The 67,956-nt window shown below is 36.4% G+C and overlaps 6 protein-coding genes across 9 annotated transcripts; 3 read left to right on the top strand and 3 right to left on the bottom strand.

Moving 5' to 3' along the window:
• LOC109717798 (ubiquitin-conjugating enzyme E2 10-like) lies at positions 11,747 to 14,487 on the top strand. Its single transcript, XM_020243720.1, has 4 exons — positions 11,747 to 11,986; positions 12,867 to 12,994; positions 13,861 to 13,965; positions 14,147 to 14,487. Exons 1-4 carry the CDS (start codon positions 11,917 to 11,919, stop codon positions 14,288 to 14,290), a joined length of 447 nt encoding a protein of 148 aa, XP_020099309.1. The 5' UTR covers positions 11,747 to 11,916; the 3' UTR covers positions 14,291 to 14,487.
• Positions 14,900 to 16,339, bottom strand: LOC109717726 (umecyanin-like). Its single transcript, XM_020243615.1, has 2 exons — positions 16,048 to 16,339; positions 14,900 to 15,335 (listed from the first exon to the last, which is right to left on the bottom strand). The coding sequence occupies exons 1-2, from the start codon at positions 16,229 to 16,231 to the stop codon at positions 15,025 to 15,027; spliced, it is 495 nt and encodes a 164-aa protein (XP_020099204.1). The 5' UTR covers positions 16,232 to 16,339; the 3' UTR covers positions 14,900 to 15,024.
• On the bottom strand, positions 17,177 to 24,797 carry LOC109717285 (protein SPA1-RELATED 2-like). 2 transcript variants are annotated; one of them, XM_020242963.1, is made up of 8 exons: positions 24,547 to 24,797; positions 22,584 to 24,069; positions 22,173 to 22,330; positions 19,497 to 20,334; positions 18,848 to 18,994; positions 18,334 to 18,654; positions 18,157 to 18,216; positions 17,177 to 17,979 (listed from the first exon to the last, which is right to left on the bottom strand). In XM_020242963.1, exons 2-8 carry the CDS (start codon positions 23,931 to 23,933, stop codon positions 17,788 to 17,790), a joined length of 3,066 nt encoding a protein of 1,021 aa, XP_020098552.1. In that variant the 5' UTR covers positions 23,934 to 24,069; positions 24,547 to 24,797; the 3' UTR covers positions 17,177 to 17,787. The 2 variants fall into 2 exon arrangements, with proteins under 2 accessions (XP_020098552.1, XP_020098553.1); XM_020242964.1 differs by having other exon boundaries at positions 18,334 to 18,651; positions 24,547 to 24,795.
• Positions 32,721 to 39,361, top strand: LOC109716923 (myosin-6-like). Of its 3 annotated transcripts, none has more exons than XM_020242539.1 (4): positions 32,721 to 32,753; positions 32,829 to 32,974; positions 34,237 to 34,473; positions 34,861 to 39,361. In XM_020242539.1, exons 3-4 carry the CDS (start codon positions 34,380 to 34,382, stop codon positions 39,153 to 39,155), a joined length of 4,389 nt encoding a protein of 1,462 aa, XP_020098128.1. In that variant the 5' UTR covers positions 32,721 to 32,753; positions 32,829 to 32,974; positions 34,237 to 34,379; the 3' UTR covers positions 39,156 to 39,361. The 3 variants fall into 3 exon arrangements, with proteins under 3 accessions (XP_020098128.1, XP_020098129.1, XP_020098127.1); XM_020242540.1 differs by lacking the exon at positions 32,721 to 32,753 and having other exon boundaries at positions 32,767 to 32,974; positions 34,861 to 37,022; positions 37,161 to 39,361; XM_020242538.1 differs by lacking the exon at positions 32,721 to 32,753 and having other exon boundaries at positions 32,768 to 32,974.
• On the top strand, positions 40,864 to 46,166 carry LOC109716924 (girdin-like). The gene is made up of 4 exons (XM_020242541.1): positions 40,864 to 41,075; positions 42,263 to 42,490; positions 42,737 to 45,521; positions 45,612 to 46,166. Exons 2-3 carry the CDS (start codon positions 42,400 to 42,402, stop codon positions 45,223 to 45,225), a joined length of 2,580 nt encoding a protein of 859 aa, XP_020098130.1. The 5' UTR covers positions 40,864 to 41,075; positions 42,263 to 42,399; the 3' UTR covers positions 45,226 to 45,521; positions 45,612 to 46,166.
• LOC109717396 (mitochondrial adenine nucleotide transporter ADNT1-like) lies at positions 46,602 to 53,363 on the bottom strand. The gene is made up of 8 exons (XM_020243166.1): positions 52,782 to 53,363; positions 51,573 to 51,621; positions 50,613 to 50,776; positions 49,089 to 49,126; positions 48,544 to 48,656; positions 48,297 to 48,410; positions 47,436 to 47,780; positions 46,602 to 46,961 (listed from the first exon to the last, which is right to left on the bottom strand). The coding sequence occupies exons 1-8, from the start codon at positions 52,946 to 52,948 to the stop codon at positions 46,878 to 46,880; spliced, it is 1,074 nt and encodes a 357-aa protein (XP_020098755.1). The 5' UTR covers positions 52,949 to 53,363; the 3' UTR covers positions 46,602 to 46,877.

Genomic DNA, 67,956 nt, shown 5'->3' with positions numbered 1-67,956 from the left:
TCTAAAGTTAGATAAATAATATTGAAATTTTGAAGAAACATATTTATATTTAATGCAAGAAAAAGGGTTACATATGTGTAGCATGGCTGGGGAAGTAGCTAGGTTATAGTGCAGGACTTATATATATAAGCCGAATGCATCTATATATATTATTTTTCAAGTAGTTTTCAATATCTTTTTTTTAAAAATTTTTATGACTCTGTGGTTTTCAAAAATCCTACATTGAGATGTCAAAGAAATTAATTAAAAGGCTTATTTCTTAAAACCAATTTTGTAATCTAATCCACCGCGTCGATTTACCGTTTGAAGCTGAATTTTAGTTCGAAAATGACCATTATGTTTTGAAGTAACATTTTTCAAACTTTTATAGTTGACTTAGTAAACTTTTATAGATGACTTAGTAGATTGAGTAATAATACTTTTTCTATTGAAAAATTAAGTCGTCAAACTAAAAATATCAGTGGATGAACCAATGATTGTCGGGATTTATGGTGTAGAAACAAAAAATGTTGTTGAAAGTTAAGGACTAACGTAGATGTCAAAGAAATGAATTAAAAGGCTTATTTCTTAAAACCAATTTTGTAAACTAATCCGTTAGAAGCTGAATTTTATTTCGAAAATGACCATTATGTTTTGAAGTAACATTTTTCAAACTTTTATAGATGACTTAGTAAATTATTACGTACCTACAGCGATTACATCTGTGCATTTATTACTCTTTTATCTCATCGCATATTTCAACCCTATTTTGGATTGAGTAATAAGACTTTTTCTATTGAAAAATTAAGTCGTCAAACTAAAAGTATTAGTGGATGAATTACTGATTGTCGGGATTTATCGTGTAGAAACTAAAAATATTGTTGAAAGTTAAGGACTGGCGTAGTTTTTACTCTAAGGTAGTAAGGACTATACTAAAACATTATTAAAATTTTAGAGTCAACTAAATTTAATTAATCTTTTTGAAAGTTTAGGGCCTTGAATAAGAATTAGCATTGGACAAAAAAACTTGGCAGTTTATATAGTTTTATGAGATCAAATATGTTTCATAATATAAGTTCTATAAAGTTAGATAATTAATATTGAAAATTTGGAGGAACGTATTTATATTTAATGCAAGAAAAAGGGTTACATATGTGTAGCATGGCTGGGGAAGTAGCTAGGTTACAGTGCAGGACTTATATATATAAGCCGAATGCATCTATATATATTATTTTTCAAGTACTATTCAATATCTTTTTTTTTTTAATTTTTTTGACTCTATGGTTTTCAAAAATCCTACATTGAGATGTCAAAGAAATGAATTAAAAGGCTTATTTCTTAAAACCAATTTTGTAAACTAATCCACCGCGTCGAATTACCGTTTGAAGCTGAATTTTAGTTCGAAAATGACCATTATGTTTTGAAGTAACATTTTTCAAACTTTTATAGTTGACTTAGTAAACTTTTATAGATGACTTAGTAGATTGAGTAATAATACTTTTTCTATTGAAAAATTAAGTCGTCAAACTAAAAGTATCAGTGGATGAACCAATGATTGTCGGGATTTATGGTGTAGAAACAAAAAATATTGTTGAAAGTTAAGGACTAACGTAGATGTCAAAGAAATGAATTAAAAGGCTTATTTCTTAAAACCAATTTTGTAAACAAATCCGCCGCGTCGATTTACCGTTAGAAGCTGAATTTTATTTCGAAAATGACCATTATGTTTTGAAGTAACATTTTTCAAACTTTTATAGATGACTTAGTAAGCTATCGCCTACAACGATTGCATCTGTGCATTTATTACTCTTTTATCCCATCGCATTTTTCAACCCTATTATCGATTGACTTTTTCTATTGAAAAATTAAGTCATCAAACAAAAAGTATTAGTGGATAAATTAATTAATGATTGTCGGGATTTATGGTGTAGAAACAAAAAATATTGTTGGAAGTTAAGGTCTAACGTAGTCTTTACTCCAAGGTAAGGACTATAGTAAAACATCATTAAAATTTTAGAGTCAACTAAATTTAATTAATCTTATTGAAAGTTTAGGGCCTTGAATAAGAATTAGCATTAGTGTTAAATATAAAATTATATAAATACCGTTCTCTAACAGTTAAATATAAAATTATATAAACACCGTTCTCTAACAGCTTAAGTTTTTAGAGTACAACGGTTGTTTCATATGGTATCAGAGCAGGAGGTTTTGAGTTCAAGTCATGCCAGGTCCCTAGCATAATTAATTTCCTTTTAATTCAAATCCACGTCATGGGTCTTATAAAAAGTCTCGAGCCCAGACGAGCCTAGACGTGAGGGGGAGTTCGCAGGTGTTACCATATATATATTACATACCATATATATATTATATATGTTACCATATATAATATATATATATTACTATGTATATTACTTTCTTATTAGGATAGTATTATTTATTTCTTTGTATAACAGGATATAATCCTGTACTTCCATGTAAAGCTTTTCCTCTCTCTATATAAGAGAATGGATTTAGATGAATAATATACAGAAAATTTCTCAAATCTCTTGTTTCATGGTATCAGAGCCCTTCTAGGGTTTTATTCTCTTTCGACGACTTTTGCTCATCTCCTCAGAAGGCGAATTGTTCGTCCAGATCAGCACCACGTCCGAGGACGACACGATCCTATCCTAGTGGTTAACTGGGGCTGCGATTGTCATCATCACGTCTGTGTGGCTGCGCATCATATCTCGACATACGTCTGACCAAGTTGCTAGGAGTCTCTAGCAAGCCACTTCTTCAGATTTGTCCATTCTATCTCTTCTCTTTATTTATTTAAGTTATGACATCTTCTACCAATCAATTTCCTCAACTAGATGTCAAATTATCTGGTTCTAATTACCGGGAGTGGTCGGTGTCTGTAAAACTTTTACTTGATGCCCTAGACTTAACAGATCATATTAATGACACTAGCCCTCCTGCTGATGAGAAGAAACTCAAAGAGTGGAATAATGCTGACAGACGTACTCGTGGAATTATATCCACGTCTGTAGAAATTGACATCAGAATGCAGTTGGTGAGTTTCACTACAGCTCAGCAAATGTGGGCTCATCTTCAAAAACTATATGAGCAATCTAGCCATGCTCAATCATATGCTGAATTCCAAGAGATCACATCGGCCCATCAAGGTGAACGCTCCATTCAGGAGTTCTATAGCTTTATGCAAGCACGGTGGCGCCAACTATCCATCATGGACGAATCATTATGCCAGACTTGTTTGGCTTGCACTTGTGCTACCAAACAAACGCAAATTCGTGATCAACAGCGTCTTTTTCAATTTATTATGCGTCTACGGCCAGAGTTCGAGGCCTTACGAGGCCAACTTCTTCATCGATCTCCGCTACCCACCATTGATGCTGCACTTGCAGAGCTTATTGCAGAGGAAACTCGTCTTCGAGTATTGCATTCCTCCAGTCCTTCAACACCGACTGTACTTGCTGCTCCCAATCAAGTTCCTCCTGAGCCTTTGAGTTCTACTAATTCGTTTGTTCCTCGAAAGAACAAACGCAATATCCAATGCAAATATTGCCAACTCTGGGGGCATCATATTCAAGATTGCAGGAAAAAGAAGTGGGCTGATCAACAACGACATTCTCCACGTGGTTATCCTGCTGCTGCTTCTACTTTGCAGATCGAGCATCCTTTCAATACTTCTTCTAACAACGTAGGACATCACACTGCTTCTACTCAACTCAGCTGGCCTCAACTAATGCAGCTACTTCAACAGAGCAATCTGAATAACTCGACTCCAAAAGAGCCAGAATCCAGTCCTCAGACATCATCAGCACCACCAGGTTTTGGTTCCCTTTCAACACCTAGCTTTGGAGGTAATTCTAAGAATTCCTGGGTTCTAGACTCAGGTGCTTCTTTTCATATGACTCCACATGATTCATTACTTTCTTCACCTTCCCTATTGTCTTCTCCGCTCAATATTTTTACTGCTGATGGTACACCACTTCCTGTTACTCATTATGGTACATTATCACCTACCATTGGTAATTCTGCCAAATTTTATGTGCCCTCTGTTTTACACATACCAAAACTTTCTTTAAATCTTTTATCTGTTAGCCAAATTACTGATCATGATTGTACAGTTACATTTGACTCATCTTCTTGTCGTGTTCAGGATCGTCGAACAGGGACTTTGATTGGACAGGGCCATAGGCGTGATGGCTTGTACTACATGGATCATCTGCATCTACCATCCAACCATAACTCTGTTAACGCCACCACTACTTCAACCATCTCTAGCTCTACTTTATGGCATCGTCGCTTAGGTCACCTTTCTTTCGAACATCTTAATGTTTTAGTTCGTCGTGGTGTATTAGGCAAATTTTCTGTTTCCAATAATCTTAGTTGTATGGGTTGCAAACTTGCTAAACATACTACTCAACCTTTTCCTGCTAGTAACTCTGTCTCTCATGCTGCTTTTGATTTAATTCATTCTGATGTTTGGGGTCCTGCTCCTATTTCTACACGTATTGGTAATCGATACTATGTGATCTTTGTGGATGACTATTCTCGTTTTACCTGGATATATTTTATGAACAACCGGTCTGAACTATTGCAAATATATAAAAATTTTACAGTTATGATTCAAAATCAATTTGGCACAAATATTAAAATTTTTCGTTCAGACTCTGGTGGTGAATATATCTCTTCTGAATTCAGACAAATTCTTGCAAGTCAAGGCACCTTACCTCAGCTTTCTTGCCCATATGCTCATCAACAAAATGGGGTTGCTGAAAGAAAGCATCGTCATATCATGGATACTGCTCGGTCTCTTCTTTTTGATAGTTCTGTTCCTTCACAATTTTGGGCTGATGCTGTCAATACAGCTGTTTACTTAATCAACATTATGCCTTCCAGTGTCCTTTCAGGTGTCTCTCCTAGTGAGCGGTTGTTTGCCAAGCCTCCTTCATATGATCATCTACGAGTCTTCGGTTGCACTTGCCTTGTTTTGCTACCTCCTCACGAACGAAATAAACTGTCTCCTAAATCTGCTATTTGTATCTTTCTAGGGTATAGTCTTGAGCATAAAGGGTATCGTTGCTATGATCCTAACACGAGACGTCTTCGGATTTCTCGTGATGTGATTTTCTTTGAGCATCTTCTCTATTATGCCCAACCCACACCAGCCACTGCATCTTCTTCATCTGCCCCTATCGATCTTTCCTTTTTGCATGATTCTTTTCCAGAGCATTCCTCTTTTCCTGAGGACTCTATCTCTCCTAATACCTCTCCTGCAGATGAAAGTGAAGTTCATGCCTCTCATGATGGTCCTTCTGTCGAAGCTCCAACCGACGATCCTCCGACATCCGTGCGTCGCTATCCCCTTCGAGAGCGCCAGCCCAAAAGGTTCTTTGGTTGTGTTACCTCACATTCTCTTTCTCCCCATTTCCATTCTTTTCTTGCTACCATCCATACTCACCAGGAACCACGAACATACCGCCAAGCTGCTACCATTCCTGAGTGGCAAGATGCTATGTCTGACGAACTTAAGGCTCTTCACAACACCGGTACCTGGACGCTTGTTCCTCTTCCTCCAGGAAAGGTTCCAATCAGTTGCAAATGGATCTACAAAGTTAAGACGAAGTCTGATGGTTCTATTGATCGATATAAGGCTCGCTTGGTTGCTCGCGGCTTTACTCAAGAGTATGGCATCGATTACGAGGAGACATTTGCTCCGGTTGCCAAAATGACCTCTGTTCGCGTTCTTATTGCTGTTGCTGCCTCTCGTGGTTGGCCGTTATATCAACTTGATGTTAAGAATGCTTTTTTACATGGTGATCTTCACGAAGAAGTTTACATGGAGCCACCTCCTGGTCTTAATCATCCGCCTGGTCATGTCTGCTTACTTCGCAAGGCGTTGTATGGTCTTAAACAAGCTCCTCGTGCTTGGTTTGAGAAGTTCTCGACTGCCGTTATCTCTGCTGGTTTTCGTCAGAGTGAAAATGATCATGCATTATTCATTCACTCTTCTGCTCGTGGTACTACTGTTTTACTTCTCTATGTTGATGATATGATTATCACTGGTGATGATCCCGATTTTATACATTTTATCAAAGCTTTCTTTCAACGTCAATTTGAAATGAAGGATCTCGGGCTTCTCCGTTATTTTCTAGGTATTGAAGTAGCCTACGGTTCTAAAGGCTATTTGCTATCTCAACGGAAGTACACAGCGGATCTCATCTCTCGTGCTGGTATTACTGACAATGACACAGTCAATACTCCTATGCAACTTCATCAAAAACTGACTCCTACCATGGGTGAGCCACTTTCAAATCCCACGCGCTATCGGGAGTTAGTTGGAGCTCTTATTTATCTCACTATCTCTCGTCCAGATATTGCTTATGCTGTCCACATAGTAAGCCAATTTGTTCAGGAACCAACTTCTGTTCACTATGCTGCTGTTCTTCGCATTCTCCGCTATCTTCGTGGCACTATTAACCAGAGTCTTTTCTTTTCTTCTACCTCGGAACTTGCACTTCGAGCTTATTCTGACGCTGATTGGGCTGGGGACCATACTGATCGTCGATCCACCACGGGTTATTGCATCTTTCTTGGTGATTCGCTTATTTCCTGGCGAGCTAAGAAACAGAATATTGTCTCCAAATCTAGTGCCGAAGCTGAGTATCGTGCTATGTCTGCTACAGCATCTGAGATTGTTTGGCTTCGTCGTCTTCTTGGTGATATTGGCATTACTTGCTCTACTCCGACACCTCTGTATTGTGACAATCAAAGTGCCATCAAGATTGCTAATAATCCGGTATTTCATGAACGCACTAAACATATTGAAATTGATTGTCACTTCGTTCGGCATCATTTTCTTAATGGCACACTGGCCTTACCGTTTATATCTTCTCGTCTTCAGCTTGCCGACTTCTTCACAAAGTCTCATACCACACAACGTCATCATTTTCTTTTATCCAAACTCTCGGTGTTTAACCCACCTTGAGTTTGCGGAGGGGTGTTACCACATATATATTACATACCATATATATATTATATATGTTACCATATATAATATATATATATTACTATGTATATTACTTTCTTATTAGGATAGTATTATTTATTTCTTTGTATAACAGGATATAATCCTGTACTTCCATGTAAAGCTTTTCCTCTCTCTATATAAGAGAATGGATTTAGATGAATGATATACAGAAAATTTCTCAAATCTCTTGTTTCAGCAGGAACATATTTACATTCAATGCAAGAAAGAAGGGTTACATATGTGTGTAGCATGGCTGGGGAAGTAGATAGTGCAGGACTTATATAAGCGGAATGCATCTATTTATATTACTTTTCAAATAATTTTCAATATCTTTTTTTAAAATTTTTTTGACTATGGTACATTTAAAAAAATCCTACATTGAGATGTCAAAGAAATGAATTAAAAGGCTTATTTCTTCCGTTTTAAGATTTATTTGCTTAGTCATAATTATTATTAAAAAATTGAACTTATAGAAAAGTTGTTAGTAGCAATTTTAGTATTTGCGCGCATGGTGAAGATTAGATAAATTGTACTCGTGGCACCAAATACATGAGACAAAGACCAGCCAAATTGTACTCGTGGCACCAAATACATGAGACAAATATCAGCCAAAATGGATACAACCAAAGAGTGTTTAGATTCAGCTCTGATACCATGATACGATAAGTATCAATTTGATTGGAGACAATATACTAATATTCCTAACATAAAACTCCAGAAACTTTTTGAGATTTGCTCATAATATATTAAAGAAGGTTCTTCGATCGCTCTTCCCTCACTTTCCCCATAACGTATGTAAAAAAAAATGAGCAGCAAAATCAAGCTTTGCTTGATTTCCGCCCACTGGCAAAGGTGTTACTCTTCAAGTCAAAAAAAAAAAAAAACAATTTCTATGGGAAAAAAGGTACACATTCTATAAGCTAAATGGAATATGCAAGTGATGTAGATTTCAATGTGATGTCCAAAGTCCACGAACTACGTGGAAATATCGTAGAATATATATAAAACAAAATTTTCATGTTTGAATAGAAGATACCATCACGTACAGGATCAAAGATGAAAAATTAGCTAAATTAACCACATCAATTTGACTTGTTGTTAAAGATCATTTGATCGATCTAATGCCGTACACAAGTCGTGTAAAGAATATATATTAGTTTCGTATTGAATAAAAATTATACATGTATTTCGTATATATATAATATGCATGAAAGAATTTTCTTGTGTTAGCTTAATTTTTCGACTTGAATATGAGTCGTTTATCATAGTAGCGAATTATAGTTTATACCTTCTTTATTAATTCCCGGCTCAGTTTAATTTTTTTTGGACTTATCAGCTTAAGATTATGAGTTAAATTAGAGTTATTTGACAAATTAATATCTTCAGATCTTATCTAGGAAAATGGCTAAACTACTACTATATATATATATTTTTTGGCTTTTAAGTATTATAGGTCCCAAGTGTTTCATTATTTTAGTTCTACTACAGAAAAAAAAAAAAAAATCCATTGTCAAGGAAAATGCACGCATGAATAACAGTTTGGCATTTTTTTGTCGGCTTATTTAAGCGTTTTTATTGTTCAAATTATAAAGTTACATGCATATATATACTTTTTATAACTACATTATGGAGAACTTAATTGGATGACAAATGCAATTTACAAAATAATAATCACAATCAAGTCGAACCATAAAGAAAATGTTACATCATAGTTGTAAAAGTTGTAAAACTTTTCTAATATTAATCTCATTTTATTAACCTTTAAATTTTAATGCAAATACTTCCAATGATTTTTCTGTTGTAATAAAATTAAAGCTTCAAATTAAACTTAATACGTACATTTCTAAACAAGTTATGAATGTACATCGTATACACGTTTGTATATATTAATTTAGAGTGATAATATTAACATATCTAAAATTGCTGTAGTGACAAACAAATTCATTCAATTTAGTCAGTAATTAATCAGGTTCAATAAATCTATTCTACCTCATCATATATGCATGCTATATATGTATTTCTCTACACAAAATTTCCAAAACAGAAGCTATATAATAAATGCATTAAAGCTTAGCTACTTGCCAAATGCCAGATAATAATTGCAAGTTGACATACATGATGTACGTACGACATCAATTAATTGTCACTGAGGGTGTTTTAATCACCACAGAGAAAGTTGGATAAGAATTAAGAGTAGCCCCAATTTTTTTTTTTAAAAAAAAGAAGTTAGCATGCTTTGCAATATTTATATCACGTCTTTTTTTCGGTATTTATTTATAAGTTGTTAATTTTATTTTTGATTTGTTCAAACCAAAGATATTACGAGGTGGGGAAATATATATACCTTGAATAGAATTCCATTAGTTTTTCTTTTCTTCGCACTATCATTTAGTGCGAAGAAAAGGAGTGAAGGACTTAGAAAGTATGAACGTGGCCCTTTTGGCAAAATGGTGGTGGCTGTTCTTAGCCGATAGGAACCATTTGTGGGGTTCTCTTATTGATGGCCTCTACTACTCCCGTAGGAAACCACTTAGAGAGGGTTCATTGTTCAGACCATATTCATAGTGGTGGTCGAGTGTGTTAGGGACTAGGGACATCTTCAGATGTGGAACTAGCTTCGCGGTAGCAAAATAAGTCTTTGGTTGGACATTTGGTGTGGACAATCCTCCTTAATGTCCCAACACCCCTACATTTTTAGAGAAGGTGTAGGACCTTTATGGCGGGAGCTTGCTATGGTGTTGATGGGTACATGGGACTAGAGTAAAATCTTGGCAGATTTTACCCCTAGAGAGGCACGAATATGAGCTGATATTGAGGTTACAAGAGTCACTCTCGGAGTTTACGCTGAACGAGGGTAGGGACAAAATTAGATGGAGATGGGCACAGTCTAAACGGTATTCGGTCAGATCAATGTATAACTTTCTACAGGACGGCGGGATTAAACACCGGCGGTTTGTTCAGCTATGGAAGACCAGAGCTCTATTGAAAGTAAGAATCTTTGTGTGGACAGTACTGAAAAACAAGATCCTTATAGTGGACAATCTTATGAAAAGGGGATGGCAGGGGGAGGTGAGCTGCGTTTTTTGCACGGAGGAGCCCGAGATTGTGCACCACCTTTTTGTTGGTTGCGCTAATACTAGATCCCTGCTGGGTTGCTTATTACCGAACAAAGCTTTAATTTCGAAGGCCTTTTCAGTAAACCACCTCTGGGATGATAGCTGCCGTAGAGTAGGAGGCATAAGGGGGTGGGAGTTAACTACAATCGCTTCTACTTGGTGGGCCATTTGGTTGGAGCGGAGTAGACGAATCTTCGACAAAAAGAAGAGCCCCCCTAGTCTACTTTTAGCGGACATTCGTTCGTACAGAAGCCATTGGCTTTCTCTTTGTAATAGGTAGGTTATTGTAATTGGTTAAGGTCTTTTTTTTTTTTTCCCGACGATCCTCCTGAAGCTTAGTTGCCTCAACTTTCTACTAAATTCATCTTTCTATTGAATGAAGCGGTAGCATGCTACCTTGCTCTCTTTCAAAAAAAAAAAAAAAAGAAATAACTTTTCTATTTGAGAAACTAGAATGGAATCTTTTAGACTCCAAACATAGGAGCCCTTGTCACAACTTTTAATATTTGTTGCAAAAACGAAAAACAAAAACCAATACTGGTACATGTTCCAAAGAGCTCTAGCTTCGGCTCCAGGTCCAGATCATTGCCATAAAATACTTAAGTAGAAAACAATTGCTGTCACTAGTGATTGCTTATGTGGAATAAAATTGTTCCATGCACTTTTGATCTTCAGAGCAGGATTCTCTCTCTCTCTTTTTGGGATAAGAATCTTCATTGCAGCCTACTGCATTGAGCTATATTTGTAGGATAAAAGGTTGATGGTAACTTTAATAGTTGTGCAAAAGCATTGCTTTCCAAATTCCAATGGACTAGTTCAAAACTACAGTATTCTCGCACGCAGCAGCCCATGTGCCTGTCTCGCGACTACATGGTGTAAATATGTTGTTCAAATACATCTGCTTTGATGTTTTAGAGGATTAGAGGATTCTCCGAGCCTTATGAATTTTGCAAATTTGTAACAGTGATACGTAATTACAACAAAACCAAACTTTAATTAGGTCCAAAGCTTGGTACATTACCGTTACAGTATATCAGAATGATTGTAGTATAACCATAAGCTAAAAAAAATTTAGAGGGTGAAGAAATAATCCAAAATACGTACAGGTGTCCACAACCTGCAAATTCTCTTCAAATAAAATAAAATAAAATAAAATAAAATATCTCTTAAAAAAAAAAAAAGAGAAGGGGAAGTTATAAAAAAGAAAAGAAAAGAAAAAATCTATGTTGTTGGATCGCATGGGGGATGGCCCATGAGTGACTGACACGGACCGCTACATACATTGTATTTGTATCCCCATAAACTCATGATTGCCACGTGCATGTCACGTGACAAGACATGCACCTAAAACTAGGGGCGGCCCCCGTGTTAATTATTAATTTAAAAAATCATCTATCGTGCGCTGGGCCCCTATTATCGGGACAAAAAATTTATGGGGAAGATCCCCATGGTGAGACAGTTCGATCTATCGTCCATCATATAAATGAGTGCGGATTTTAAAGCACGATGAACGGTGGATGGACTATCCCCATCATCAACATCATCATCATCATTAATTATCACCTTATCACCATTTTATCACCTTAATTAATTAAACCACTACTACTACTAAACACTAATCTCTCTTTCTCTCTCGACCAACCACGTCTAGAGAGAGAAAGAGCGGAGAGAGATCCAAAACTCCGAACTCCCCTGTTCTCGCGTATTCTCTCTCTCTCCTCTTGCTCTCCTTGTGCCCTAATCGATCGTCTTCTTCCTCGAGGGATTAGATCGTAGTAATCCATGGCGTCGAAGCGGATCGTCAAGGAACTCAAGGATCTCCAAAAGGACCCCCCCACGTCTTGTAGCGCAGGTATCTCGGATCCGAATCCCTCGCTTCTCCCTCCCCGTATTCCTCCTTTTCCCCGATTTTTGCATGCTTTGAGGTGTTATTGTCGAGTGCTGAGCTCGATCCGGCCGTCTAATTTTGTTTTCGATGACTTCGTTTGTAATCGTGTGAACATCTTTATGTTTAATTGATGATTAGTTTGTGCCGTTGATTTCTCGGCTGTTATTAGATGTTTGTGTTTTTTTTTTTTTTTTTTTTTTTTTTTTTTAAAGAAAGATAGTAGTATACCACTCCGGCATCGCTGATTCATACGCTCCTTTGAATGAGAAGTCGAAAATTTTGGTCTTTTAAGGTTTTTTTTTCTAGGGTGTTGGAGCATGCAGGGTTCGTAGTTATCTTATTGTTGTGTTATTGGAGGGATTCAGTTGTTTCAGTGGTCAACTTATTCAAAATTGTAATATTGGTGAACTAAATTGTATATTTAATTAGACAATTTCTCACATGTTTCTTCCGTGCCATGTGGAAACCCTAGGCACACCCAATTTGTGTTAGTGACATAAAATTTATTGCAGCAATAATCTAGGCTGGAAATAGATGCAGACGACTTACTAAAGTAGGTAAGCTAATCTATTTTCTACTATCAGGCATTTGCATACTCATAGATTTGTACGACTTCACCTATTTGAACCCAGAATTGAATATGATTCTGTAATTAGATGTTTCTACTTTGTTCTTGTTGTGAAGATGGTGATGGTTTCTTCTTGTTCCTATTTCAGCAATCTGTTTGAACTGTGAATCGGCTAGCAAGTTTCGCAGTCATGCTCTTGTTGTGAATCTGAACCAGATCTTATTTTCTTTTCAGCCTTTCGATTCTTACATTTTGAAATAATAATCCATTTTATAGGCCCAGTGGCTGAAGACATGTTCCACTGGCAAGCAACTATAATGGGCCCACCAGATAGTCCTTATGCAGGAGGAGTCTTTCTAGTCAACATTCACTTTCCTCCGGATTATCCGTTTAAGCCTCCCAAGGTAATGTAAGAGCTCTTTTTGAGCATAAATGTTACTAATCCTTATTGTCTATGCCATGTAAGTAATGAACTATTTTATTGATCGGTGTCTTGTAGTCTGTGTTTTGAGGTTTAATGCCATATCATACACCAACATGTCATGACTTAGATACCTCTCGGGTTAGATATATAATGTAATGGAGAGGGTCACTTCAACTTAGTGTTTGGTAATTGACTATCTCTTTTAACAATGCAAGTAAATAGGGCTTAACAGGTGTTCCACAATCCAAGTAAATGAAAAACATAAGAAGGTAATAATAGGTATTTCCTGTCATTCTGAACACATGATACACTAGAGAATGACTGTTATAACATCATCCAGGCTCTATTGTTTACATCATCCGGTGAGAATTTTCTTTCTATACTTGCTAATGTTCAAAAAAATAATTTCACATAAACTTGAATAATGTGCGCTAATGATAAATTATTCAATCAGTGCTAATGATGTAACTTTCAACTCTTGAGCAGAATCCGCTGGCTTTTTCCTTCATTCATTTTAGGTATCATTCATAAACAAAGCACCTGGATATTTTGTATTTGTAGCCCAGGATGTTTTTAGCTTATGTTGATGTAAAAGAATATGGATGACTTTTATGATGGAAATTGCTGTCCTTTTGTGTTTTCCTAGCGGCGTTAAGATAGCTGTATAGCATGAATGCATCATACCCAGAATGGCTCATAAGTTCGTGCTTGATGGTCTGTATGCATACTTATTGCTAGCTAAGGAGAATAATCATTCTATCGTGCTGCAGAATGTGCAACACCTATTTGAAATTCCTATATCCTAAACCATCAATATTGCAGCTTAATGCATTTTTCTGTGTGCAGGTAGCATTTAGGACTAAGGTGTTTCATCCAAATATTAATAGCAATGGAAGCATCTGCCTTGACATTTTGAAGGAGCAATGGAGCCCTGCTTTGACCATATCGAAGGTTTTTATTCCTTTTCCCCATTTTCCTAATTAACGTTGATCTAATTGTTTGTTACCTTTTACTCGCATTTGTTCCTCATGATGCTGGCAAGCTTCCTCGCACTAAATGTAGCAAAGATAGCAAAGTTTTATCCTTTTTGTTTGAAGTAAAATATGAAGGGGTTCTCGCTCTTTTCTTTCAGGTATTACTATCCATTTGCTCCCTACTGACGGATCCGAACCCAGACGACCCGTTGGTTCCAGAGATCGCGCACATGTACAAGACGGATAAGAACAAGTATGAGACAACTGCGAGGAGCTGGACCCAGAAGTATGCGATGGGATAGCATCAAAAGATGGTGGGAGATCACACGGCTTAGCTGCCTTGTTAATGTAGTTTGATTTATGTCTCTAAAATGTGTACAAAATATTATGTCACTGTATCATTTAACGTAATCGGAAACTGGTGAGGAAGGCCGTGAAGAAGTAAACATTGTTGTTCTATTTTAATCATTTTCAATGGAAATGTGTGTTTGGACAAAAAGAGCTGCTTTCTTGTCCTTTGTTTGCTCTTCCTATTGAATTTAGAAGAGGGACAGAATTTAGAACTGCTGCACCTGGAAGCAGAAGCCAATTTCATCTTGGTCAATGTCATTTTTATAAACTTATCAAATTTGTTTTTGCTGTTGAATTCACTTATTTTGAGAGTAAAGAAGTACAAGGTCGTAGGTATCTTCCGCAAACTGGGCGACAGAGAATCTGCCGTTGCTTACTCTGTTGCTATCGTTTATGATTCAGAAATTTACTTTAGCTGTTTCTTTTAGCTATTATCTAAAATTTCTAATTTATTTTTGAACCATTCAATGATTTACGTGGTATCTATCTATTACACTATTATGTCCCTCTCAAGTTGGGAAAAACTAGATTAACCTTTACTCATCACGTAGGGGAAAAAATTTAAAAAACCATGTATTAATTGCATTAAAATCTCATGTACAACGAAATGATCCCGAATCTCAAATGAAATGATCCCGAATCTCCCATGAACCTGCTTCTTTCGCATCACGCAATCTCCCTTCAATCACATAAACAAAGAGAACAACAAGTAGGCGAGAAACCCCGCGACTGGAGCGGCGGTGGTGGGGCCGGTCATGGTGGCGGAGGACGAAGCGTCGTCGACGGCGGGAGTCGCAGCGACGTCGATGCTGAGCTTCTGGCCGGCCTCGCAGTGCAGGCCGATCCCGCAGTAGTAGTAGTGCGGGCCGGGCTCCGTCAGCTCCACGATGGCCGGCCCGGCGTGGAATCGTTGGGTCACGTTCTTTTGAGTGCACGCATCAAAGTCCTCCTTCGACACCTCCATAATGTTGTACACCGAGCTCCGGAACGGGAACACTGGACACAATTCAAACAAAGATCAAATTCGTTGATAAACATTTTCAAAGGAGAGATATATTTGTTACTTTTGTGAGGGTGTGGAAACTTTAGTTTGTGAGGGTCCGAGGTTGGATCAAAGGCACTATAGTATTTATTTTCGAAAAAAGAAGAAGAAGAAATAGTTAATGAGTGTTTGTAATTGTGTGTCATGATACTTAATTGGCATGTAAACTATGATGTTCAATTGCTATTTATTAATTGCAAGTAATGTTTGATTGCACAATTAGTTGCCGTATTCAACATTTTTCGCTCTTCAACCTGCTTGATTTTATATCCCAGCATTATTAATTTATGTCTTTCCATTTGAAAAAAAAAAGAAAGAAGAAAAGTAGTACAATCTAAGTTAAGATTAAAGATTTAATCTCAACAGCCCATCCCTTCATTTGCATTGTACGAAAAACTAAAAGCATCACTACAGAAATAATTAAAATGGCAAATGCAATCCTCCAATTTTAAATGCGTAAAAGGAAAGTAGGAGACTGAATCTCCCATGCTTCAAACGCACATGCAAGATACCGAACGCCCCGATATTTTGAATGGCGACCTCAGATGCCAACCAACTGCATTAGCTAGTGGTGATTTGATTACGCCAAAAAAAAGAAGAAGAAGAAAATTCTTCATGTCATTAAGCCCAAAAAGGAAGAATCTTGAGTTAGAACAAAATACTCACGCAATTTGTCCCCAAGGCTGAAGTTCCTGGTCTGTGCCCACTCCTGGTAAAAAGTTTGGTTGGGTGGTAATCTCCACCCTTTGCTCCCTCCCACAATGTGATCCTTGTGGGCCATGGACCCCACCACAAGGCACCCAATAGTAAACGCCGAGAGGAACAATAACATCACGTGGGCTTTGGCCATTTTTTTAATAATATTAATATATATGTAATATTTCTCCCCTCCTTCCTCTCAATGTTTTTTGATGGAAGGGGGAAAAGTTTCTAATTGAATGCAAGGTAAAAGAGAAATCCCTTATTGAATCAAAAAGAGAGGTTTTAAAGTCGATTTCTACCGTTGGTGTGGTTTTTCTAAATTTAGATGCCTCTCTTTAGCCATCACAGGTTCTTAACTAACCCAAAGACATTATCCTCATCTAATTTTAGGGTATTTGGGAGAGGATATATATTTTTTTATTTTACCTTTTTTTTTTCTTTTTTGGGGAGACTGCTTTGATGGTCCTAAAAGTATGCGATGGAATGTAATTTTGAAACTTTAAACATTAATTTATTTTACAGTTAGAATGCTTGTTTTAGCAAGTCTTATTATGATTTGATAGATAATATAGTATGTTAATTACTGTTGTGTTATTATCATATCATCATCACATCATCATGCACTACAGTTTATCTAAGTAGAAAATTAAGTATATGAAAGCTGTTCCCTAGTTGATTCATTTTTCGCAAGATGCTAAAACATAAGGACAAGCAAAAAATTATAACTTCTATTTTAAATTACTCTAAATTTGGTTGCGTTTTACTCTCCCAGCGATTGTACATAGCTTTATAATTCTTTTCCTAAAGCGAACTTTATTTTGATAATGAGAATATATTTTTAAGCTCGATAGAGGCTTATTTTGAATTAACTGAATTACATAAAGCAAAAAAAAAGGGAAAATCCAATAACCCAAAAACAAAAAACCATGATAAAAAGCAGAACAGAGACAAATAACAAATCTCTCCAAAGGAGAAAAAAAAAAAAAAAAAAAACAAAAACAAAAACAAACGAGAAAAATAATGAAAATTTATTGCCCACATCTTGCATCACAGTCCAAACAGCGCACATATCAACAGCATTAACGAATCAATATGGAACAAAAATCTCATCCCTAAGTAAAGAATGGTCTATATATATATATTAGTATTAATACTCCAAGTAGCATACAAGTATCTTTTTGTAATAAGATGAACTATTTCATGCACCTTTCGTTGATTATATGGACTACCTATTCCTTAAGAAAAAATGCCAACTAAATACATCAAAATGGTTACATACCTAGCTCTCTACGAAATGTACACATTTGTTTCGCTTTGACTTTCTATACTCTTTGATGAATGCTCACTTCTTCATATGATCTAGAGAACCCATTATACAAAACCAAAACCAAATTATTAGCCATGCCGATAAATTTGCTTTGTGCAAACTGGATTGGTTCTGAACACTTCCAAAATTCGTCGGTTTTGTAGCTACGGATTCGAAAGAACACATCCAGTCGTCGAACCAAATCCAGCTAACAATGTTAGCTCGAGCCACATGGGAGTGTGGGGGGCATTTGGTCTGAGTCAGGGGCAGCGCAAGAGATGAAGAAATCAAAAAGGTGATCAATTTTTTGTACCATTTGTGCCTAATATGGAGCATCCGAATTAGGCAAGATAGGTGATTTGTTCTTCTTGTATCCTCTGTTTGAGGAATTTATGTCCTCAAACCAGTTGTAACACTTTTATGCTTCCACTGGAGTTCGCGGCGATCACCATATTCGACTTTCCTCTCCAGCAGATGCTCGAGACAAACTGAGCATTATCTTCGCTTGTCTCTTGGCCTGTGACTGGGTCGAAGTAGCCGAACTTGTGAGAAGTTATTGGCATGGGAAATGTTCTATAGTATGCATAAACCTGCAGAGAAGCAACAAATTCTCTAATTAGAAAAGACAACATAAGAGAAGCAACAAATTCTCTCATTAGAGAGACAACATGGTTTAGGTATTCAGATAGAAGTTAACAGCAGGGACATTTTCATTTTCAGATAAACAAATCCAAGTAAACCTATAAGAAAGGAATTAAAATACTTACTTCATTTGTTTCGGAACCACAAGCAATATATCCATCACAAACAGATAATCCTACAAAATTCTGCATCGACAATAGTATTTTATCAGGTATACCCGACAGATCATATATATATAGAGAGAGAAAGAGAGGGAGGGGGGGGTGGGTGGGGAGATGAAAACAACAGGCAAAACTACAAACCTTCTCATTAGCGTGACCTTTTAAAGTAAGGCTGCAGGCTCCAGTGGATAATCCACTTGCACTTGTCAGATTAAGATCCCAGATCTTCAAGGTGTTGTCAGTTGACGCAGAAACAAGTGTTCCCGAGTCTAAAAATTTGACGTAGCTAACAGCCTTCCCATGTCCAGCAAGTGTACACCAAGGGATTCTTGTATATCGTAGATCATAGCAGCAAATTTTGTAATCGGCAGAGCCGAAAGCTAGAAAACGCGAGGAGTATGAGGAGAACTGAACACAACATACATTTGCCACGTTCCGAATTGTATCAATGCAACTTTTCTGCTGAGAGGAAAAACAAAGATTCAAGCAAAAGCACGGTAAGTCTATCAAGTCCAACTAATAATCAATTGGGGACAAAAAAATGATTGATGTATTAAAGCTCAAACTTGCATCTTCAGAAAAAAGAAAAAAAAAAAAGAACGAGTTTATAAGAAAGAGAATTCTTTAATGATGCAAGATAAATATAAAAACATGCCTCGTTAATGCTCCAAACTTTTACAGAACAGTCATCACTTCCACTAGCTAGTTTAGTGGGATCTAGTTGTGAGAAATTGACCGACCAAGCTCTCTTTTGGTGCTCTGTGAACCGCGTGAATCCTTGACCAGTGCTTGCATCCCATAACTGCATGCCACGACGCCAGTCAAATTACATAACCTTGCAAGAAAACCTAGTCAAGAAGTAGAAATGATAATTTGGAACAGAACTCCAGGTCTGCATTTATTGAGTCAATGATGAGGAAACATGCTGAAAATTGAAAATGAAGGCAAAAAAAAGGAGCAAAATAATTATGACTCATCTTAAAATACAGCTAACATAGTTACAGTTGGGTTAGCTGTTTTTTCTTTGGCTGAAACAAACTAGGCGTGTCACTTGTACACTATTAAGCATTTCAAGCAAGCCTTGCCATGCCTATGAGCAAGTGGTGATTGTACACTACTAACCATAGCATCTGCCTACACATGCCAAGATAGAAAGGGCTCACTAATGTCCAGCACGTAAAACCATTAGCCCAAGCAATCCAATCCACATTAGAAAAGAAAGCCATAATAATGCTACAATTTCCTTCTGCAATGAGCACTTATTTTGTGCGGTGACTTGTGTATGCATGAAGAAAAATACTAACCTGAACCACCCCTTCGTAATCTGTCGAGGCCAAGTAATTCCTGATGTAGCTATTCCAGCAGACACAGCTAAGCTTGGACCTACTCGGCATCTCGATCAATGGGTAATGAATATCAACATTGTCGTTCAAAAGAGCATTAAACTCAAAAATCTTAATCTTCTTTGACACCCCAGCCGCAGCAAAGTATTCCTCATCCCGGTCAAAACTTAAAGAACAAATGACATTTGGAGAGTTCAGTATATCAACATTCTTCAAACTTCCGCGTACTTCAAACTTAGAGTACTGTGCGTACTTGCATAAACCCTCGAAAAATGTTCCGAGACGGTCAGTCGATTCATTGAGAACATCGGTCTCATTCTTGTTATGATAAAAACTGTCACGGATCTTCAACACGTCAGTGTCTGAACGCATAATGGCATTAGCTTCTGATACTTCAATTTTGGATCTCATGGAGAAATATGCATTTTCTAGTTGCCTTATGTTCCTCATCAGCCTCTCCTCATATATGCTTGATTTGGACGAGCTTGGTATTAACTCTGCTTCCACAGTTTCTTTGCGATGAGAGCGATCACTATAGTTTGATGGTGTGTTCTGGTCTTCTGAAGGAAACTGAGCCCTTGACAAGTGTCTTTTCTCAACCTCTGCAATATCGCCTTGTAAGGATGCAAGATCAGCTATTAACTTAGCAGCCTGTTTTTCTTTTTGTTCTTTCAAGTACGAGAGAAAATGAGATAACAAATCGGCTTCTGCGTCTTCCTCATCAATAGATGTTGGTGACTGATCCAACAAAGAGTTATCTCGGCGGCATTCACTTAGCAAGTCACATAACAGAATGTCTCTGGGAAAGTGGAACAAAATATATCAACGCTCATTGTAAAAGATATATTCATGATGCAAATATGTCAAATTTATACTAAAGAAAAGGACCACCATAAGTGTGAAGGTTAGATGGGTGAAATTACTCATTTGCTATAGGAAAATCAAAGCATTTCTTCCTTTCTTGTATCAACTCAAGAATGAACTTACAATAGAAAAAGAAGCTCAAGAATGTGGTTAGAGACTTGGAGTTAAGGCTGTAAGCATATAGAGGTTGATTCCACAAAGATGGAATATTAGACATCCTACATGTAACTAATATAATCTTTTGAAGAAAATTACTACATGAGAAGTATCATGATCCTTCAGTTAAAAGCCAGATAGTTTCCCTCCTAAAAACTTCAGCAACTTCAATCCTTCCAATTTACTTTTGGCAGGACTGCAACATGTTATTGCTCAACTATATCATTGATTATGTATATAGCAGGCTAATATTCATAAATTCAAAAAAGCAAAATAAGATGATTTACAAAATAGTTGTGAAAAGGAGCAGACTAAGAGCGTGCAAAATAGGTCGACTACTTATGCACAGGCCAACAGGCAAGAGGCCACAGAGCTCATGTTGCAGAGGGAGCAAATAAGAAGTTGCAAAATATCTACTATATGTAAAATCAATGAAATATCTAATATATGTAAGTCAATTTGAAGCATGTGTTAATTGAAAAATTCATAAAACATATACAACATAAGTTAAAACGCATGAACAAAGCCTCCACAGGACAAGTGAGAAAAAGGGGTGAGGGATCAAACTGAGGGGTAATGGCACTCCGGCATTACTTACATTGTAAGAGATATTCACCAGAAAGTTTTAAACTAATTCCAAGATATGGTGAGACGACATCTAACAAAAGATTATAACAGAATCAGAGTTTTGGATGATATGCCTGTTTCAGTATATCGAAACAACAAAAACAATCAGTATGATATTACTATAATCTACTTCCTTAGAGAGAGAATACACAATAATTTCCTATTCACTGTATAGGTATATATTTAGTAGCATTTCCAGATAACCTGACAAAGTCAACATATGCTGGCAGCTGGCTCAACCTGAGTAAGTGGCATTTCCAACTAAGCCAAAATCATCAGCCTAGAATAATAGCAGGCTCAACAATTCATTGCCTATTATTTCGGTCCGTTTCATATACTAAGCACAGGACTACCCGCATGTGGAGCCACAATTGCAGGCATATATAGTTCTATAATTTGATTTGGGTCACGAAAAGAGAGAGAGAGAGAGAGAGAGAGAGAGAGAGAGAGAGAGAGAGATTTAGACAAACGTAACCTTTGTCCTCAATTTACAATCCCATCACCGAAAGAGAAGTTCTTGCTTAGACTTTGTGGTTCCATGGTATTGGTTTTTCGGTTATTACTATTTTGCAAGTCATTAAGTACAAAGCCAACACATTTAAACACATATGAGCCTTTGATAAATAGCATCTAATATCGATAACATTTCATGCCACAGTATTTCTCTGCTCCATAATTGCTAATGGGGTCGTCACCTCTTCGGCTCTTCCATCTTCACCCACAGAAGTTCGCTATTACCAATCAGAAGCACTATTTGCGTTTTTTTTTTCCTGCATAAATCTGGGCTCTCTCTAGGTTAACCTCAATACAAAATTGCACAAATCTCCTGGTTTTTCACCAGCCAGACACCAGGCATGCCCAAATTCAAATGTTAGCCATCATACGTAACCTTAATTGGAGTTAAAAAAAATGATGGGTTTGTACAATTTAGCTAACATTAGCAATTGCACACACAAAAAGGATTTAAGAAGAAAGCAAGCATATGCTAACCTAGCCTTCGGCCGAGAAGAAGGTTCTGGGTGCAGCAGCCAAAGACAGAAACCAGCCTCCTTGGGATTTTCTGCAAGAAAGTTTGGAGGGAGAATCCGATGACGAAGATCTGACATTGCAGCAGAATGCACCTCCCATGTTTCAAAAGAGCAAAATAGCTGGAAAGTTGAAAGGAAAAGTCAGCTAAGTAACTGTATCATCTGACAGCTAGACTAATTGCAGGCATCAACAAGATTCCAACATCTACCATGCAACCAAGGCAGCAAACAACAACTAGGATGGCGATATGCAAAAATTCTATAAAAAAATTAGTCCTAGTATATGCATAAGTCAAGGATAATTTGCAGATACAAATTCAACAAGCCACTTAATAAGTTTGATACCAATAATCTAAAATGACAAGCCACACACCTCAAAAAGAAGGACACCCAGACAGTAGATGTTCGAAGATAAAGAGCACACATTCTCATTTAGCTCCTCCGGGCTAGCATACCACCTCTCCTCAAATTTCCTGAATTCAGATGCCAATTGCTGAGATGTATTGCTAGCATGGTAAGGTTCTCCCACATTCACTTGTTCCCTAAAATCACACCCAGAATTTCCAGGCTTGAAAGCGCTAGCATCAACGCTTTCCCCTTCACCGTCTAACTTCGAAGCACTCCTCCGAGGATGTATCTGACGCTGAATACCAATATAGCCATACCCACTAACTTTTTGATGCTTCGATATCAAAATCTCATCAGACTCTTTGTTTTGATCCAACAATCTTTTCCTGTCCAAGTTACCCCCTTTGGTCAAGCCTGATAATTCTTGAGGACCAAAAGAACTGATATATTTAACTTGATTCAAAGGTAAGACAATGAAATAAGATGGTCGCAGATTCTTTAGAACGAGTCCCTGGGAATGAGAAACATCAACAAGTTCAACGATCTGATTAAATATATGAAGCCTCTCAATCTTACTTATTTTTTGGCGCCTGGGTTTAAGATGCTCCCTAAGGTTAATCCCACCACGATGGGAGTCCAATCTACCACAGCCATTGCCACCACCAAAGAGAGATATGCCATCTGCTTTTCTAGAAACTCTCTGCAAAGAAGCATAAGTTGTTTCTACATTGGTCTTAGGCCTTTCACTAGGTTGCCCTCGAACAACTGTTTCGGGTCGACCTAGATAGGCAACCCCCTTACCCTTCAAAGTGTTCTTGACGAAAATTTCAGGAGTTTTCGAGGCACTTAAAACCTTAGTCCGGATTCCATCAGGTAATCTACTACATCTATTACTGCTTGCAGCCACAGGGTTCTCACTTTCGCCTACCTGTGGCCTCTGAGCCCTCTGAGCTTCCCTCGTTCCTCCGGCCAACCTTGTGAAATTAAGCCATAAGCCCTTTCTTACAATCGGCTTCTCTCCACTGCTCGAGCTGCCGTCTATAGATAGGTTAGGGCTCTTATAGTTCTTCAATGTCAGCTCTTCCACCATACCCACAGGATTGCTGCCCAAAGAGCGGGAACTCGTGCAAAGCAGTTGCGACCCAGAATGCGAATCAACACTCCTGCCCTCTATGTTATCCAGAGATGCTTCCGGTAACCGAAGCAGCGAGAAGTGCTCGGGCCAATCGGCTTCTCGGGATGTGATTGGGGCGGGCGTCTCCAACGCATTACTGCTGTTCAGTTGCTGAGGAGGCTGGTCGTTCTCTTTGGTTTTGATGTGGGGAGCCTCCGGCGAGCACTCGATTGTCTCATTCACTTCGGTGGTCCCTTCCATAGACGACCGGAACAATGTTACTTAAGAGAAGAGCTCAATCCAAGCTTGTGAACAAAATGGGGCAAACAAGGTATAAAAAGGAAACATTTTTTTTGGAATCACTCAGCAATTCATCTCCACCGCTAGCTTTATACGTCTGTAGACAAAGGGAAAAAAACTTCAACAATCAACATTGTTACAAAAATCTAAATTAAGTGGACTTGGAAACAGGAGAACGATCTATACAACCTGGCCCTAGGGTTTCCTCAAACCACAACAAAGATCCTTTTTTCTCTTGAACCAACAATCAGATAAACAAAATCTATGACACCAGGAACAAAATTAACAAATAAATTAACGAAAAAAACCTAGAAAAACCTATGATTTACGTAAATAAACACCTAACAAAGGAAGAAAAGAAAAATCCCACGAAAACGAAGCGGAAACAAACCCTAACACCTATTCGAATGCCCGAACAGGTTGCTTCAAGCGGAAACAAATCGACACATCATCAACCAACGAATCAAAACGGGACATAAACCTTGTTCGAATCCCTAATCGATGCCCCCAAAATCGACACGGAAACGCGTTTTAGCCCTAAAATTTCCAAAAATGGAAAGCGACCGAGGTTTACCTCCACACAGAATCTCTCCCCCCACCTCCTTTCTCACCCTCTCTCTCTCTCTCTCTCTCTCTCTCTCTCTAGAGCTTTCGAGAGACGCAGCAATTCAATTCGCGGATGCGAAAAAGGGGATGGGGGGGAACATCTTATCGTGTCGCGCCGATTTCGCCATTATTTTAATGCCCTTTAAAATACTCGCCTCTGAAACCTTAGATATCAAGGGAAAAAAACAAATTCTGAAAAAGCTTTAAAAAAGTGATTATTCTTTTTTTATTTTTTTTAAAATTATATTCTAGTGGATGTGAGGAGTGGGTTGGCCTCTCCAGCGCCAAGCAGTTCCTGACTCCCTGTCCGTATACGAACTCGCCGAGTGGGAATAACGTTATCCGCGCGGATAACTTATTCCGGGTTTGTATACGGCGACGTGGGGGTATGGTTATCCGCTCCTTTTACGCTAGCCGAATCAACGGACGGGGATTCGAAGCCGCGCCATCAATAGCCGTACGATTTTGATCGAGCGGCTGCGGGGACGTTCCGGTGTTCCAGATAGCGATGCTCCGCAGGAGCATCGGAATCAACGGTTCTGATTGGTGGGTGGAGAGGCGGGTCTTACGAGAAATTATTGCTGGAACTCCGTCCACCACATAGCTTGTGAACCGGAATTTATTCAGAAACAGAATTTTTTTAAAATTGTATTTTAGCTTCTATTTGTTGCTTTCGAAAGTTGAAATAAGATGACATCACAAATCCCAATGTGAATGTTTTACTGTACTTTTATACAAGAATATTAGAACTTTTATCATATTTGATTTTAAATCATGAATAAAAAATAAGTTTATTAAATTCTTTCGTATGAATTGAAATCTTTTTAGCTGATTCAGAAAAAAAATAAAAAATTAAATTCTAGAATTGAGGTGCGGGGATGGACACCTACGGCTGAATTTACTCTTTAGGAAATTCAAATATCATTTTTTTCTTAATTTACTTGGGGATTGGGAGGAAAAAAAATGATGAAATAGAGTGGTCCACGATATTATTGTGGACCGGGTGCACCGACAATTTTCTCGGGTTGCGGAGCAAGGAGGAGAGGCCACGTCACTAGAGGCGTGGAGGACCGGCGCACCGACAGATCGGATTGGACGGTAACGGTGTTCGGTGTTCGAGGGCGAAGAGCTCCGTGGCTGGGGACGTGGCCACGTCTCCTCCTGTTCACCGTGGGACGCGACGACGCACCGGGGAGTTGCGGAGAGCACGCACCGCACGTGGGCGTTGAGGTGACGAAGCGCCACGTGGAACCGATCGGCCGATCGGACGGCTGTGAATGGCCACGTCACGGGCCCGCGGTTCTTCGCGGGGGTTTCGTGGGATGCGCTGCGGCCACGTGGCACGGGGATCAGTTAGTAACTGAACAGTGAACGGCGAGGTATGGAATAAATAACTTCGGTGGGGCTGACACGTGGCGTGAGAATGCAACCGAAGCCGATTTGGGCGCCATCGGGAAGCGCGATGAAAAGCCGCAAATTATAAACTGCTTTAAAAGTCGGGTTTTCCCAAGAGCGGATTTAAATGTGGGCTCGCAACGTTTGAAGCGTCGTTGTAGAAATTATTGGTAATTAAATTTAATTTTTTTGAAGTACGAATATAATTTTTTTTTTTTAAGGGAGATGCTTTGGAATTCAGGGAGAGGACGAGATAATGGTCGTAGCAAGTTCTTTGTTACAGCATGGTGATTGGTTTGGGCATGTGTAAGAAACAGTTCAGCTTATTATCGACAATGACAAATGAAAAAAAAAAAAGGGATCAAAATATAAGAATTATCACAAAACTTCAAAATCTATTATATGCAAAAAAAAAATTCTGCTTACTGTACAAAATCTCCAACCATGTGATTCAATAATCCCATCCCAACGAAATTATTTGATCCCACTGTTTTGATCCTATCAAACAAATGATTATAGTAAATGATTGCCATTTTGCTAAAGTAATCAAGCCGCTTTGCCAAATGTGTTCCAATAAATTAAAAAAGCATTCGAACTAGCATTGTCTAAATAATCAGCATTAGACAAACTTTCTCGCTGTGGTTTCAGAGGACCTCACGAATTTTATGATCTAAACAGTATTCAATTTTATGATCTAAACAGCCTCTCGGAACTGTCTGCTGGTGGACGATTTGGAAGGTCAGAAATAATCTAATTTTTTGAAATATCCTACCTGATCCGATTTTGGCTGTACAAAGGCTTAAGCTGTTACTACATTCGTGAGAATTCCTCCTCCAACGATATTAGTGGTCTTTTTTTATTTATTTATTTTTTATTTTTTCATCTCCTTCGGTTTCTTCTGAGGCCCTGGCTACCTCACCTGTGTAGCCTAGTTCATCCATCCAATGAATGAAACTGGTAGCACGCTACCTATTCAAAAAAAAAAAACAGTATTCAAGGAAAACACAGGCTGAGAATCGAGCAGTTTGTTGCACTCATGTGGAGAGAGGAGGTAAAACAGATGCAGAAGAGTACACTCAGAAAGAAAAGCTAAGAGAACATTCATTTATATGAATTCTCCCAGATAACTGAACATGCAGCGAGCAGTTTAGTGATCCGATACAAATCGAGTAGGGGCCGACGCCAAAGAAAATGGGAAGAAAACAACTTCAAGATGTCGCGATGTTTCTGCTAAGTATCATTTTGTAGTAAGAAGTCCAAGAACTCATTACCCCAATCTGAACAATCGACCTTAGTCTAGAACTATAGAATGGTGGACATAGTGAGTCCGAAAACAAGTTAAAGGATCTACGGTTGCTCCAAGTGTATCTCCAGCAGTAAATCCCACATTCAACCGGAGCAAGATTTAGAACAGCATTTATGGCAGCTCAAGAAGCATTTTCAGCATAAATAACATGAGTAGAGCAATATCGAAATACTCATGTATTTAACTCGGTGTACTAGTATAAACAAATATATGTACAGCATCTTATAGTTAAGAAAGAAAATAAGCAGATACTCGAGTTCTAACATACACGAATATAAGCGCAGTTACAACGTATACTCAATGTGTTTAACTCGGTGAACTAGTATAAACAAACATATCTATAGCATCTCATACTTGTATCTTTTGCAAAAAGAAATCCACAATTAGGCGACCTTCGCCCCTTTCTAGGCTAGTTTCCTCCTAGTTTCTTCCCAGTTCATCATCTACATACTTTGAACATCCAAAACTCGTCGCGGTCATCTTACTAGTCTCCGGTGATAAAAGCGGCTTCATTTTCAGCACTCAGACACAAATCCTCTCTTTTGCAAACCTTTTCTCCTTCCCTTTCCCACAATGTCTGAGCACAAATTTGGTTTAATGAACTGCTACTGGGCTCTTTACTATCACAAACCCTCTTCTCAAACCTCTTCAATTTCAACTGATTAAGTGGTACCTTATCATCCATCTCATCATCATCCTCACTATCACTACTCACCACATCATAAAAACGCTTCCTTTGCGCCGATACGGCCATCGTTGAAGCAGTCCCCCTGGATCCAGAACAAATCACATTCGAATTCGCATTAATCTCTTCATCATCGTCGCTAATGACAATAAACCCTAGCTGACGAGTCTCCTCGCTCGCCCTAATCTTCCCAATTTCCTCCTCTTTCGCCCTAATCTCATCCAGCAACCTCTTCTCCCTCCTGCGCAACACCCCGACCTCCCCCTCCAAATCCGCGCGACCCCTCTCCGATCGGTCGTACCTCGCCTTCAACCGATCGAACCTCACTCTCTCCTCCGCAATTTTCCGACCGAGCTCCACGATCGTCCCCTCCGATTTCGCGAGATCGGCCTTTAGGGTTTGTTCCCGAGAACTCAGAATCCTCGCCACTTCCCAGAAGTCGGAGTTCCGGAACGAGGACTTGAGGAGGGAAACGAGCTGCGTCGGGGCGAGGAGTTCGAGTTCCCGTGAATGGGCGGGGAAGTCGTCGGGCTCGTCGGAAGTGGCGGAGGTGGAGTCGGTTGAGTCATTTCGCGCCATTCGAGTCCGAGTACAAACTCCAAAGTAGAGGTGAGGAGGAGGAGGAGGAGGGGTAAAATGGTAAAATGACAAGCCAAAAAATGGGAGGAAGTTATAAGCCGCAGAGAGAGAGAGAGAGAGAGAGAGAGAGAAAGAGAGAGAGCGAGATAACGGAGGTGAAGCGTCGGGAAGGACTTCTGAAAATGGGCCGGCCCAAAACGATCCTGACCCAGCCCGGTTTCAAAATGCAGAGATTTAGTTATATATGAGTTAAAATATTTCTAGAAGCATCAACTCTCCAGTACTCCCGCGTAGCATCTATTGATGAAATATCTGAAGTTGACAATCGATACTAGTGAATGTAATATACGTTACATAAACTTTCTAAAAACACTATTTGCCTGTTATTCAAGTTGTCTCAAAATTAACAAATTTTAACCGCTTGTATAAAGTGTATTTGAGACTGTTTGATTACTAGGTAGATTAAGTCAAATATCATAAAATTTGAATCCTAAGAAGGTCATGAGACGTAAAATGGTATTTAACCATGTCGATCATCTATTCAGATATTTCTTCATCAAAAAAACGGAGTGCAAGTGTCAAGAAATTGGTATTTTTATAATTAAATTTCAGCTATGCTTTAAGTTAAAAAAAACAACTTACAAGCATACTAGCTAGTCATATGTAATAAATATAGATAATATCTAGTATGTTTCTGAAAATTTCTGAAATATCTAATTTATCTTTTTTTTTTAAATATATCCTTTCTATAGTTCTCCATTGTTCAAAAATATTCTCACTGTTAATACCTGTTAAGTTATCTCAGATTAAACCGGGTTAAATTTTTATCCGAACTAAAAAAAATTAAAATATATTTTTTGTCCTTAACTTAAGAGCAAATAATAAAAGCTGGTGATAATAGAAAGATATACTTGACAAAAAATCAAAATATTTTTTTTTGCTCCTATATTAAGGGCAAATAAGAAAATTAGGTGATCGTAGAAGCAAATATTTGAAAGGGTAAAATAGTAATTTCATAGAAATACCGACCATCCCTAGTGTAAATGGCAAATGGCTTGGTGGTTGGTACCCGAGATCCCGAGCTAAGTTTATTTCTAAATGAAATAAATGAAGCGGATAGCATACTACCTATCTCTCAAAAAAAAATAAAAATTTCACAGAGATAACAGTTATTGCTAACCGTTTACTAACAGAAAGTTTAGAAATATATTTAAAATAACTTAGAATGTTAAAAGAATTTATTTAATATTAGCATTTTAAGAGGGATAAATCAGAAAGTCGAAAAAAAGATTTTATACAACAGCTGATCAGTATTGGATTTCTAAAAGCATGATTTTTATACATAGACTCGTCAGTCAGCTGCTGTATACCACACTAATTATCTCATATAAATTTGAAAATTTTAGTTTTGAAATCTTAAATACCTCAATTGTGGACAGGTATGCAGGACAACATCTAAGGAAAAATGACAACATTTCATCAATCATCTTCATCATGTAAAAAAGCATTACAATAATTTATATAGATATAGTTTAACTTAAGAGATTATGTTATATTGGTTGGATTTTTTATCATTTTTTTAGTGACCAATATACCCTAATGTCTTCTAATATGATTTATTTTGTGGAATTACATAAAGACCTTCTCCCAACCTGGAATAATAATGTAACTTGCAGAAGAAAGGTTAATTAAGGGCAATAAATCTCATGTGGGGAACTCTCAATCCTATTGACATTATATTAATTGCTGTTTTATTTTTATTAACTTTTTTAATTTTTTTAGAAGTTTTTTTTTTTTATTAAAGGCTTTTTAACCTTTTTAACTTTTTTGGGGAACTCTCAATCCTAATCACTTGCTCGCTGGCATTAGCATTAACCCACATGACGGACCGTTCCTAACGCAAGTGGCAAAGGATTTGACGGTTGGTAACTGAGATCCCAAATTCGAATCCTAGTTAATTTACATTTCTAGCTAAATTTATTTCTAAATAAAATAAACAAAACAGATAGCATGCTATCTATCTCTCTCTAAAGTAAAATTAAAAAAAAACATCAACCCACATGCAAAAACCGCACGGGATCTGCAAATTTCATGCCGTTAATCCGTGTTGTATGGTTGTATACTTGTATATATCCTACCCAACATTTAAAAGGAAAAAATTTATAGAACTCTCCCAACTATAGACTACTCTGAAAGAGATCTCTCAATTATTTTTATTTTAATTAATATTATTCTTTTTTAAAATTTTGTTTTTTTTTAATTTAACTTAATTGTATTGTATTAGTTAAATTTAAAACTTTTTAAAATTTGATATTCTGCTTAAATTTAACTATGAACGTTTTTTTTTTTTCAATTGACAGAACTATAAATTTTATCAACTGGTGGGAAAAAAAAGGTAAAAATGTATAGAACATGCATGAACTTCAATCTATTTTGATTCAACTATTTAAATTTTTTTTTAAAGTTTGATTTCGTTATTGAATCTTTCAATTTATCTGATATAAGCGATTTAATGCTTCTTTCGGTATCAATTTTAGGCATATTATTTTTTTAATAAAATTATAGTTGCATAAATTATATAAAATATGCTAATTAAGACCATATAAATAAATAGTGTATTCAAAATTTAAAGTTTAAGCGCCATTAAATGATTCAAACCAAATAAATTAAAAAAATTTGATAGTAAAATTAAAATTTTTAAAGATTGAATAGTTGAATCAGAATAGGTAAGTTTCACTTTTTTTAAAATTAAAAAAGGTGTGTTTCAAAATGCACCAAAGGTGAGGAGTCTCTGTACAATTTTACCAATTTTTGAAAGCATCTGAACCGTACATCTCAACATTTGTCTCAATTGCTGGTATTGTCCAATGAGAATCGCTTCCACTGTTGGGGCCCACACGGGACGGGCCCACTCATCACATGGTCCGCAACCCTGTACCTTGCACACTTTCAAAGAGCGCGACGTGGAATACAAAACTGAAATCCGCGAATATAGACCGTCCGATCTGGAAGTCATCGGTCTTTGTGTACTTAACGAGGATCCGACGGCCAAACATAAAGTGGACCCCACCTGCCTATTCTGGCGGGAAGCAAAAGCACGCAACCAATCAGCGCGAGCCGTCGCAGCCCCGACTAGCCGGCTGTAGCTGCCTCGCGGTGGAGAAGTTGTCCCCTGGACCTGGTCCACCACATCTACACCTTTAAATCCGCCTCATTAAATCATTATGTGATCTGTAAATGACCCTTTTTTTTATTTTACCGATTGTAATATTTTTATATTTTTCTATTCGATATACTTAAAATCATCGGTATGTAACTCAAGTTGAAAAGTTGTGAAAGAGGTCAATGAAATTATGAAATTATTTACACTACTGTAAGTGAAGAGGTTTGATTATTTTCATGCTTGATTAAAATTATGAACAGTCTATTAATAAAAACACAGAAGTTCCCAACATCATCAGCCTTTGGTAACGATATAATTAGTTGATAACAAATTTGCCATTACAAATTTAAAACATACGATATTTCTTAAATGTTATAAATTTATTAAATAAATTATTCCTAAATGATCATATTTCGAGACGTATTTGTCTAATCTTATATGAAAAAGATACTAGGTTGAAGATTCAGACTAACATTCGGTTTGAGAGTATAAGAGAATTCGACGCTATATATTTTAACATCTAAACATCAAACGATCCAAAAAATTAAATTCTTTTTTTAAAATTTTAAAAAAAGTTTAGAATTGGATTAATTCAAAACTTAAGTTTATAAATAGAGATATCTTGCCTATATATATATATATATATATATATATATATATATATATATTATATATAATGCTAGTTGTATATAATTATATTTATATTAAAAATAAAATTGAATGGTGAATCTTTTCAAATATATTTAGTAAATATTTTTTTGAAAGTCTTTGGCGGCCGGGGAAGATACCAACGCCGGCGACAAAGATTCCACCACGCACGTTCTCGCTCGGCTTAGCCGGCTACTACGGACCAAGGGCCTAGCAACCTCGTTCGAGTATCGTGGTATATTCGTAATAAAGTCGAAATTGGTGGCATATGCGTTTCGATAAGTTCCAAAACCACAATGCCTCCTCCTCTACCACACACTGGATGACTGGATCCCTCTCTCTACTCTACTGATATCCCCAGATGTTCCCCCCCCCCAAATATTAAACAAAACGCTCCAGGTGCTCGTTCTCTCTAACGCTCCTCCCAAATTTCCCCCTTTTTTTTAATTTTAATTTCAATTTCTTTTCTTTTAGGTTCAAATCACCGTACCTCCATCAATATTTTTCGTTCGATTTAGATCGTAATTGGGAGAGAGTGGTGTTCGGTTTGATTTGGATCGCCGGGAGAGGATTAGAAGAAGAAGAAGAAGAAGAAGAAGACGAAGAAGAGGAGATTTGAGGTATTTTCATTTGAAATTTTTGTTCTGGTTTTGCTTTAGTATAGATCTTAGATTTGGTTTTGTTTGTATATTTAATTTTGACGTAGGTGGGGATTTTTTCCATTGTAATTTTGATGATTGTTAAGTGGAGATGGGAGAAGAGATTAGAAGATTGAGCATGGAGTTTGGAGAAACAGAGTTATAGTATTTAATAATCCCTAACCATTTTATTTTATTGTTGGGGTTTTGGTTTTATTGCTCGTTACGGGGGTGTTTGGATTGATGTAATTGCAAGCAATTCGGCCGTAAATCGAGTTCAGTAAGAGTAGAAATATTAGTTTTTATAATTATCACGACGATGTTGAGGCGGAGATCCACCACCAAGAAATGGAAACAGTTTACCTTCGGAGCCGGCCGGAGTCGTCTTTTGAGGAGAGATCCAAAATACAGCCCACCGCGGTGGATCTCCTCGGCATCATCATGGTAGATGCCCAGTGTAATGTTGCTAGACTCACTAAACTTGACTTACATCGAAGTAGGTTTTACGACAATCCAAACCCCGACCCTAGGAAAAGAGTTACGGCTGCGGTGATAAGGGGTGCAAAAGGGCAGTGTCAATTATTCGTTGAAATTAAGCAGTGTTATCATCAAAGCAACTATTTACCAACTTCAGATTTCATTTTATATTTTTACTCGAAAACAAAAACCTTAAACCTTTCTTTTCAAATATAATTTGTACGCAATTGAATGTACCGGCGGATGAACTTTTCCCTTGTAGTTACTTTTTGTTACTTTCCGGATCATCTATTCTCTTAAGAACAACTAAAATAGGGTACTACTGAGTTTGCATTTTTTCCTTTTAGTCCGCCGATACCGGTGAATCCAATCACGTAGAATTTGAGTTGACCTAAATGAAATATGTAAGCGATCCCAAATGGTGCCTTAAATTTCTGTTTTGAACTTGTCAAACTACTGTTTCTCTATAACTAGGAGAGAGCAACGAAATAGTCGTTTCGTACAACTAGCAAGTCACATATCTAGAATAGCTTAGTTAATTTGGTATACCATATACCTACCTTTAAGAAAGAAGTTGACAAAATTGCTACATAATGGTTGAATTTGATCAATGTGAGAATTGCACCAGAATTTACCTTTATGTCCGAACTGTTGTTGTTGTTTTTTCTCTTTGCTGTAAATGTTTATTACAAGAGAACTTGATTTTAGTGACTTTTGAGAATACCTATGATTGCACTATTATTCTAATATATATATTACTCTTGTAGATCACTGCAAGAAGACCTAGTTTGGAGCTGGCAAAATCTCTGTTGCCTGTACCAAGTGCCGGAGCTCAAATACAGCGAAGTTGATGGAGTTCAGAATTTCTCAAAGATAACTCTCGAACTGAGCTATACAGAGGTCATCAAACATGACGAAGAAACACAGATTTAGGAACTTTTTATCTTCCATAGTTGGGGATCACATTCATTCTGATAACTCTCATTTACTGGACAAGAAGAAAGGTAATAATTTGCGTAAAGTTTCTCACCCTTTAGATTATATTATAAAAATTAAGTGCTTTAGTCAGCTGTATAGATTTTGTGCCTTTTCTCTGTTTGCTTGATGGACTAAGAGGACATGCTTCAGATGGAAAAAAGGGTTGCAAAACTTTCCTTTTGATAGTTGGAATGAGTCCAGAAATTTCAGTTGGTTGACTTTTTTGTCAATTTTGCTGTAAATAAATAAAAATATCTTTTTTATTGTGTTTAATAGAACTGCAAAATATCTGTGCTTTTTTATCGGTTGAAAATCATTTCTGCTTATGCTCTTCCCATGATCAATGATCATCGTTTGATGCTAAATTGTATGTAGTTTGAGACAATCATTTTTATTAATATTTTTTCGTGCAGATATTGAGAAGAATGCAGAGAAAATACAAAAGCTCTTAGGGGAGGAGCATGGTCCAGATGTCTCTGTGGATTCAGTGGATAAATCTGAGCTAGCTTCTCTTTTTAATGATTTTCATAAGGGTTACAAAGATTTCTATGAACAATATGAGCAGTTGATTGAGAGCCTAAAGAAGAAAGCCCACAACAAAAGAGGAGGCAGCTCAAGTGATTCGGATTCATCAGATTCAGATGCAGAAGAAAATTCTAAAGGTCGCAAACCTCAGTTAATTCCTTTTCAAGATTACCAAACTCTCCAGGAGCAATTAGAGTATACAAGAAGGGAAAAATTTGAACTCGAGAATCAAGTTGACAATAAAAGTGCCAAGATTCTTGAGCTTGAAAAACTCAAAGACAAATTGCTCGAGAGTGTTGATATCTTGCAAGCTGAGAAGGTAATTCTTAACGAAAAAGTGGAGGCCTTCCTGAAGGAAGAGATTCATTTGAATGAAAGGATACGAAGTGCTCACGAAGAAAATGAAACACTGCGAGCAGAAAAAACAGAAGCCTTTAGCAAGTTACATCAGGCTGAGAAACTCATAGAAGAATGTGAACTAGAGAAACGTCAGGTGAAAGAAGAATTGGTGAAATTTGAAATGGGAATAAAAGTTTTGAAACAAGAAGCGGAGGAAAGAGCTTTGCTAATTGCCGAGTTGAATGAGCAAGTAAATGATGCAATTAAGCAGAAGGGGTCATTAGAAGCTGAAAACATTGAATTATTGAACAAGATAGATAAGGCAGAGAAAGCGTTAATGGTCCTCAGAGATGAGTCTGATGTAAAATTAAAATCAGTAACAGAGGAGTTATCTTCAAAGAATGAGCAGTTGTTATCTGAGAAAGAAAGCTTGAAGCTTAAACTGGAAGCTGTAGAAGAAGAGAAAAGGGGCTTAATGGCCCTCAGAGAGGAGTCTGATGTAAAACTAAAATCAGTAACGGAGGAGTTATCTTCAAAGATTGAGCTGTTGTTATCTGAGAATGAGAGCTTGAAGCTTAAACTGGAAGCTGTAGAAGAAGAGAAGAGGATCTTGACGGATCTCAGAGATGAGTCTGATGTAAAACTAAAATCGGTAACGGAGGAGTTATCTTCAAAGATTGAGCTGTTGTTATCTGAGAATGAGAGCTTGAAGCTTAAACTGGAAGCTGTAGAAGAAGAGAAGAGGGTCTTGATGGACCTCAGAGATGAGTCTGATGTAAAACTAAAATCAGTAACGGAGGAGTTATCTTCAAAGATTGAGCTGGTGTTGTCTGAGAGTGAAAGCTTGAAGCTTAAACTGGAAGCTGTAGAAGAAGAGAAGAGGGTCTTGATGGACCTCAGAGATGAGTCTGATGTAAAACTAAAATCAGTAACGGAGGAGTTATCTTCCAAGATTGAGCTGGTGTTGTCTGAGAGTGAAAGCTTGAAGCTTAAACTGGAAGCTGTAGAAGAAGAGAAGAGGGTCTTGATGGACCTCAGAGATGAGTCTGATGTAAAACTAAAATCAGTAACGGAGGAGTTATCTTCCAAGATTGAGCTGGTGTTGTCTGAGAGTGAAAGCTTGAAGCTTAAACTGGAAGCTGTAGAAGCAGAGAATAGGGTCTTGATGGACCTCAGAGATGAGTCTGATGTAAAACTAAAATCAGTAACGGAGGAGTTATCTTCCAAGATTGAGCTGGTGTTGTCTGAGAGTGAAAGCTTGAAGCTTAAACTGGAATCTGTAGAAGAAGAGAAAAGGGTCTTGAGGGACCTCAGAGATGAGTCTGATGTAAAACTAAAATCAGTAACAGAGGAGTTATCTTCCAAGATTGAGCTGTTGTTGTCTGAGAGTGAAAGCTTGAAGCTTAAACTGGAATCTGTAGAAGAAGAGAAAAGGGTCTTGAGGGACCTCAGAGATGAGTCTGATGTAAAACTAAAATCAGTAACAGAGGAGTTATCTTCCAAGATTGAGCTGTTGTTGTCTGAGAGTGAAAGCTTGAAGCTTAAACTGGAATCTGTAGAAGAAGAGAAAAGGGTCTTGAGGGACCTCAGAGATGAGTCTGATGTAAAACTAAAATCAGTAACAGAGGAATTATCTTCAAAGATTGAGCTGTTGTTGTCTGAGAGTGAAAGCTTGAAGCTTAAACTGGAAGCTGTAGAAGAAGAGAAAAGGGTCTTGAGGGACCTCAGAGATGAGTCTGATGTAAAACTAAAATCAGTAACAGAGGAGTTATCTTCAAAGATTGAGCTGTTGTTGTCTGAGAGTGAAAGCTTGAAGCTTAAACTGGAAGCTGTAGAAGAAGAGAAAAGGTGCTTGCAGTCAGAGATTATGAGCTTATCAGGGAAGCTGCACAAAGATGAGAGCACCATAAATAGCCTGAAAATTAACTTTGAACAAATAAAAGAGCAATTAACAGCAAAAGAAGATGAAGCTAATTCTTTGGCCTCCCAATTAGAGAAAGCCCAGCTGGTAGAGTTACGAGCACAAGAATTGCTGACGGATTTAGCAAATGCGAAGAATGAAAACTCTGAGTTGTTGGTTAACTATGAAAGCCTGAAGCGTGAACTAGAATCTATGGAGAAGGATACTTCCGTGATTAAACAGATGCTGGAAGCAGCAAAAGACGAAAACCAATCATTGGGATTGGAAATTGATAGTCTAAAAGCTGAGAAAGAACAGCTAGTTGTTGATAAATCTCAGTTGGAGATCCAGATCAATAATATGAATCTTGAACTAGAGGCAGTGAAACACCAGCTAAATGATCGGAACAGAGAATTTGGTGGTTTAGTGGAAGAAAAAGATAAGGTGAACTTTGACAATTCAAGATTGGCTGATGAGTTAAAGAAGGCTGATGTTACCGTAAGAGAACTAGAGAAAGAGGTTGAACAGTTGAAAGAAGAAAACTCAGTACTATATCAGTGTAAAACCAAACTAGAGGAGTATGAGAAGATCGCTGATTCATGCAAGGCTGAAATAGAACAGCTAAACTATGTCAATGCTAAGCTGCAGGTTGAACTTGATGGTGTGAGTCTCAAACAGGAAAGAGCAAACAAGCAATTGGATGAACTGAACAAGGAGATCGTGGAATTACAAGAAGTAAAGAATAGAACTGTCTCAGAATTACTCGAGTCAGAGGCTCGTGTCAGGAATCTTGAGAGTGAGTTGGAGCAACTGAGGGAGGAGTTCTCCATTTTGCAGAAAGCTAAGGATGATTTGCACAGAAATAATACCAATTTAGATAGAAGATTGGAAGAGAGAGGAATCGAAGTATTATCCACTCAGGAGAAACTTGATGCAATGACAATTCATACAAACAATCTCCAAAAGGAGCTTGATTTGCTATCCGCCCAAAAGAGTGAAGTGGAAGAGGAGGTGAAAATAATTAGTAGCAGATGCTCAGAAAATATGCTTTTGATGAATAATTTGGAAGAGAAACTAGCAAGCAAAATTGTCAATCAAGAAGCTCGCCTTGCAGACATTGAAGGTTGTTTTAATGAACTTTCTAAGAACTGTAAGCAACTAAAAGCTAGGTTTAGTGAGCTGGAGATGAAGCTAGAGACTCTGGAAAATCTTAGCATAGAGCAGAATAAAGAGATAAGGAAGCTAGAGAACAGCCGCAAGGAACTTGTGGAAAAACTTAAATTTTCTGAGATTGAAAAGAATGATGCATATAAAGAGATAGCAAAGTTGCGTGGTGACTTTGAAACACTTGATTTCCAGCTTCGCCTATCAAACCAGAAACTTAAAATCACCGAAACCGAAAGCAGGGATAAAGAAGAAACTTACAAGAGATTGGTGACAAATTTGCAGGAGAAAGAGCGGGAACTAGGAGAAGAAACACTGATGTTTTGTCTGAGGTTGTCTTCGTTGGAAGCCCAGCTCACACAAACGAATGAAGATGCCGAGGTGGGTGTTTCAGCTTTGCGAAACCGAGTTAATGAATTTGAGTCAGTATTTGCTCGGAAATCTGCCCACTTCATGGGCCGATTACATGAATGCTTAGAGGAGCTAAAGATCTTGAGAAAGAAATTGGGTAATCATCTTCATGAGAAGGAGGTACTAGAGAATGAGAAAAATGCGCTGGAAATTAGATTGAGAAATAAAGATCGGATAATCTCCAGCTTGAAGGATGAGGCCAGGAATGTCGAAGCTAAATTGGCTGAAAAAGAAGATGAAATGGCAGCTAGGAATGAAGAGAAAAGAGAGGCAATAAGGCAGTTGTGCTTTTTGATCGACTACCACCGCGAAAATTGCAATCATCTTCGCGAGTATGTCTCTGCAACACTCAAAAGAACCCGTCGCTAATAGATTAGTCCTTAGTCCCTGATCTTTCCTATATTCCTTTTCGTCATTCACTTTTATATTGGTTATTGAGGCGAATAGCATTTGTACTTTGTTAGAATGTACAAATTGTGAAGTTGTTGTCTATAAATCGTTAGAACATCATTCTTTAATAGCATTAAGCTATTAAAGTTAAGTTTTGAGAGAATAATGATTGTTTCACCATCTAACTGTCTGAGCTTCGAAACGAGCCACTTCATGGGTCGATTTATATGTGCCTTAAATGCCGAGGTGGGCACTTTGTTTTTCGAAAAAGAGATATGATATATATATATATATATATATAAAATCTTTGATAGCTCATTCTCGAGATATTGTGGAGGGACGAAAGGGAACTACTTTGTGAGCTTTATAAAGAGTCTCCTACAAACAAACAAACAGCTGTTGTGTTGATAAATTTATATTATCTTAAATTTTGTGCTTGAATTTTTAGATCCCTGATGTACCAATTTTTTTTTCACATTTAGAGATCTGATTCAACCTTCCGTCGTTGATGAGCTGTAGAATTGATCTGCGTGCAGGGATTGCTAGATTCTCTATCGTGCCTGAATTTTTCTTGCACAACTAGGGTGCAGATCTTAAAAATGTAAGAGGATATCAACCGTAGATCTTCCTTCTCTGTATTTCGTTTTGTCTTAACTGTTGATGGCTTAAAATGAGTCTCATTTTCGGCCACAGACAGTTCTTCTCTATTACAGCTATTTTACATAAGATTTATAATATTTAACCAAATATCTCCGTATTATTATATGAAAAGAATATAAAAGATAATTTTTTTAGAGCATTATTTCACTATAAAATAATTATTTTACTGGTGAATAAACTCGTCTGTACAACTGTTACAATAAAAAAAACAAAAAAAAAATTCCACAACAGCATCGGGTAGAGATCATCTGACGTGGAACCGGAACCACATTCGACAAGTTTAGACCGTCCGATGCTTTACTAAAACTTTGATCATGGACCTCCTAAAGATCGGACGGTTGAGCGCGTAACGGACCCCTCCCACCCAATTGTGGCGGGAAGCCGAAGTGGGCGACAAACCGGCGCGAGCCGTCTCCGGAACAAGCGCTGGCGCCTCCCGACAGAATTCAGAAAAAAAAAAATCAATTGTATTATTTTCTTTTAGTTTTTATTTCTAACTCAAAACCAATTTATATATTAAATTGTTCTATTAAATTGCATCAATCAAGATGAATGAAAACAGACCATTTTATTCTCACTATTAATTATTTCTTGGTGTATCTTTGAAACTCAATTTTTGACCACTAAAAATAATTATTATTTTCTTAATTTTCATAATACAAAATTGACATCTTGAGAGGTTAGAAGAAAGAATGTAGAAAACTTAAAAATTGTAACTTAATTATAAAAAATTCTAATTAGCTAAAACAAATGCATACAAAATTTAAAAACTTATTAAGAGAATGGCCAATGGCTATGCTATGCTTCTTTTTTTATATATTTTTTCTCAGGGAATTTTTTTTTTTTTTAAAAGAAATGGCCATACGTGTGGCTAATTTCTACGAGCCGGCTCGCGCCGCCACAAAAACACCGAAGAAACGAGCGTGGCGTATTCGTAATAAAATCCAAACCTGGTGGCAGTTACGTTACCACAACTCCCCACTACAAAAACCCCCGACTCTCCTACTTCCACTTCATCGTCCCCCTCTCCACTTTAAACTCGTTGCGTACATCTCCTTATTCTCTATTCTCTCTTATTCTCTCTCTTTCTCCCTCCCTATTCTAACCCTATTCTCTTCCCTGTTCCTCTTTTGTTTGGATCGTAAGAAGTAGAAGAAGAAGAGGAGGAGATTGGTGTTTCGTTGGCTTCGGATCGATCATTGACAGGATCGGAAGAAGAGGAAGGAGAAGAGATTTCTGGTTTTTTATTTTTCCTACTTTTTGATTCGTTTTTAGTAGTTTTTTTTATCATTTATGGTAGTAATTTGCATACTGCATGTGAAATGGATTGAGACAAGTTGATTACTCGGCATGCGATGAGTGTTCTTGGATCGTTTAGTTGGGAGGCTTGCTTTTAGGTTTTCGTTTCTATATTTGATGTGCCTTGGGATCTATTGTGATGATTTGAGATGATTAACTGTAAGGATCAAGCACGGAGAGGAAATCATAGCATAGTCACTTAATTAGTTACACATTTAGATAAGTAGATTACTCTGCATTTGATAAGTGTTCTTGGATCGTTTAGTTGAGAGGTTTGCTTTTAGAGTTTCGTTTGTGATGCTGGATGTGCGCTGGGATCTATTGTGATGATTTGAGTTTACATGATTAATTTGCAAGGATCTACCACGAAGAAGAAATCATAGCATAAATCACTTAATTAGTAACAAATTTATCTTATTTTTGCTCTTATTTTTTTATGTTTTATTCATTTTTTTTATTGCATGATGCTACTATTTGGATTATTATTGTTGTTGTTGTTGTTGTTGTTGTTGGAGTAGATTCTTGGAAGTAATTTTATATATCTTGTGCTCTTGTGAAGAATTAATTGTCCGAGTCCAAATAGGGATATGGATGTGCTCTAAGATGGCTTTTAGGGGGTCTAAATTGAGCTTAATTATTGCCTCGATTTCCTTGTTGGATTGAGCTCTGATTGTGTGTTTGCACCATTCTTTTGTCTTTTTCCTTTCTTGTTTTGGGGATTGGATGTGCTTAGATCATTCTTTAAGACTAGTAACAAGGATCATTAAAGAAAATGTATGGTTGTGGTTGATTAACGAGTGAATAGAGAAAGTAAGAGACTTGGGTTCTTGATCTGGCTTACAAACGTCGTGAGATGTTTGTCATTTTCAAGCACCGAAGCATTTTTGTTTTTAATGTTTGGAATTGATCTTAATAATTAAAAGAAGCATGCTATAGTATCTATTCTTTCTTCTTTTTCTTTTTCTTTTTTTTTTTTTTTTTTTTGGTTTTGCTAATTTCATCTTTCCTATCTTAAATAATTGATTCTTTGCTTTTCAGCTACAACTGTTTCTTAGGAGAAATGGTGCCATTAATGACTCTATGAAAAACTTGTTATTGCATTACCAATCTGCTTGTTATTCATGTAGTTCAATGTTTGCAAATCCTGGAAAAGACTCCTTTTCCCATGATTTGTTGAGTGCAAGAGATCAAACACAGCAAAGCCAGAAAGGACATAGGATTTCTAAAGACAATTCCAATAGTAAGCAAAGCAGAGGTCATCAACATGACAAAGAAGCAGAGCTTTGAAGAGCTGTTTTCCATATTAGGGGTTGACATTCATTCTGATAACTCCCATATACACGAAAAGAAGAAAGGTAATTCTTTGCAAATATCACCCACACTATGTAATCATATTTAGATCGTCTAGGATGCAGAGTCTGACCACATAACATGCTTTCCTATAGCAGTTAGAAGTAATCTTTCATTCCTCAGACTATGATTTGTACTGAAAAAATAAGAATTTTTCTGGATTATTACCTTATTAGTTAATCATCTTATGATATTTAGCGTAATGTAATGTGATGGAAAAAAAACTTTGAATTTTTTCTTGTTGCTTTCAGACATTCAGAAGAACGTGGAGAAAATATTGAAGCTAATAGAAGAGGGCAACGAAGCAAAATCTGAGGCAGTTTCCCTCATAAAGGATTTTCACAAGGGCTACGAAGATCTCTATGACCAGTATGGGCAGCTGATTGAGGGCCTAAAGAAAGAAGGTAATGTGAGCTTATCGAATCAGGTGAAAGAAGATGAGGCAATCATATTTCACCTGACTATCAACATTAAAGAGCTAATAAAGCTGTTAGAAGCTAAAGAAGAAGAAGTTCGTTCATTGAATTCCCAGTTTGAGGAAGAAGGACAAAAATTAGTGATGAAACTAACAGACTTGCAGATTGAACAGTCTGAGTTGTTGGCTGAGTATAACCAATTGAAGCACGAACTGGATACTGAAAGAAGGGATGCTTCAGATATTAAACAGAAACTCGAAGCAGCAAAAGGCGAAAATTTGAAGAATATTGACGAGTTAAATGAGGCCAATAGTACAGTGAAAAAACTAGAAAACAAACTGAAACAGTTGAGAGATGAAAATTCAATACTAAACCAGAGTAAGATCAAGCTAGAGGAGGCTGAGAAGATTGCTGATTCGTGCAAGGCTGAAATACAACAGCTAAGGGATGCAAATACTAAGTTGCAGGTTGACCTTGGTGCTGCAATACAGAAACAGGAAACAGCGATTTCCCACTTGGATGATCTGAAAAAGGAAAACATGGAATTACGTGAAGGGAAAAATATGAGTGCCTCAGAATTATCATCGGCAGACACTAAAATAAGGAACCTTGAGGGTGAATTAGAGCAAATGAGAAAGGAGGCTTCTACACTGCAGCAATCAGAGAAAGACTTGTACAGAAAAAATTCTGATTTAGAAAGCAGATTGAAAGCTACCCAGGAGAAACTTGATGAAAACACTATGCATGCAAACAAACTCCAAAAAGAGCCGCACTTCCAGTCTACCCAGAAGAGTGAAGTAGAAGAAGAGGTGAAAAAACTTGAACAGAGGTGCTTGGAGTACAAGCTTCTGATGAAAAACTTGGAGGAAACGCTAGCAAGCAAAATCTTGGCTCAAGAAACTCGGCTATCATACCTTAAATGCTGCATCGGTGAGCTTGGTATGAACTATAAGCAACAAAAAGATGTGTTGAAAGAGATTTTTGTGAAGATTCAAACTCTGAAGCTAGAGAAGGACTTCAAGGACCATGCTGAAAAACTTAAGCTGGAAACTGTGGTGTTCTCTTCAGAGAATGAGCAGTTGTCATCTGAAAATAGGAACTTAAATCTTATACTGGGAACTGCAAAAGAAGAGAAAGGGAGCTTAAAATCAGAGATCATGACCCCTGCAATTGGGCTTCGAGAAGATGAAAGCACCATAAATATCCCATCAATTGATTCCAAACATCTAAAAGAGCAAACAAAAGCAGAAGATAAAGCTTATTCTTTAGATTCCCCAGAAGAGGACAAAGTAGGAAAATTATACGAGCTTTACGAGCAAATAAAGGTAGAGTGCATGAAGTTGAGGGCTGAACATGAAATACTGCTGAAAAAACTAGAAGACAGAGAAAAGAAACTTTCCCTGATAAAATGTACTCTGGATGCAACAGAATGCGAAAATTCAGAGTATATAGAAAAGTTAAAGAAGGCTGAGATTACTGTGAAAGAACAAGAAAAAAAACTGAAACAGTTGAGGGATGAGAATTCAGTACTAAAACAGAGTAAGATCAAGCGAAAGGGGGCTGAGAAGATTGCTGATTCAGGCCAGGCGGAACAGTTGTCATCTGAAAATGAAAGATTAAATCTTAAGCTGAAAGCTGCAGAAGGAGAGAAAACGGGCCTGTATTTAGATATTGTGATCTCAGAAGAAAAGCTGCGTGAAGCTGAAAGCGCCAAAAAAAACCTGATGATCGAATCTGAGCAGCTAAAAGAGCAATTAAAAGCAAAAGAGGATGAGAACATGGAATTGTTGGCTAAGTGCGAGAAACTGCAGCGTGGACTAGAAGCTAAAGAGAAAGATGCTTCAAACCTGGAAGCAACAAAAGGTGAAGATTCAAAGATTGTTGACGAGTTAAAGAAGGAGAACAGTACACTGAGAGAGCTAGAAAAGAAACTGAAACAGTTGAGAGATGAAAATTCAGTACTGGGCCAGATTAAGATCAACCTAAAGGAGGATGATCTCCTGTCCACCCAAAAGAGTAAAGCAGAAGAAGAGGTAAGAAAGCTAGAGAAGCGCAGCAAGGAACTGGCACAAAAACTTGAACTTTGTGAAACAGAGAACGCTGGTGCACGTAAAGAGATTGCAAAGCTATGCGGCGAGTGTCGAAGGTTCAAGTCCCACCTCCTCCGGAGAAACCAAACGCTTACTCGGATAGAAAAAGATTTGCAGTCTCTGCGGCAACAAAGTGATCAAGATTGTGAAAGGTTATCTTCGTTGGATGCCCAGCACAGTCAACGGAAAGGGGATGCAGAGAATGAGAAAAACGAACAGGAACGAGGAAGTTAGATTGAAAGCTGCCATTTCCTCAACGATTATGAAGAGGAGGCAGAGCTTAAGAGGAGGGTTAAATAGAAAGAAGAGGAAATGGTAGCTAGAAATGAGAAGGAAAGAGAGGCAATAAGCCAAAAGTGCTTCTTGTTTGAGCACCAGCGTGAAATTTGCAATCACCTGCATAAGCACTTCTCTGAAACTGTTGAAAGAATCACGCATTCGTAAATCACTCGCTGGTGGTGCCTATCCTTTTCTCACTTTAATTTTGGCTACTAAGAGGGGGATAGGATCTAAAACTGACGTACAACGAGGTATAGAAACTATCTTTCTTTCTTTTATTTCTTTTTTTTTTTTAACTAAATTGATACTGCACTTCATCGAAACGTACAATTCGTTCACAGGAACTTCCGAGTCTGCAAGGCATCCAAATGGTTTGAGACTTTTCTTCTTTGCAAGGTTAGTTCATTCGTGCTCTTCCAATCTTCCTTCCTCCGAAATTTGATTGCGTTCATTTTCTATCCGGATCTCTCTCTCTCTCTCTCTCTCTCTCTCTCTCTCTCTCTCTCTATTTGCGCGTTCTTTAGCCCCGAGTCTTTGAATGGCTATATGTGTAAGTGCTCGTGAATTCGTTATTCGCTTGCTGACTTAAGTCGTGATTGTCTTGTTTCATTTTTTTAATGTCATTGATGGTTAGGCGCAAGTAACATTTGCCTGCGTCGAACAAGCACGCCTGGTAATAATCCACGTCGGTTTGAGTGGTTGTGGGAGTTATAATTCTGTCTCGGCCCATTGGTTTTTTTTTGAGAGATAGATACTACCCGTTTTGTTTATTTTATTTAGAAATAAATTTAGCTGGAAATATAAATCAACTAGGATTCGAACTTGGGACCTCAGGTACCAACCACCAAGCTCTTTGGCATTTGCTCTAGGGGCGGTCAGTCGTTTTGGCCCATTGTTATCCCGAAACCATTTTGATATAAAGATAATATTGTTAGTCTCTCCACTTTGTGTCATGTAGAGTCATTTGATTTGTACAAATACCCCCTCCCAGTGACGACGTATACACGTAAATACTATAGAAGATGAACGTAATTCCTGTATGATTATGCATAAGGTCGTATACCTTACTTGCTTCAATTTTTTTAATCATTGTATACGAGTCCCGTAGAAAATTAGGGATAGATGTGGGACGTAACCAATAATCTGATGGAGTATCATAGAACTAAAAGATTAGGGGCTTTTGAAGCAAATTCCAAAGCTTCGGGCCGCGCGACATATATTATGGTACACGGAAGGTGCTGAATGGTGCTGAATGAATACAGCTATGTAGATAAAGATTTCGTAATTTCCTGCATAATTAATATGACCGGCGTAGAAGAATAAAAGGCAGGTAAATAAATGTGTCGTAGGAAATAATTTATTAAAATTACCAACGAAATTACAAAAAGCTCCTGCAACTACATTATTATTTCCACAACATTGAGGTGTTAATCAAGATCTCGAGCTGCAAAATAAGTACTGGATAAATATATCAACACTGGCCAGAGAGGCCTTTATACTCGGACATATTTTTCCTAGCTTAGGTAACTAACTGTTCGCCTAGAAAACAACACTTGATGGCTGCCCCCACTTGCAAAAATTACAGTTGAATTTGTAACCCTTGCACTTCAGTCCGATATTCTCATTTCGACTCCAAGAATGTCTTTCACGGCCTCGTACGTCACGAAAGCAATCGCAATGGACGGCACCACCTGGAAAAACAAACGGAAAGAGCTCTATTAGGGCAAAAATAAACTCCGAATAAACTGCCGCATTCTTCGAAAAAGCCCAAAAGGCACCAAGATGCCTGCTTGTAAGGACAGTTTGGAGTTTTATATATCAGAACTCAGGATATGAAGGTTTCGATTACAAACTTTCAAAGCTAAATATGATGAGAAACAGAAACATTTTTGGTTTTGACTCGACTCGCTCTAAAGAAGGCTCAGCTCAAAAGATCCAAATAAATCAAAACGGGCTGTAATGCACCGCCATTTTAATATCATCACAATTCTGTTTCCCATTTTTATTTGAATTCTCTTCGAGATGTCTGAAAACTCAGTTCTCAACAAATACAGACATGCAGTGGAACCGCCAAAACTGAAATTTTACCCAAATCAAAAACTGATACCAATGTACCAAACCAGGAGTAGTTGAAAGACAAGCAATTTAAGTGATAAAAAGAATACCTTCACTGAGTTGGGGATGAGGCCTTTGTATAATGCTCTGAAGCCCTCATGACGCACGGTTTTCCTGAAGGCATCAATCATCCCAGTATATTCCAGTAACTCTTTACTCCTCCCTTCGGCCGTCACAATGGAAGCAGCATCCTTCCAACCCACCATCTGCATTCTCCTCCGGATTACATCGAGAGGGTACGCAACAGTCTGACCCACAGTACCTGCGGCAGCACCGCAGGCGAGCCTCGTCACCACACTCAGCTCTGAGTTCTCAGCAATACCAAATGGCTTGGTCTTGATTAGCCAGTCTTTTAACGACTCATAGACAGCAAAGTTTAAGCCAACATATGGGATCTGTAGGCGCAAGCAGAAATTAAGCTCTGAAACATGTAAATTACAACCAGAAAAGAGCAAAACTTTTTATTTGCCTATGGAGAACAACTATGAAATTCATTTTCCTTTGCATGAAAATGGCTAGGCCCTCCTCTTGAGATAACTAGTGCATAGTAGGATCAGCATCCTTAATAATTAATTTTAATGTTTCAAAGTAAATTATTTGATAATTTTGCATTCAGACCAATCATCTATGTAACCAAAATGTACATTATTGGGGTTCCTAGAATTCTGATTGAATATACATATAATACACATACTAGATTAGCGTGCAAAAACCATTTGTGAAACTCATCAAAAGTAAATTGATGAACCAAAATGCTGTGATCAATAAAAGTATTAGCAATGCTAGTCTCCTTTGCTGAACTCAACATATGTAGGTGTGTCAAATATGAGTGACAACTCTTTAGGTGTTTTGAAATCGATTATATGATTCTAGCCAGGCAGACAGTGGGAATACTGTCGGAAAGAACTTACAACTCCTATAACTGATGGAAGCCAGCCTCTGTACAGGGCACGAAAGCCTTCTTCACGGTAGATCATGCCTAAAGCATGAAGCATTCCTCGATACTGGTAAGGCGACTTCTCAGTCTGCAGAAGAGGTGAAAAATTTTTAAAGGTCAGAGAGAGAGAGAGAGAATTATTAAGTATAAGTGAAGTGATCTGGGCCACTAGCCGAAATTAACAAGCACACATAAGGAGTGATGGTGAACTTAAACAGCACCTGGACGGTGATCCTTCCTCGAACCATGTCCATGGGATATGTAGCAGACATAGCTATGATTCCAGCACAGGCTCCAGCTCCAAGGCGCAGCACTGGAGTGAGCTCAGCATCTTCTGCAGAAGGTTAAAAAGAATAGCAAATTAGACACTTCCTAATAAGATGATGAAGGAAATCAAAGTTTAACAAGTACATAACGATTTACTGAAAACTTGCCATTAGGTCCACATATGCACAAGTATTCAGGAATGAGTAAAGTGGGCATGTTATTTCTACTAATAGATATGGCCCAATCATACGTCATGAGCCAGTTCCCAACAATTTCATGCTCTTGTGAAGTACATATAGGCATGTAAGTTCATTCGAAAGGTTCAACAGCACCATGCAATTGTGTGTGCTGGTGAAAGCACATATAAATATGTAGAAAATAACAAATGCTAGATTTCATGCAAGATATGGGAAATTTTTACAGAAGTCACTAGAGTCCAGGACCAAAGATGGTGTCACAAATATATCAAAAGCAGAAAACAACAGAAAACAGGACATACCTTTGCCAGGCTGCTGCCGATAAAGCCACAAAATTGCACTGTTACAAATACCAAGTATTAGCATGCAGGGAAGAGTGACTACATCATTGAATGTATATATCTTTTGAGTAATAAATAAATAAAAATGAATTTCCGGTGGAACGTGTATCACTATTTAACCAGCTGGATGATCATATGAAGTAGCAGACAAGCAGATACTATATGTACATGCAGCACATGCACAGAAATTTCACCTACTATGCTCAGTTCGCTATGAAGCACGGATACTTCAAATTTCATGCCGTATCCGTATCGGATACCGATACGCGCCCGATACGGGAATGAAGTATCCGACATTTTTAAAAAATAAAAAAATATCGGATACGACTCGGATACGTGAGGAATACGGGGGGATACGGGGGGGACACGGCCAGGTTTTTTTTTGGCTAAAATGATTGAAACTTAAAATTTTTTTAAAAGCTCACGTCCAAACCTATTGGAAAGAAGGAAAAGAGTGAGAAAAACACCAATATCTGTTCAATTTGTCATTTCATCTATTTTTTGTTCTTGAATGGTAGAAGGTGCTCCCTCTCGTTCTATCTTCATACAGTATTTACTCTCTTCCATCAAATTTGTCAACCTAGTATTAAGCAACAAAGGCTATAGAAAATATGATTTTTTTTTTTTCCTTCTCTATTAAATTGTTAGCATATTTTTTTATTACTATTTTCATAATAGAACTAACAAATCAGACATATATATTGAATGGCTAATTATCTAGTTTGTGCGACCATATATTTATTGTTATCATTTGATCAAGTTGAATGATAGTTGGTTTGATACTTTTTGAATTATTATTTTATATGATTGATTATCATTTTTTTATGAACATATGTAGAATAATTATACAAGTTAATGCATATTAGAATATATTCCTTAATATAGTCTAGATATTCTAATTGTTCTCAATATATCATTACATATAATCAACATACATTTAAATATATTTAAAATAATATTTTATTTAAATATATCCCGCGTATCGTATCCTAGAAGTTTTAGAAATTGCCGTATCACCGTATCCATATCGTGTCGTATCCGTATCCCCGTATACGTATCTGTGCAACATAGTCAGTTCGTTACAAAAGACATTTTAATCAAGCAAATAACCCATTGATAAAAGTCAATATTTCTCCAATCATACCAACATATTTAAGAAAACAAATTGCATTGCAAAAGGAAAGTAGTCTGTGTCGCAAGTAAATGTAAGAAATATGGATGGTAGTATGTTCTTAGAGAGGAGGCGAGGCATATATTTGGAAACAAGGAAAAGGCACAGCAAACTCTGGGTTTTGTAAACAGAATCATTTATTTGTACAATAGAGTCAATATTAAGCTCTGTGCCCCATTTTGTACTCTAACAAGCTAGAGAAGGGAGCACGTGACAGCATTATGAGATTAAAAGCACCTGAAACATTAAGCCCAAAAAAGTCTTACTAATTTGACCAATTAACCAAATGGGGAGGTTGTGAAGCTATTATCAACCTGGATGCTTGTTCATAGCTAAAGAACTTGACAGCCGAATTGGGGACAATTCGTAAACAGTTAGTGCCATTGCCCTTGAAAAGTCCACGAAATCCCTCGGTTCTCCAAATGTACTTAAGACCTTGAATTGTTCCATTGTACTTGATACTGTGAGGATTTTGGACCTACAGTATATGTTTAACAAATACAAACACTGAAAATTTAGAACAAATTTACAAACAGAAGACCAGAAATTAAAAACTATTTTGCACCAACAGCATATTTACAACTGACAAAAAATAGAGTTAGAATGGAATATGAGCTAAGGGTTCACAGTTAGAAGATTGACATCCAGAAATACAATAATGCAAAATAATGCTAAAGCTCTCTACGATATAGCAACACTACAAAGCAACGGAGCAAATTTTACAAAACAAATACCTTCATTCAATCACAGAACCTCACTATTAAGCTCAGAACTCAAGGTAATGCCAGTAATGAAAGAACAAAAATGGATAGAAAGGGGGTTTCTACATGCAGATATGCAATTTGTTATTTCCTAACAATGCAATAATATAGCATTAAACAAACTGTTACGAACAATAGCAAGAAGATTATAATCTCATTGACTAAGTTTAAGGTTTAGAGTTTAAGATCGATTAATAGTGTCATATGATCATAAAAAGTCCATCCAATACTGCGTGTACAACAACACAACCGGTAAACAAATATTAGATTGCCGAAACTTGAACGAAAGGCAGCAGTCATGCCTGTTGGTACTTTAACAACCTAGATCTAATGTCTCTTACGCCAAGGACAATCCCATGTCACATTATCACCTAACAATACATCGAAATAGAGTTGTCTATGCTGATACGCACCCTACAAGTTGCTAAAATGAATAGCCTGCAATTTTTACAATTTAAGGAACGGGAATAGAACACAAGGCAACTTTAATATCCTAAGAACTCGCAACTTTACCTGGAGCAAGATTTTCAACCGTTCAAGAGGAGCAACAGCAGTACGCGATCTGCATGAAGAACACCATATCATGAGATATTTGTATGGTAGAAGGCAGAAACAAACAGAAGCAATGGCACACGAGACAATGAGAACACCTAATATTCATAGTTTCATAGTCAATCAAACAAGACATCAAGAATGTCTCAGTTACTCATCCCATAATATTAGGGTTGGCGATACCGCAATATAAATCCTCAGAAGTTGTACATGACGGTCATATTAGTTGTAGCCACACAATCCTATTGTGAGCTATATCCTCCCCTAGACATATATCTTTCTAAATGACATTTGATGATGTCATTTAGACTTCCTCTTCCTCTTTTTGATGGCGCATGGATCAGAAATCACCAATTTTAAGGAAATATAAGGCGTAAATTTAGGGCTTTCAAAACCTGTAATATTTTTGCAGCCAAAGGAATCTAGTTTGGGTTACTTTAGTTTCGACCGAGTCAGTCATAATAAACTTGATTGTATGTACATTGAATATCTAAAACTTTGTGCATTGAATATCATACGCTTTGGCATTATGTGGGACCTTTGCAGAGAGTATGGATTGTGTCAAGCTAGTCGCCCCAATTACAGCGGGAGACATCCATTTGATTCCCGAATCAACTTTAACAAATTAGTTTCACAAATCGCCAAAATTATTCATCTACATACCACCCACAAATACAGTACAGCCATCTATGCACAGCAAAATTATTCATCTACATCTCAGCCACAAGTAAGGCACAACCATCAGTACAGGCACATCCATTAATTCTAATTAATTGTACTTAATGACATAGTCACAACAACCCAGAATATTGACGCGAACACCAAAAATAGATTAAAATAAGCTTGACTCCATGTTGCATGACATCAAAATACCACAGCATGGCCAATTATTTCCGCTCCTACAATGAGGTTGTCTCTGACACAGTCAATATATGCAAAAAATTGCGCATCAGGTTAACAAAATATCCCTATAGACACTGGCATTTCTATAAACAAATACATTAACAAGTCATCTGCATAGAAGCATCAAGTTTCGGTTAGGGTTGGTTACGCATAAAATCAATACAAGTCACAAGCTCTGCATCAAAAGAGAGGATTCAAAACCGAAATAATCGGGGAAACATAAGAAGCAAAGATCGAGGAAATGGGAAGGGGGATCGGAGAGCTCACACTCCACCGGCGACGCCGCCGGCGACGAGGGACTTGCAGATGCTGAGGACGGCGTGGCCGGGGGCCTTCACGCCCTCCCTCGCGAGCTTCGCCTCCTCCGCCAGGTTCACGATCGTGTTCACCGCCGACTCCCCCGTCCTCTTCCCCACCACATCCTCCGACGCCATCACAAAACGATAAAAAAAACCCTAGACGAATCCCCCCCGCCCCGCTCCCTCCCCCCTCTAAAACTAAACTAAACCCTAGGTGCCGCGATCCTCACCAAAATCGTCTCCGTCGTCTTCGCCGGCCGGGGCGAATGAGGGTATCGGATCTCGTGCGAAGCTGGATCAGAGCGCGGCCTCCTCCATCCCCCGAGCCTCTCTCCCTCTTCTCCGGAGGCGGCGACGGCGGCGAAGATGGCGGCGGCGGCGGCGGCGGAGAGAGGCGTGGTGGAGAGGATCCGAGCTTGGGGTTTAGTGGCGGCTATCCATTGGAGGGTTTTATATAGAGAGAGGGAGAGAGAGAAGGGGTGAGGAAGAGCGAGCGAGAGAGAGAGAGAGAGAGAGAGAGAGAGAGTGGAGCCTCGGGGGGTTCGCTTGCTAACGTGCGCGCCTCCCCTGTTACTTATAAAAAACGGAAACCTAAATCCGTCGCACGGGCGCCCCCTTCCCGACCGTGTCGAATGGGCCCCGTTTATCCGGCCAATTTACGATTTTACCCTCGGGGCGAATGTGTGGTCGTGCGGGCGTAATGATTGTCGCTTAACTTTACGATTTTGCCCTCAAAGCATCCGTTTGGCATGGACATGACGTCGTTTAGCAGGTGAATTGACTATTGTGCCCTCGCTGAGAACGAGTGGCGTGATAATTTCATCGTGAGGGCATATCTATTTGTCCGTAAATAATTGTCGTATTGAAAATAACATTTATTAAAACTAAATTTTATAAAATTATCTTATATTTATTTTATTAAAAATTATAAGACTAGTATATTAGAGGGTGTAAAAGCAAAATAATAGTTAATTTTTATTATATTATCTATTTTTTCTTTTGTAATTAACTTTACTTATATTTTATAATAAAATTTATTATTAGACAAATGAAGTTATGAGTATGTTTAATTAATTTACGTCGAACTAAACTGCAGAAATGGACTTTTGAAATTAATTTTATCCTGCTCCATTTTTGATAAAATAGGTATGCACTTAGTTTTATGATTTTACATTTTTGAAAGCTGAGTTTGAGTGAATTTACGGTTTTGCCTCTGAGAAAAAAAATAAGTGGCTGAGAATTCAGTTTTCTTTTTCTTTTTTTTTTTACTTGAATCCTATTAGTTGGTTTTTGGATAATGAGAAATAGTATGTGATGGTAAAAGTGACACACACACACATACACGTATATATGTTGGGTATATCACACTGTTTCTATTATATATATAAATTTTATAAGTTTATCTTTAAATGGTGTCCAAATATTTCTTCTTTTTTTTTTTTACCAAAAGTGGTAGCTTTTCTCAAAAACTAAACAGGCTCTCCTTTTTTGGTGGAATGTCGTGTTTTATTTTAACCAAAATTTGCTGGTTAATAAATTTTTGTTATTTCCTAAGTATAATATTTGTTCACTTTAATTGGTAAAACTTTTTAAGTGGATAAGGTGTTGTATAAACATTTTAAAATTTCAACAGCAAATAAAATTTGACATGAAAAAATTTTAAAAACTCATGCTTTGCAACTAGCCACGTTAGGTATGCCATCGATCCTACGGAACGATCTGTATAAACCTTCATACAAGTTTAATGTGTTGCATGACTTTTTTTTTTAAAAAAATAAAGAATTATGAATGAAAATAAAACTTTTTTAGGAAAGTTTGAGGACCAAGCATACAATTTATCAATTAAAAAGCATACAAAACTAGTGACCGTCTAAAGCGCAAGTGGCAAAGGGTTTGGTGGTTGATACCTGTGGTCCCAAATTCGAATTCTAGTAATTTATATTTTTAATTAAATTTAATTTTTTAAAAAATAAACAAATCGAATAGTATACTATATTACTATCTTTCTCTCTAAAAAAAAAACTAAGAAAGCTCAAGAAAAACCTTGTCTAAAGGTCCGCCCAATGGACGTGAGCTACGACACGTCAACAAATGGCCCATTTGGCGCAAAATTTGCCCGACCCATTTGGCCTAATCTTTTGTGATTGGGCCCAGCCCAGCTCGATTGGTCGACTAAGAGAGCTGAAAAATATCTGGGTGTTAGGACCAGGCTCGCCTTTTCTTTGATTGACTCGGCCGTCGCCTATAGTTTTATTATTCGTCTCGGCGCAAAATTCTGGGCCTGAAGATAAATCTGATCCGATATGACCCGGCGTTCGGTCAGGTCTATGTCCTATGAATGATACTATTTTATTCGATGTGAGGGCCTGCGTCTACATATCGTAACTAAAGTATTTTACCCTAGTTTTGGGTAAATCAAATGATTCAACCATAGAATCAGGTTTAGAGTGAAAAAATGGTATTTAAGAATGTTGAACATGTTCTTGAGCTCTAGAGTAAGAAAATCACACAGCCAAAAACATAGGCCCAACATGTTTCAAGTAGAGGGGCCCAAGAAAATATGCCTTTTAATTGCTTGGGGCAACTTAAAATTGTTTCTACATGTAAGTTTTGTTGTATTGGACATTTGAGCTTTTTTTTTTTTTTTTTTTTTTTTTTTTGCTGTAAAAACTTGAATTATCAAATCTCTTGCCTTATGAATTTTCTATAGGGTCATCAGCACTTTTCATTCCCAATATTATAGTTACAATTTTAAAAAAAAATATTGAGTATGACTTGATACTAGTTACTTTATAAAAGAACGGTTATTCCATATGGTACTAGAGCAAGAGATGCTAAAATATTCAACAAGGATGAGCGGAAATAGTAAACTTCAATATATATATATATATATATATATATATATATATATATATATATATTCGAACATTTACATTAGTAGATTCAAGCTCAGGTCCAGTTTCAAGAGTTGAGGTTGGAGTAAACTTGGTTAGATCTTGTAAATAAACAGGTTCATTAAAGTTTGAAATGAAATCGATCCTTATTGAGTTCTTGAGAAGGCTTATTAATTAATTAACTAATCTTTTCACCTAATACTTGTGCTTGGTTAAACACAAACCTGTGTATATATGCTTAATTTGGGCTCACAAAAAAATGTAAACTTTTATTAATTAACCTTTAACTTCACCCAATACTTGTCCTTTATACTGCTCCCAAAAAAAAAAAAGTCCCCCCTTGCCCCTCTCAATTAATGTTGACTTAGATTGGTAGGTAGAACACTTAGAATTTAAATGCTCCAAAGAAGTTTACATATCAAGACAGATGTAGGAAAGAGTAACGTTAGATGCATCTCAAATTGTAACTCAGAATATTATTGATGGATCAGTTTTACACACAATAGTAATTAGTCTGTGGTTAGCTTATCGAAGTTGATGTCCATATAAGCTGTTATCTTTAAAATTTAAGAAGTTAAACTAATCTCCTCCTGTTATGCACGTAAAATTGATTCATACGAACATTTTAAACTACAATTTGATGTATGTGTAGGCTTATACTATTTTGGAATTACTAGCTAGAGTAATTTCCGCCTGTGAATATCCATCTTCGGGTTGCTTTCTATTCTGGTATATTTGTTGATTTTTCTCATTTGCGACTCTTCTTAGAAGATCGCTACTCGGAACTTTTAGCAACATGATGAAGACCAAACAAATAAAAATTTCCATTAGTTCACACTAGTCAATGTGCGTGTTTCATGAACTTATATAGTAAAAGAAAGTAGTGACAAACGAGTAGGAATAAGTGTGCGTCTCACTACAATTAAGCCCTTTCATTTGTAAGAGATCTCGAATTCAATTTCTACGCTTATTATTTTTGAAATATATTTCATATTTTAGGCATGTGCATAATTAATGAATGCGAAAGCTAGATAGGACTAGGAGTTGGAGATTTAATTATTATATTAATATAATGTACAAATTTAATTGCAGAAATGTTGTAATAAACAAAATTAACCCATAAATATGACAACATTTGGAGAGTGTAAACAGGGGGTTATTTAAAAGGAAGGGCAATTAAAAGACAAAATAGTAATCAAAATGACACAATGCATATTGTGTACTTTTTTTTTTAAAAACAAAACTCTCTAAATCTTTTTATCTGTCATTTTTTTTTTTTTTTTTTTTGAGAAACACGTAGCATGCTACCCCCTTTCATGTATATTTAAATGATAAAGCTACTAAACTGACAGCGTAAGACAACCGGGCTCAAAAAATATATATATATATATATATATATATATATATATATATGAATATATATATATATATACTACAAGCAGAAAAAGTCCTAGAGGGCATGAAACGAGCCGATGTTCACTAATATTATCTACATTAAGTTATTGCGCATGATAGATCGTGCTTCCCCCTTGTATTAGCTACATCCATGCATAGTTTTTAATTTGTGTGATCGGTTTAAGTGAGGTGAGAAGTAAAGTTTCTTTTAGGGACCTATAAACAATATTTCATCTAAACTTTAGAGAAAGATCGCAATTAATATGTTTTTGATGTTACATAGCAGCGTCACGTGTGTCGGTGTGAGCACGTAACAGTAAAATCATTTGAATCGGAAAGGATTCTGATTCGATTCTTTCTTATCTAATACATTTTCTAGATAATAATATTTTTACTATTACCGTTTATAGAGGTACATTGGATATCCGGTCTGAATCTGTAAAATTGAAAAAGATGGACAGAGGCGATCAGATCGTGGCCCAGACAGTGCTTGCTGTCGCCCATGAGAGTGAGGACGAAGACGCGCCCACGTTTCTCCAAAAAGCGCTTCCGGCGAGGGTGCTTTCGAAGAGTGTGATTTTTATCCTCACCCTCATGGGCGACAGCGAGCACTGGCAAGACCACAACCTCATTGCCTCCATTTGCTCCGCTCTCACTTGCGCTCACTCCGAATCCTCTTCCTCCTCTAGTGCCAGAATTAGATTATAGGGACATATTTTTGAGACACTTTTATATAAGCGTCCCATTTATGCTAAAACTTTTTAAAAAAATCTACTAAAGCCTAAATATAAAGCCTAATCTAATCAAAAATAAAAAGCTACTCAACCAATCCCACCCAGCCTACTTGGCCCAATTACAAATAGAAAAGGAAAAAAAGAAAAAGAAAAATTGATCATTATCTCCCATTCTCTTCCTCCGCCGCTGCAGCCAATGAGGTAGGGTTCCGGCGGCTGGATCGAGTTTGATCGTGTAGATCTCGTAGGGTCCATAAAGGGCTACGATCGCTAAATGTCCCTCCACCACAGGTTGCTGGAAGAGTGGGTGTCAAACATTAAGGCGGCCCCATATATAGCGACCTCACATATAGCAACATGCACTTTTAAAAAGTATCGGTAATTTAACCAGCAGCATTTTTTTTTATCTGTACAGACATTTAAAAGTGTCGATATACATCATTCTTGTTGTAGTGGCGTCAGTGCTTGCATCGGCGAAGGCGGAGAAAGAGGACGCGGCGATGTCCTCGTTACCGTCGCAGAGGGCCGCAAAGGCGGTGGCGGAGGAAGAGGATGTGATGCTGCGCTCGTTAGTATCGTGGAGGGCCATGGAGACAGTGAAGAAAGGTCGGAGAGAGCAAAAAGAACGAGAGAGAAAAAAAATAAGAGTATTTTGTTCAGTTGTTTAAAAATTTGGTCCGAATCTGTAAAATTCAAAGAGATGGCCTATCTTCACAAAATCTCCAAACTTCAAATACCACCCTTGTGATTTCACATTTTTTTTTTGAGAGAGAAAGATAACATGCTAGCTGCTTCGTTTATTTCATTTAGAAATAAACTTAGCTGGAAATATGAATCAACTAGGGTTCGAACTTGGGTCTTGGGTACCAGCCACCAAGCCCTTTTGTCACTTGCGCTAGGGACGGTCGGTGATTTCATATTTTTTTCACTTTAGTATTCTGTGGTTTAAAGTGTATCAATTTAGTATGCTGTGGTTTAGCACTTTCTCATTTTAGTACCCTATGGTTTAGAGTGCATCAATTTAGTACCATGTGGTTTCATTTTTTCTCTTTTCATCGGCTCCTCTGTTAATATTTCGTTAAATTATATGCAAAAAACTTCAAATACATTGCCTAGGTTTATCGAATATTTATTTTAGTACCCTTTAGTTTTAATTTGTCATTGATTTTTTTTCTTTTGTTAATATTTCGTTAAATTATATACAAAAAACGTCAGATACTCTACCTAGGTTTATCGATATTAACTTTAGTATCCTTTAATTTTAACTTTGTCACTAATTTAACGAAAAAAAATTAGTGAAATGGATAATAAAAACAGAAAAATAAAACCACAGGGTACTAATTTGATACACTTTAAACCACAGGGTATTAAAATAAGAAAATGCGAAACTATAGGAGCTAACTTGATACACTTTAAACCACATGGTACTAAAGTGAGAAAATATGAAACCACAAGGGGTATTTAAAGTTTACCCTTTTTTATACAAATTGGCCATCTAACTTTTAGGTATATATCTTATGCTTTCGTCATTTAAAAGTTTAAAATTTAAGCAAACATCAAAAAAAAAAAAAAAAAAAAGAGAAAAATGTTAGGAAAAGTATGAAAAGGTTGACCGGGGAACAGTGAAGATGCGAGGTATTTATGTATATAAACATCAACTTTTGAGCGTGTAGTGGCGGCGTGGATCCATAACAAATACTTTTTTGAGTGTAGAGGTGGCGTCGATCCATGGCCAATGCTTTAACCTTTACTTTTTGACGAGGAAAATACTTTTACCTTGTAATGATGAGTCGAAATAATTTTGCACAATACGTTTTGCATGTTTTCAAACCAAGCAACATATTCATGCACCAGCACAAGTTCTGTTTTTTTGGCGATCCAAAGTGGTGGTGTCGAAAAGGGAGATAATGCATGGATGGCTATGAGTCCTCCCTTTCATGTGTAGGTGTATGTAAGTGTTCGACTCCTTCATGTACATGATGATCCTAAACAAGAATCTATGCACACTATTGTCAAATCACTATATATGCATCCTTATATGCAAGACAATGCTCCTTGCACAGCTTCCACTCAGGTATAATTTTGTCTTTTTCATCTTAGATTGTACAAAATCTTAAAAAAAGAATCTAGTAAAAAAATATAATCAGACTAATAAGGGGAAAAAAAGGTTTTTGGATATTTCGGGTGTACAAGTAGCATTGCTTCTTTTTTTTTTTTTTTTAAAAATGAAGCAAGTTGTTTACTTTATTTCTTTTTTTAAAAAAAATAAATTTAGTTAGAAATGTGAATCAATTAGATTTTGAACTTAGCACGTGTACTTACCATTAAGGATGCGTTTGGTTCGCACTATGAAAGATTACTAGGAATAAAAGATATCCGAGAATCTTATTTCTATTCATCCTATTATTAAGAATGTGGAATTTCTGTGTTTGGTTCGCACGGTAATATTAATTAGCCATGTTATTTAATATTACAAAAAATATACAATTTATTTATTTATTTATTTATTTAATTTTAGATAATGTTACCAAAAGTTTCAACATCTTTTTAGAAAAAAAAAAGAGAGTATAAGTTAGAGAGAGAGAGCATAATTAAAAAAATAGAAAGAAAAATATAGTCGAAACTAGAGGGAGTGAAAGAGTTGAAATTTTAGAAAGAGAGAGAGAGAGAGAAAAAAAAAGTTGAATTTTAGAGAGAAAAATAAGTTTAGAGAGAAATATAAGGTCAGAGTGTAAAGAAAAATAATATCAATTACCCGGCGGGTAAGAAGAAAGAAAGAGATTAGACATATTATGATTATCCCAATCCATTTATATGAGGATACCCACCATCTCTCAAGGGAATGAGCTTAGTACTTTGGGGTGAATCTTATTCCCAAGTGAATCTAATATTACCAACTAGATTATTTAATGCGTTTAGCCAAACACCGTCATATTTTTTTATTCCCATTGAATTACTAGAAATTTTTAAAAGATAGCGCGAACCAAACGCACCCTAAGCTCCTAGCTAACTGTGCTATATATGGACGGTAGATAGCATTGCTCTTATATGAAACATGACGTGAGTCATGTACAATAGTGTATTTTCATGTTGGTACTAGTAATTTCGAGAGAATATATAGTAGTATGTTACTACTTTGTTTATTTATTTTACAAATGAGCTTAGCTAAAAATATAAAATAATTAGACTTTAGATTTAGAATCTTTGGTATCGACCATTAAATTTTTTGTCACTCACGCTAGCGATGATCAGTTGGTACCCTGTAATTTTATTTGTAAAACTTATATGTTGTCTAGTAATTTGGCTATTCTTTTTTTTTTATTAAGTTTGTTAAATTTCGAATTTGGATCAGGTTCTGATCACCGGGTCCGAACTCGGTCAACACGCGGATATAGAATTAAAATCTGAACCCAACTAAATGCCATCAAAATTCGATGCCCCTAACCTAAATTATAATAGATAGATGAAAAGGTTCTACAGAAAATTAAACACGACACGAGTAGCAAATACACACATTAATACAAAAAATGCAGCATAATTCCATCATGTTTTTCGTGACTGTAACAAATTTACTGATAGTAGTTTAATTTATCTGACCGACCGTCCCTAGAGTAAGTGGCAACGGGTTTGGTAGTTGATGCCCGAGATCCAAGTTCGAATCCTAGTTGATTCAAATTTACAGTTAAGTTTATTTCTAAATGAAATAAAACGAAACGGGTAGCGTGCTACCTATCTCTCAAAAAAAAAAAAAGTTTAATTTATCTGAAAAAGGGTTTACAATGGACATATCTTTTGTGGGAGTTTACTGATACTATACATTTTGACCTTTGAAGCGCCCCCAAAAGGATTTTTGTAGTTAGCCTCGGTGGCTCCTATTACTTATATATATATATATATATATATATATATATAGAATTAGGTTGGAATACTATTAATAGTAAAACACTCTTTTTGCTATCAAGTTTTTAATCCTTGGATGAAAAATTGTAGGGTTAGGATGATGTTAGTCGGTTAGAGTTGAGTGGTCCCCACTGGGTTATAGTATTTAATCCAATTGTTAGAAATAATGAAAAAAAGTTGATCCAAAGACTAAAAAACTGATAGCAACAATGAGATTTTACTATTAATAGTAGCCCAGTCCAACTTTTATATATATATATATATATATTTATATATAGAGGGGACCAAAGGAATTTTCGATGGTGACTCGTGAACCCAAAGTCACACTAATTTCCAACTTTTTTTTTGTGGAAAAAAAATGTACTGAGCAAAATATGGTTAGGTGTTCTCACGAACCTACTATTGCAACAAAAGTTTTTTTTTTTTTTAAGAGATAGGTAGCACGCTATCTCTTTCGTTTATTTCATTTAGAAACAAACTTAGCTGGAAATGTAAATCAACTAGAATTCGAACTTGAGGCCTCAGATACCAACCGTCGAGCCTTTTGCCACTTGCTCTAGGAACAGTCGGTACAAAAGTTAAGTTCATCATCTACCATGGCTTCTTTGGTTAGTTGACCTAATTTCTCGCATAGATCGACTTAATTCCCGCATAAAAATCACGCGGGTGCGTGCTTCATCACCATGCACATTATACAGCACCTCCACTATATGAGTGGAGATATTATACATACCCAAGTAATTTCAAAAGTACACTAGATCAAAAACGCGAATTTAATTCGGTTTATCATGTATTTGAATACAATGATATTTAATCTCATATTTTATCTCAATTTTTATTTTTTTTTAGTACTTGTTGAACACAAGTCAATTAAATTTTGATTATTTCGATCTTGCCACTGTTACTTCCAAACTGATATAAATTTGGATCATTTCGGAACTTATGATCACCCTCTTTGATTAAAATATTTTAATCAACTAATCATGTAAAACTCAATGTCTAAAAATAGAAAATTCAAACTATATATCTATAGTTTATGGTTTAAAGCTAGCTCTCGCACTTATTTTCATTCCATAAACACAGCTTTGTTAAATATAAAAATATTTAGATATTATTTTTTATCAGTTTAAGTTTTTGGAGTATAAACGATTGTTTCATATGATATCAAAATAGAAGGTTTTGAGTTCCAATAATGTATGGCTCGTAGCATTATTAATTTTTTTAATAATTTTTTCCCATTTAATTCAAGTCTATGTCATAAACCTATAAAAAGTTTCAAGCCTATACTTAAGAAAAAATGTTAAATATAAAAATATTTAAATATTATTTTTTATCAACTTAAACTGTGGACCTACAAAAAGTCTCGAGTTCAGACATAAGGAAAAGTGTTAAATATAAAAATATTTAAACACTATTTTTTATCAACTTAAACTTTTAGATCTAGTACTTGATAGAGTACAATGATCGTTTCACAACCTGAATTCGACTCTCTAATAATTCTCTACTATTCTAAAAAATAAGTCCATGTCACGGGCCTACAAAAAGTCTCAAGTCCACACACGTGAGAAAAAATGTTCAAAATAAAAATATTTAAACATTATTTTCTATCAGTTTAAACCGTAAAACTACAAAAAGTCTCGAGTCCAGACATAAAAAAAAAAAAAATAAATGTAAAAATATTTAAATATCGTTTTTTATCAGTTTGAACTTTTAAAGTACAATAATTGTTTCATAAGTTGAGTTTGACTCTCTAATAATTCTCCACTATTTTGAAAAACAGGCCACGCAAATACATAACGTCGACAGCCTAACAATACCCTTTAAGAAAGATAAAGAAGTACTATCAAACTTTGATTTTAGTGGAACTTAACCCGCCCGATCGACAAGTCGAGTAATTCCGAAAACACCGCTTTCGCTCGATCAAAATGTAGTCACCAGTAGCTAAAAATGCCGCGAATTACGCAAAATTTAGTATACTTTAATTAAGATGCACGTTTTTGTGTGTTTCTGCAGGAGGATAATTGAAGGTGCTCCTTCTAATTAATGATATTATAAATTGGACGATGCTTCAAATAATTTGAAGTGTTCCAAAGATGTCATTTCACATTATTTGCTTGCAAGGGCTTCTGAGGATCGACTTCTTTGTGATTAAGAGACATGAAAACTATAGGTGGAATTGCGTTACAGTTATGCGGAGAACGAAAGCTCATGAAACCTATTGATGGTATTGCCCACCTACACTCGGCTACAAAGTTAAAATGAGGACAAAGCTATACATAGTTTCACTTTTGGTTTAATATTGTAATGGTGAAGTATGATGATCCTGTACATGTATATATTAAAATATTGTGTCGGTTGCACATTTAGTCGTCAAACTTTGATTTATCATGTCTTAGTTTTCTTACTATCCGTCAAACTTTGATTTATTATGTCTTCACTTTCTTACTGTATATCCGTCAAACCATTTCGTACCACTCGAGTAATTCCTTGTGCTTAATCACATTATTTAAGAGCGAAAAATAATGGTAAAACTTAGATCGATACAACGAGCCCATTTTCTTGTTTAAGACTAAAGAATAATAAATTAAAGTTTAAAAAATAAAATACTAGATGTAGAACAGATAATTAATATGTAATTATTAGGAAGATATGATCCATACAAATACATGAAAAAGTGGGCCTTCAAGTGCTACTACAATACATCCTGCAATATTATTGATAATGTGACAATATACCATCATTACATTATAATTATTAATTACTAAATTTTAAATGTTAAATTCTAAGTGCAATCATTGTACCTTAAATTTTAAGCCCTAATTCCTCCATAAATACATACATACATACATACATACATACATACATACATACATATATAATATATATACATATGTAGAAGTTAATTCATCAATAATATAATGGGGCACCTAAAAATGGGTCCCCCAAGCATTTCTCTATACTTTTCTATCACCAAAATTTTAAATGATGAATTTTCTTGTTAATCTTTTTGTCTGCTGATGGAAACACCCACCATGTGATTTTGTGCCAATCTTTGGGGCCATTAGTTCTAACTTGTCTTTTAGCTTTTACTTTGCCCCCCCCCCTTTCTTTTTTCCAAGAAGTAGCTAGTTTTAAGACCCATTTCTAATATACTATATAATTAATTATCTGAGAAGACAAGAGATTTTTTTTTTTTTTTTTTTTTTTTTGGACGGGGGGGGGGGGGGGGGGGGGAGTACTATAGAGTTCGGATCAAACTCCCACCTTAAGAATTAAAATTTTTTTTGAAGTAAAAATCGTGTGTGCATTAAATAATTATATTTTTTATTAGTAAATGTAACTTAAATCCAAAATCCCAAGATACCCTCCAGAGTTGTTAGCAACACGCAACACGCGCTAGAGCTCAACAGTTATTTTTGCAGTTTAGGGTGTGTTTGGTTCCACGTAAAACTGTGGAAAAAAATTTCGGTAGAAAAAAATTTTCGGAGGAAAAATTTTTTTACATCGTTAGTGTTTGATTCGTAGGAAAGAAAAATAATTTTCGGTAAAGGTTGATTAGTTGAACGTAAAAATAAAAGAAAGAAAAAAAAATTATAAATAAAAAATTATTATATATATATATATATATATACAAATATATTTATTTTATATATTATATATTATTAATATATAATAATTATCATATTACATATATATTAATATTATATTTTATTTTTATAAATAAAATATTATATAATTTAAAATATATTATATAATAAATTACTATAATNTATATATATATATATATATATATATATATATATATATGGAGAGTCGGAGAGAGAGAGGTCCTCATGTGGTCCACGAGGTGGAGCAGACTTCGTGGACCGCATGAATTTCTTCCGCTGCGCGGAGTGCCCAACGCCGTGCCTATTTTGTTTTCAGCTCGAATCTAGCGGAAAACGAAAACTCTACTTTTACTCACAATCCGTAAAAAAGATTTTTCGAAAAAAAAATTTTTACGGGCAAACAAACACTAGATTTACATTTTTCAACGAAAAAAAAAATTTTCGGAATGGTTTTACGACGAACCAAACACTGCCTTACTATCACTTGTTGCGAATTTGTAATAAAAAAAAAAGAAGAGAAAAGACAATTTGACTGATCAAAGCCAACAAAAGCATATGCTCGAGAGATGGACTCAAATCGGCATCCATATAATTAATGCTTTCACATTCGTGGTATCATGTAATTAAGTACGTGCAGGTGTCGAGTGTGTTCTACGTGTGTGTAAAATATATATTAATTTACCAGAACACTTTTGTGATGCGTTTAAGGTGATGGGTCAACTTAGGAAATGTCGCATGCGGAAACTATTATGGATTAGTTCGAGTGTTTAACCATATGAAAGTGTGCCGATTGTCCCTATAACAAATGGTAAAAAGTTTGATGGTTAGTACCCGTGATTTCAAGTTCGAATTCTAGTTGATTCATATTTTCAGCAAAATTTATTTTTAAATAAAATAAACGAAGTGGGTAGCATATTACCTATCTCTCTAAAAAAAAAAAAAAAAACTATGTGAAAGTGTGATGTTGGTTTTGTTGGAAAATTATTTGTACTTGGCCTCGAAATTTCATGATGAGTCTAACAAAGTTTGATGCCATTGTAGGAGAAATTATTGCATTCATCAAGCTTTCGATATCTAAAAGATAATTATGTAAAAATGTATTCACTGTACATTTCGATAGTTCAAAAAAGCAAGAGTGTAGAGGGAGATAATATTTGATTCATATATAAGATCAAAATAAACACCTAGAACTTATATTTTCGTAGATTTTTTAACATGATAGAAAAATAATTTTTATTTTTGAGACTTTTATAATAAAATGGTAGGATGCATTAATGAATAATGGAACAAAATCACAGGTAAATATATGAATATATTTTTTGAAATGCTCTTATTATCTAAAACTAAAACATTATCATTAGAAATTATGCATGTAGACGGTCAATAAGTCTATCAAAAAACACAAATTTATAATTAAATAATGATATTAATTTGAATATTTTATAGTATATCAGATTATTTTGATAAAGAAAATCGAGGAACCGAATCTAGCAAAAGCAATGCTTCTTTTCGATGGAATTTCGAATCATGCACGTACATACTGGTGGCTCTCACTTTAGACCGTACGTAGCTTTTGCTTTTTTTATAAAAAAGAAAAATAAAAAATTCGAACCAAATTCTAAGGTGATCGAGCTCCCAAAAATACCACTTCGTACGTGCGTATCATATATGTCCGTGTTCCATATATTTATCTATAGCGAATCCTTTTTTTTTCTATTATTATTATTATTTTTTGAGAAAAATATAGCACGCTATCTGTTTTCATTTAGCAAATAAATTTGGCTACAGGGGTTGAGGCAACATAGCCTGGGAAAATATTAAAGGTAAACAAAACAGAAAATACAAATAAAAGCAAACAGAAAAAGTGGTAGAAAAATTACTACTTCTACTCTTCACTCGAGATCAAGTAACTAAAAGGAGCAAAACTCAATCCATTTTTGGCTCACTTTTCGGATTCGTCTAATTATCACAAAAGGGTCAAATGAATGGTTCATAAAAATTATGTCGTTTCTTTTGCGCCAGATCATCCACCAAAAATTATTATTATTTGCACAATTTGTTTGCGATAAGATAAAATATGGGTCGTTTTCATGAGAGAGAGAGAGAGAAATTAAGATGAGGTTGCATCAACCAATTAACCCACGTTTTTTCTGTTTTCATGAGGGAATCCATCGTCTCCACATAAATTATAGGAGTTGAGAATTTAAGATGCTCCTACTAGCTGCATACAAGGACTTGTTTGCACTTATATATATATAAAAAAAAAAAAAATCGAACATGAGGATTCCTATAATCTTCTGAACTTTAAGTTTTTAACCAAGTTTTACTTTGGACCTGAAAGTTTTAAATTAAATATTATAATGAATATATTATATTATATAATACTAAAAAAATTATTGATTGGTAAATTATTAAGATACTGAAGAATAATGGTTGTTTTATATTTTTTTAACATAATATTAAATAGAGTAGTGAATTATGTAGTATAACCTTTTCTATCACATATTAATTAATACTACTTGATTTGATTTGATTTTAGTATAAGTTGCAAAGGGTTTAGATGTTGTTTGGTTAATTAGATGTAAGTAAAAGGGTGGAACTCAAGTTCCATC

The sequence above is a fragment of the Ananas comosus genome, linkage group 11, assembly GCF_001540865.1.
Source record: "Ananas comosus cultivar F153 linkage group 11, ASM154086v1, whole genome shotgun sequence".
NCBI lineage: Eukaryota > Viridiplantae > Streptophyta > Magnoliopsida > Poales > Bromeliaceae > Ananas > Ananas comosus.
Note: the sequence above shows the minus strand (reverse complement) of the source record. Positions and strands in the feature narration are given on the sequence as shown.

Excerpts from the sequence above, each read along its gene's own strand:
- LOC109717798 (XM_020243720.1), top strand. The coding sequence starts at position 11,917 with ATGGCGTCGAAGCGGATCGTCAAGGAACTCAAGGATCTCCAAAAGGAC. Across the intron at positions 11,987-12,866 it reads CCCCACGTCTTGTAGCGCAG|GCCCAGTGGCTGAAGACATG; the intron begins GTATCTCGGATC and ends TCCATTTTATAG. Across the intron at positions 12,995-13,860 it reads ATCCGTTTAAGCCTCCCAAG|GTAGCATTTAGGACTAAGGT; the intron begins GTAATGTAAGAG and ends TTCTGTGTGCAG.
- LOC109717726 (XM_020243615.1), bottom strand. The coding sequence starts at position 16,231 with ATGGCCAAAGCCCACGTGATGTTATTGTTCCTCTCGGCGTTTACTATT. Across the intron at positions 15,336-16,047 it reads CAGCCTTGGGGACAAATTGC|TGTTCCCGTTCCGGAGCTCG; the intron begins GTGAGTATTTTG and ends AATTGTGTCCAG.
- LOC109717285 (XM_020242963.1), bottom strand. The coding sequence starts at position 23,933 with ATGGAAGGGACCACCGAAGTGAATGAGACAATCGAGTGCTCGCCGGAG. Across the intron at positions 22,331-22,583 it reads TGGGTGTCCTTCTTTTTGAG|CTATTTTGCTCTTTTGAAAC; the intron begins GTGTGTGGCTTG and ends TCAACTTTCCAG. Across the intron at positions 20,335-22,172 it reads TCTTCTCGGCCGAAGGCTAG|AGACATTCTGTTATGTGACT; the intron begins GTTAGCATATGC and ends CCACTTTCCCAG.
- LOC109716923 (XM_020242539.1), top strand. The coding sequence starts at position 34,380 with ATGACGAAGAAACACAGATTTAGGAACTTTTTATCTTCCATAGTTGGG. Across the intron at positions 34,474-34,860 it reads TTTACTGGACAAGAAGAAAG|ATATTGAGAAGAATGCAGAG; the intron begins GTAATAATTTGC and ends TTTTTCGTGCAG.
- LOC109716924 (XM_020242541.1), top strand. The coding sequence starts at position 42,400 with ATGACAAAGAAGCAGAGCTTTGAAGAGCTGTTTTCCATATTAGGGGTT. Across the intron at positions 42,491-42,736 it reads TATACACGAAAAGAAGAAAG|ACATTCAGAAGAACGTGGAG; the intron begins GTAATTCTTTGC and ends TGTTGCTTTCAG.
- LOC109717396 (XM_020243166.1), bottom strand. The coding sequence starts at position 52,948 with ATGGCGTCGGAGGATGTGGTGGGGAAGAGGACGGGGGAGTCGGCGGTG. Across the intron at positions 47,781-48,296 it reads TTCCATCAGTTATAGGAGTT|ATCCCATATGTTGGCTTAAA; the intron begins GTAAGTTCTTTC and ends TTGCGCCTACAG. Across the intron at positions 46,962-47,435 it reads TCATCCCCAACTCAGTGAAG|GTGGTGCCGTCCATTGCGAT; the intron begins GTATTCTTTTTA and ends TTGTTTTTCCAG.